Source organism: Chrysemys picta, chromosome 3 (assembly GCF_011386835.1).
Source record: "Chrysemys picta bellii isolate R12L10 chromosome 3, ASM1138683v2, whole genome shotgun sequence".
Classification (NCBI taxonomy): Eukaryota; Metazoa; Chordata; order Testudines; family Emydidae; genus Chrysemys; species Chrysemys picta.
The window spans coordinates 46,123,101-46,195,189 of record NC_088793.1 but is presented as its reverse complement, the minus strand read 5'-3'; the positions used below and the strand labels follow the sequence as shown (position 1 = coordinate 46,195,189).

Sequence of the window (72,089 nt, the reverse complement as noted above, 5' to 3'; positions counted from 1 at the left end):
TCACCTCAGTCTCCAGAAAAATCGTGGAGCAGGTCCTCAAGGAATCCATTTTGAAACATGTGGAGGAGTGATCAGGAACAGTCAACATGGACTCACCAAGGGCAAGTCATGCCTGACCAACCTGATTGCCTTCTATGATGAGAAAACTGGCTCTGTGGATATGGGGAAAGCAATGGACGTGATACATCTTGACTTTAGCAAAGCTTTCGATACGGTCTCCCACGGTATTCTTGCTGGCAAGTTAAAAAAAAGTATGGACTGGATGAATAGACTATAAGGTGGATAGAAAGCTGGCTAGATTGATCCATTGATCACTGCCATTGAGCCAGACAATGTCTAGCTGGCAGCTGGTATCAAGCTGAGTGCCCTAGGGGTCAGTCCTAGGGCCGGTTTTGTTCAACATCTTTATTAATGATCTGGACGATGGGATAGATTGCACCCTCAGCAAGTTCACGGATGACACTAAGCTTGGGGGAGAGGTAGATAAGCTGGAGGGTAGGGATAGGGTCCAGAGTGACCTAAACAAATTGGAGGATTAGGCCAAAAGAAATCTGATGAGGTTCAACACAGAGTCCTGCACTTAGGACGGAAGAATCCCATGCACCATTATAGGCTGGGGACCAACTGGTTAAGCAGCAGTTCTGTAGAAAAGGACCTGGGGATTACAGTGGATGAGAAGCTGGATATGAGTCAGCAGTGTGCCCTTGTTGCCAAGAAGGCCAACGGCATATTGGGCTGCATTAGTAGGAGCATTGTCAGCAAATTGAGGGAAGTGATTATTCCCCTCTGTTCAGCACTGGTGAGGCCACATCTGGAGTATTGCGTCCAGTTTTGAGACCCCCACCACAGAAAGGATGTGGTCAAATTGGTGGAGAGAGTTCGGCGGAGGGCAACAAAAATGATCAGGTGGCAGGGGCACATGACTTATGAGGCAAGGATGAGAGAACTGGGCTTGTTTAGTCTGCAGAAGAGAAGAGTGAGGGGGGATTTGATAGCAGCCTTCAACTACCTGAAGAGGGGTTCCAAAGAGGATGGAGCTCAGCTGTTCTCAGTGGTGGTAGATGACAGAACAAGGAACAATAGTCTCAAGTTGTAGTGGGGGAGGTCTAGGTTGGATATTAGGAAGCACTATTTCACTAGGAGGGTGATAAAGCACTGGAATGGGTTACCTAGGGAGGTGGTGGAATCTTCATCCTTAGAGGTTTTTAAGGCCCAGCTTGACAAAACCCTGGCTGGGATGATTTAGTTAGTGTTGGTTCTGCTTTGAGCAGGGGGTTCAACTAGATGATCTCATGAGGTCTCTTCCAACCCTAATATGATTCTGGCATTTTGGACATCTAGTAAAGTGTTCTTAAACAATTCTCAATTGTCATTCACATTTTTCTCATTAAATTCTCTCAGCTGATTTAGCTCATAAATGTTTTCAGCTTTGTAAAACTAGCCTTCTTAAAACGCCAAGTAAATATATCACTGGTTCTGTCTTTATTCTGTTTGCATATTATAAATGTGATTGAGTCATGATCACTTGTACCTATGTACCTCTTTGTGTTAAGAGGAGGTCTAATATAGAATTCCCCTGTGTTGGGTGATCTTAATTCAGCAGAAACTGTTTGCATGGAAACCCAAATTTTCCTGAAAAATATGTAAAAGTTACTAAAATCTATTTATACATACAATGCCACTGAGTCCATAGCATAAACATGTTGCCAAAATATTCAAGGAGATGTACTTTAAAAAAAATCAATATAAATAATCCACTGGCTAACTTAAAAACCCCCACAAAGTTCATTTTAAAGCAGTATAAAATCTTTATACACACACACACGAAATCAGGTAGGGGTGAAATTTATCATATGCTCTCTTTATAGGGATCTCCTCATTGTCAGCATAGACAACTCTCTCAAACAAAGGGTGTTTTCAGGTCTAATAAAGTAAGGTTCTGAGCACCTCCTACAAGGGTTTTTAATTAGTGTTCAGCGCACCTGTCAGGATTGGGCCTCTAATGAGACTGAAAACTTTGTTTTGGCAAACTTTGTATTGATGGTGGGTTAAAATGTTTTGGTTTTGCTTTTGTTTTCTTTCTTTGCACCCGGCTCGTCTAATCAAATTACACATCCATTCAGCCATAGGGAGACAAAATACCCTTAAATAACAGAGGGTCAGAATAAACTTTACTCACTGTTGTATGAAGTTAGATGGGATATATGAGCTAACGGAGTTAACATAACCCAGTCATTGTCCAAATTAAACAGTGTTAAACAAGGTCCAGAGTTTGGCATACAGACACATCAGCCATGGCAAACAAACTATTAAAATCCTTTTTAACCTTTTATTAATGATACAGAAAAGAAGGAAAAACAGTTAAAACATTTGAAACGTAAAGTATTAAGTGAAGATTTTATTTTAACAACATTTCTTGTTCCCTTTCCCTTTAACTAGAGAGAATTTTAGAAGGAAAAAAAATAAAACCAGTCCTTGTTTGACAGTCCCTTAGATGGTATTGAAGATGGTAACAACCGTCCCATTGGGTAAAAGAGCAAAAGTTAGTTGTGATGGGCTCGAACTATTGTTGTTGTTGCTGCTGTTAAACTCCAAAACTGCCCTTCCTAGGGAAAAAGAGAAGAAATTAGTTGAGATTATATTAGATTAGGTGTTGCTGCTGCTTTTAAAGTCTGATCCTATTTTATCACAGGTGGTATTTGTGACTTAGCTGGAACCAGCAGAAGTGGCAAAGATGTCTGAGTCCTCTCTCTCTGGCCTGGTCTGGTCAGATCATCTCTTAAGGTTAGGACAAAGAAGATCCAGGATCTCAGGAGACAGTGGGGATGGCAGCCATGATGGTGAAGCATGAGTCAGTAGCCTCTGTCCACTCTTCTCCTTCCTCCCCAGAATCTCTCTCTTTAAAGACACAAAAGAGGAATGATGGGTGGAATAAGTATCCTTTCATTATTTTGTCCACCAATTAGGCCTAATATCTGACACACCAATTTTGGTTCATTAAGTTCATGTTCTACATCTTCTGCTTTTACCAAGCATGATTTTAATGTAGTCCTTGAACCATATCAGAAGGCCCTTTGTTTAGAGTAATTTATTTCTTCTGTCTCCTTTTTATATCTTTTTCCATCAACATGTGTTATTATAGGTTATTGTGACATCTTGTGAACTTTCATATACCTTTTACAGGTGAGTTCACAATTAAAATATTTTTTTAGGCCCCACTATTACAACATAACCCAACTCATTGTCTGTCTCTATAGAAACAGAACTCGTATTTTCTCATCATCTCCCTTACTTTATTCTACTCTTTATTAAATATAAATTATTAACTTTAATTTGTCAGAAGCCAAAACAAGATAAACATCCATGCAATCATCTAGCAATCATCAGCATCTCCTTGAAGATACTCTTTGCCCATTAGAACTCCTTGTTTCACTTTAGTAGTTGTTGATACTTCCTGAGTTTGGAGACATTTTATACTGGATTTTATTCCACTTGGTTAACTAATTTTACCTGATTTACTGGTCCTAACACTAGTATCTTTTCAGAAAGCAGAAGGATCTTCAGTTTAAGATATAATATCTATTTGAAAGATATATGGTTTTATATATATTGCTTGCATTATTCCCTACTGTGAACATTAAGAGATTCTGCTGTATCCTAGTCTTCTGTGTCATCTAGTTCAAAATCAAAGAAAAGGGAAAAGCAAGTCCTATTTATAGAGAACTCCAACAGCTTTCTTTTGGACATTGAATTTAGCTCAGTCTCTCTGAAGTCATTTAAAGGGCAAAGTGATATCCAAATTTGAGGAACAATACATCTTTTTTCCCATCAACAGCAAATAAATGTCTAATCTTAAATCAAATATAGTGAACTTTTATTTTTTAAGAAAGCAATATGTTACCTGTGCATATATTGTATGATATGTGATGGATAATTCATTTGCAACAATAGGCATGCTAGAAAATCTACTTGAACGCATAATCACCAAGCCAGGAAAAATGAGTTCTCATCTGATACCAAAATAGCATTATGCAATTTAACATGTAACAGGAAAGGGGGACTCCTTTTGACAAGGAAAAAAACCAACAACATAGTGTCCCTGGGAAGGTCACTTATAAGGTCTGTCAATTAAGCCCACAAAGCTATTGACACTGATTTACAATTCCAGCAAGTGTAATACCTCAGCACCCTGCAAATATATGCTGAAATGCCAAAAAACAAAACCAATAAAATAAAAATCTTGTCTTTTATTCCAATAGAAGCTTCCAATCTAGTGTGATGCTCCGACTAGAAACATAATGCACACTCAGATGTGTGTGTGGGCAGAGGAAACATAACAGACCCTGTGGGTTTGCAGTCCTGCCAATGGTCTCACCCCTCACCTCCTTGAGTGCCGTATATTGGGGGAAAAATAGAAACATTTTTCATCTATGCCAATCAAAAATGGGATCATTTCAATATATGATTAACTGTTTGCCTATATAAGAACATAAAACAATCCGGGTAAAATTTTGACCAGCAATACTCAGGTCTTAAATATATACATTATAAATTCACCACATATGTATACCTCAGTGTTCATTGTACATTAACAAAATGCACATGTACATTTTAAAGAAAAATACAAACAAATCATAAGAATCTAGCACATTCAATAAATAGCCAGGATAATCTCAATCTAGATACCTCAATCTTTTGTGGTCAGGGATCAGACAAGCTAGGAACAGCTGCTGGCCTGCTCCCTGACTAACTGCACTGCTAGGCAAGCTGCATTGCCTTAGAACTCACAGAATGGCTACAGCTCCTGACTGGCTGCTGATTTAGTAGTCCTGGTTATAAACCTGCCCCACACAGCAGATTAGTGGCTACTTAATTCATAACATGTCTGCAGCTGCACTTCCGCTTATTCCAGCTCCTGTTCCCCTTTGACTTCATCTCTGGTTTATGACTCTGGTTCTGCATTTGGCTTTAGCCCCTCTGGTACTGACCTTTGGCTTGTTTCCTGGACTCTGCCTACCCTGGACCCAGCTCCAGCTGGCAGGCAGAACTCTTTTACCACTAAGTCTGATTGCCCACAGGCTGGTTGGCAACATATTCAAGTCAAAAGACGTCTCTGTCCTTCAAAACATAATTGTGCCCCGAAAGCAAAATGTTTATCTTAAATTAAAGTATGCTCACGTTTGAGCTATTCTGCAATTTCTGTCACCATTATTGACCCATCTCTAGGTGGTTAAAGAAAATATCCACAAATTGTGTGTGTCCTTCCCAACAAACTGATAAGAGACATACTCATAGGCTTTAAGGCAAGAACAGTCCATTGTGATCATCTAGTCTGACCTCCTGCACATGGCAGGGCACAGAACATTATCCACCAACTCTTGTAATAGACCCATAACTTCTGGCTGAGCTATGGAACTCCTAAAATCATGATTTAAAGACTTCAAGTTGCAGAGAAGCCACCATTTACTCTAGTTCAAACCAGCAAGTGACTCATCCTCCACTTTGCAGAGAAAGGTGAAATCACCCCAAGGTCTCTGCCAATCTGACCTGGGGGAAAAATTCCTTCAGGATCCCAAATATGGAGATCAGTTAGACCCTAAGTATGTGGGCAAGACTCACCAGCCAGGCACCTGGGAAAGAATTCTTTGTAGTAACTCAGAGCCCTCCCCATCCAGTCTACCCAGCCCTGGCCATTGGGGATATTGGCTACCAGCAGTCACAGATCAGATACATACCATTGTAGTCAATCTCATTATGCCATCACCTCCATAAACGTAACAAACTCAGTCCAGAAACCAGTTAGGTTTTTTGCTCCCACTGCTCCCCTTTGAAGGCTGTTCCAGAATTTCACTCTGATGGCTAGACACCTTCATTTAATGTCAAGCCTAAACTTGCTGATGGCCAGTTTGTATCCATTTGTTCTTGTGAAAGCATTGGCCCATAACTTAAATACTCCTTTTCTTCCCTGGTGTTTATCCCTCTGATATATTTATAGGAAACAGTCATATTTCCCCTCAGTCTTCATTTGGTTAGGCTAAATAATCCAAGCTCAAGTGTCCTCTCACAAATTAGGTTCTCCATGCCTCTGATCATCCTAGCAGCCCTTCTCTGCACCTCTTCCAGTTTGAATTCATTTCCCTTAAGCAAGGGAGACCAGAATTGCACACAGCATTCCAGGTGAGGTCTTACAAGTGCCTTGTATAATGATAATACATTTCCCTATCTCTATTGGAAATACCTTGCCTGATGCTTCTGTTACCAGATATGCCCATTACTTTAGGATATGCTCATTTATTAGGGCTTGGGGGTAGTGGGTGCTGTAATTCTATCAATGTACTGCTTGTGTCACTTGTGTTCTCATACAGAGCTCTACTTCTCCCTGCTGCAAGTTCCCTCCCAATGGAGCTATCCTGCAGGACCTAAAATCCCCAGGACCGGGTTCTTCCAGACCCAGAATCAGAGGAACACATACATGTGACCATATGTCCCAATTTTATAGGGATAGTCCCAATTTTGGGGTCTTTCTTATATAGGCTCCTATTACCCCCCACCTCCTGTCCTGATTTTTCACACTTGCTGTCTGGTCACCCTAACACACACACACTAACAGAGTGCATCTGAGAAGACCGGGTTAATCAGCACTCCCAAGCTGACCCCTTATATGTCCCTGGACTCAGTAGGCTGAGTTAAAGGGAAAGGGAACAAAAAATCTTGTTAAAATAAAATCAGTAGTCAGTCACCCTTATAGGCCCATGGATTCAGCAGTAGGAAGATAGTTTGTACTATTGAACACAGCACTGCATGATTTTCTTTCATATTTTATATATGAGGGCTGTGGATTAATTTAAATTAATTCACATGATTAACTCAAATAAATTAATCGCACTATTAACCAACAAAATACCAATTGAAATTTATTAAATATTTTTGGATGTTTTTCTGCATTTCCAAATCTATCCATTTCAATTACAACACAGAATACAAAGTGTACAGTGCTCACTTCATATTGTTTTTTATTACAAATATTTGTACTGTAAAAATGATAAACAAGAGTATTTTTCAATTTACCTCATACAAATACTGTTGTGCAATCTCTTTATCATGAAAGTGCACCTTACAAATGTAGAATTATGTACAAAATAACCCTGCATTCAAAAATAAAACAAACTTTAGACCCTACAAGTCTAATCAGTCCTATTTCTTGTTCAGCCAATAGCTTAGAGAAATGTTTGTTTACATTTGCAGAAGTTAATGCTGCCTGCTTCTTGTTTACAATGTCACCTGAAACTGAGAACAGGTGTTTGCATGGCACTGTTGTAGCCGATATTGCAAAATATCTACATGCCAGATGTGCTAAAGATTCATATATCACTTGATGCTTCAACCACCATTCCAGAGGACACGCGTCCATGCTAATGACAGGTTCTGCTCCATAACAATCCAAAGCAGTGCGGACTGACGTATGTTCATTTTAATCATATTTGTAATAAAAATAAATATAAAATGAGCATTGTATACTTTATATTGTTGTAATTGAAATCTATATATTTGACAATGCAGAAAACATTCAAATTTTTTTGAATAAATGGTATTCTATTGTTTTGCAGTGCGATTAATCACAATTAATTTTTTAATCACTTGACAGCCCTAAATATATATATAAATCAATAAAGATATACATTTTACATACACACACACACCTATCTATCTATAAAAACACACTGAAGACAAATGCACACTGTCCTGAAAACTTAAATGTCATAGAATCATAGAATCATAGAATATCAGAGTTGGAAGGGACCTCAAGAGGTCATCTAGTCCAACCCCCTGCTCAAAGCAGGACCAATTCCCAGCTAATGTCTGGCTGACCTGCAGAAATGGAGTGACTATTTATAGGAAGACAATGTAAATCAATGGTATTTCCCCTACAAGGCTGGAAAACCCTTGAAGGGAAGGCAGATTTCAATGTGACCCAGGACTATACAAAAAAAGAAAACATCTAGCACTGCAGTAGTAAAAGCATCATGTTTTTCTGATGACATTTTGTTTGTTGGTGAGGATGATAGAATTGCTGACAAGGAGCACTGCTCAGTGTTCTGTGACCATCATGTAATAAATTGACTCCTAGTTAGACAGCAAAATATATCTGTTTTTATATAGCTTGACATCCTTCAGCTAGGTTCACATCATGTACTATTCTTCTATGCAGCAAGTGCAAATTGTTTTCTAATTCATTCCTTGACAAAAGGCCTTGGTATTTTAAACATTTGTTTAACTATGGGGCAGAAGAGGAAGTAACAACAGGCCTTTGGGAGTGATCACACAGGAAAACAAATTTTGAGATTTACATATGTGATTCAGAGCAAAGTTTTACTGTTTCTGTTACTACAGACAGTTGTGATGAAAATGGGTAAGTTCTATGGCCCTGGACAATGCCCAATTTCTCATGGATTTGTGCCACAAAATATTGTGAAATATATGGCAATTTCCTGCCATATTGTTGGGAGACCTTATTGAGTTAAGTTTAAAGATCTCTGAGGTTCATTATATTAAATGAATGGTATATGTGTTATTATGGGCCAGGATTGAATGTAACTTCTCAAGGACAGAGATGTGACAGACGTGAGACCTGGGTTTTCAAAGGACTATATTGGACAATGTGCCAGACAAGAATGGACTTTTGGAACAAGAGTATTAAGTGGTTTTCCTGGAGACTATCTAGGGTGAGGTGAATGCAAATTCCTCACCTCCGATTATGCAAAAACCCAGCCTTTTGAAACTATGCCCTTAGGAGTGGACTGACTACCTGTTATATGAGGCCAAGATCAAAGGCCCAAGCTATAGAAAGGAACAAACTCTTCATGGAGGTTCTAGTTCTGAATCTGAGATGATTATGAACTCATAACGACTGGGAAAATTCAGTTGTGAGTTTTGAAGGACTGACACATACCAGAGCCAGATGTTGGAGCTGGGGTGACTTCTGGTAAGCTTTTTTTTTTGCATGTGTGTAGGTTCTTTTATTATTTTGAATATATTTCCTCTGTAATGTTTCTGCCTTAAGAATAAATGTGCTTGCTTCTAAAGAGCTGTGTGGTAACTTATAACTACAGGCCATTACATTGTTCCAAGCCTCTGGAGAGAAAGCAAAGTGCAAATGGAGGAGCTGGGTACTGTTCAGCTCTGAAATTCATGCCCAATATAACTCCAGAACTTAAAGTAATAAATAATCCAAACAAAGCTTCTTAATATTAGGTCTGTGATCTGGTAGAGTTTTGTGCCCAGTGTGTCTCACTTTTAAAAAAATTCTTCACTTATATATTTGTTCATATATGTGTGTTTGCGCAATCAGCTCTACAAGTTGTAAATGTTGGATGAAAAGAAAAATCCTTGACCAGTGAATGGAAAGAATATTATTCTTCACCCACTGTTATGTTGCTATCTGGTATATTATTAACCAAAGAAGAAGCCAGAAAGGTCAGCTAAGCCCAAAAGTTTTGGCTAAAGCAACAGTAGAGTTCTAATTACTGTCCTAAGAATTTCTATTAATTTGTTTGTTCAAGAAGGTTTTTAAGTCCAAGCAACATGTGTCTAATTGAGGGTAGCCTCATATCATTCTTTGTTTAATTTTCTCAACTGTGAAATGGGTTAATAGTATTTTTTCAGCCTCACAATCTTGTTCTGGGGGATAATTAGTTACTGTTTCCACAGGACTTTAAAAATGAAAGGCTCTGTATGAGTATTAAGTATTATTAATAGAATAGTACATACAGAGCACTTTATTTTCAAAGATCTTTACAAACATTAACTAATTAAGTCAAGCACCTGCCACAGAATAAAATCCCAAATGACACAAAGGCTCTCATGCAGTGAAAGCTAGTTAAACAGCACGTACCAGTACACTCCAAAATATGGCAATATTCAACAGTATATGGAGGCTGACTAGGAAAGAGGCAGACAATTTTCACCCACTCACCTCAGGAGACTTGAGGAATTAGTGCTAACACTAACGGCTGCATCAATACATCACATCTTAACAATTGGAGCTCCTTCTTTCTAGCACAATAAATCTAAGATGAGAACTCAAAATTACCAAAGAGACTGTGGAATCTCATGTTAGCATGAGTGTTGTCTTTGTTACTAGCATGGACTAGATTCCCTAGGAGAGTGCAACAACGTTAAATGCAGAATACAGTGAAATAGAGAGTTAGTTGTACTATAATAGAATGGAAAATGCCTGTTTTTATACCAAAATCAACTAAATATGAAAAATGTATTTGAATCTATTTTGGTCTGAAAGAGTCAGCTTGAATAATCTCCTCACGCCACATTCACTCGGTACATTTGCAATAATACTATATGACGTTAAGTAACAAGAAGTGAGTTGACGAGGATATTAGTTCAACCAAGTGTCACATCCAAGGTGCGAGTGAAATCTGAGGGAGACAGGTGTAAAAGGAATTGAAACTGCATTTTCATGAAACTGATGCAGATATAGACATTTGATGTGACTTAAGCCCTGATTCAGAAGACCCAGTTGAAACTCTTGTAAAGCTTTAACTAATCTCCACATCAAGAAAATAGCAAGAGTCTTAAACTGAATATCAACAGCACTGCAGTCTCCACACATCTAGATCAATAGTATTTTTCTTGCCTTGCTAATATCCATTGTTTCCTACAGCAGTGTGGAATCCATACATAAAAAATACTGAGTGACAATATTTGTCAGTTATTCAAATGAAATAGGAATATCTAACCTAATAGGACTCCAATAACTGTTTGAACATGGCCTGTGAAGCTTCTAAAAGGAAATTATAGGGGTAGAAACAGACATAAGAAGAAATGTATTTTAGAAAGCACCATTTTTCAGACCACTTTGAATTACTTACAAAATTGCAGGCTTGCAATGTGTGCTTCTAGCATGTTAGAAGCCATTCTGTTCCAGAATGAACTAGCTAAATGATTACAGAAAATATTCATAATTCAGGTTGATTTGTTATAATATTTACACAAGATTTGCTTGAAGTTACTATTCCATCGCCTTCCTTTACTTTTATGCTTTGTGTTTTCACTGTTTTCCCTTGTTACAATTTTTGTACAAGAAAACAAATAGTTTTCGATTACCTCCAGCTTAATCGACATACTACTAATATCTTGCAGAGCTCATGGGGAATTTTATTTATTTGTAAGAAATGCCGATTTATCTAAATTGAAACTTTCACTGAAACATCGGTTTTGATGAAAATTTCATAGGGAAGATTTCTCAGGTCCAGGATGGAATTTCTTCTCAAAACCAGAGAGGTAGATAGAAGCCTCAGAAAAACAAAGGCACTCACCTAACATATGGGGGACACCTAATGGGGTGCACACACCTCTCATGAGCACCCCCCATGGCTGAGTGCATGCACCTGCACACTCTTTCTCCGACTGTCTCCAGGGAGGAAACCCTGGGGCACTGCTCTATCCCATAGCAGGGACAATGTCTTTGCCCTCTTGGGGCTTCCTGGCTACAGCTCTCCAGCTGGTCCACTATGATTCAGTTCCCCCTCTGGGGTGCTTCAGTGTCCAGGCCACTTCCCCCCAGTGGCTAATGGGAGTAGGGGGGACCCAGGCCCACCCACTACCTTGGGTCCCAGGCCAGGGGCCCTATAAATCACCAACATCTGCTGTGTTCTTTTAAGTATATTGCTTCTCTCATTTCCTGGGCCACTTCCCTGCAGGTCCACGCCATCTTCTTCCTTATCTCAGGGCCTTGTCCTAATGGAGTCCCAGCAACCAACTCAGGGCTCCTTCTCACTTTGGCCAACTTCTGGCAGCATTGGCTGTCTGGGGTTCTGTAGCTCCATCAGCCAGCCAGCCACATTCCTACAGCTCCAGCAAGGAACTAAACTTTCTCTGGCCCTGCAGCTCTTCTTATACTAGGCTGATGGAGCCTGATTGGCTGTTTCCCACACAGCCACTCTAGGTAGCTTGGAGGACCCTCTCCACTGCCCTTTTATGGGGTGGAGTATGGCAGGGCCACAAGGCCTCCAACAAGGGGCCTCAGAGGGTCTGGTATACCCCGTCACAGGGACCCAGGTTCAAATTCTGCTTTGGCTAATTCATAGAATCATAGAATATCAGAGTTGGAAGGGACCTCAAGAGGTCATCTAGTCCAACCCCCTGCTCAAAGCAGGACCAATTCCCAACTAAATCATCCCAGCCAGGGCTTTGTCAAGCCGGGCCTTAAAAACCTCCAAGGAAGGAGACTCCACCACCTCCCTAGGTAACGCATTCCAGTGTTTCACCACCCTCCTAGTGAAATAGTTTTTCCTGATATCCAACCTGGACCTCCCCCACTGCAACTTGAGACCATTGCTCCTTGTTCTGTCGTCTGCCACCACTGAGAACAGCCGAGCTCCATCCTCTTTGGAACCCCCCTTCAGGTAGTTGAAGGCTGCTATCAAATCCCCCCTCATTCTTCTCTTCTGGAGACTAAACAATCCCAGTTCCCTCAGCCTCTCCTCATAAGTCATGTGCTCCAGACCCCTAATCATTTTTGTTGCCCTCCACTGGACTTTTTCCAATTTTTCCACATCCTTCTTGTAGTGTGGGGCCCAAAACTGGACACAGTATTCCAGATGAGGCCTCACCAATGTCGAATAAAGGGGAACGATCACGTTCCTCGATCTGCTGGCAATGCCCCTACTTATACAGCCCAAAATGCCGTTAGCCTTCTTGGCAACAAGAGCACACTGTTGACTCATATCCAGCTTCTCGTCCACTGTGACCCCTAGGTCCTTTTCTGCAGAACTGCTACCTAGCCATTCGGTCCCTAGTCTGTAGCAGTGCATGGGATTCTTCCGTCCTAAGTGCAGGACTCTGCACTTGTCCTTGTTGAACCTCATCAGGTTTTTTTCGGCCCAATCTTCTAATTTGTCTAGGTCCCTCTGTATCCGATCCCTACCCTCTAGTGTATCTACCACGCCTCCTAGTTTAGTGTCATCTGCAAACTTGCTGAGAGTGCAGTCCACACCATCCTCCAGATCATTAATAAAGATATTAAACAAAACCGGCCCCAGGACCGACCCTTGGGGCACTCCGCTTGAAACCGGCTGCCAACTAGACATGGAGCCATTGATCACTACCCGTTGAGCCCAACGATCTAGCCAGCTTTCTATCCACCTTACAGTCCATTCATCCAGCCCATACTTCTTTAACTTGGCAGCAAGAATACTGTGGGAGACCGTATCAAAAGCTTTGCTAAAGTCAAGGAATAACACATCCACTGCTTTCCCCTCATCCACAGAGCCAGTTATCTCATCATAGAAGGCAATTAGGTTAGTCAGGCACGACTTCCTCTTCGTGAATCCATGCTGACTGTTCCTGATCATTTCCTCTCCTCTAAATGTTTCATAATTGATTCCTTGAGGACCTGCTCCATGATTTTTCCAGGGACTGAGGTGAGGCTGACTGGCCTGTAGTTCCCCGGATCCTCCTTCTTCCCTTTTTTAAAGATGGGCACTACATTAGCCTTTTTCCAGTCATCCGGGACCTCCCCCGATCGCCATGAGTTTTCAAAAATAATGGCTAATGGCTCTGCAATCTCACCCGCCAACTCCTTTAGCACCCTCGGATGCAGCGCATCCGGCCCCATGGACTTGTGCACGTCCAGTTTTTCTAAATAGTCCCGAACCACTTCTTTCTCCACAGAGGGTTGGTCACCTTCTCCCCATGCTGTACTGCCCAGTGCAGCAGTCTGGGAGCTGACCTTGTTTGTGAAGACAGAGGCAAAAAAATCATTGAGTACATTAGCTTTTTCCACATCCTCGGTCACTAGGTTGCCTCCCTCATTCAGTAAGGGGCCCACACTTTCCTTGATTTTCTTCTTGTTGCTAACATACCTGAAGAAACCCTTCTTGTTACTCTTAACATCTCTTGCTAACTGCAACTCCAAGTGTGATTTGGCCTTCCTGATTTCACTCCTGCACGCCTGAGCAATATTTTTATACTCCTCCCTGGTCATTTGTCCAATCTTCCACTTCTTGTAAGCTTCTTTTTTGCGTTTAAGATCAGCAAGGATTTCACTGTTTAGCCAAGCTGGTCACCTGCCATATTTACTATTCTTTCTACACATCGGGATGGTTTGTTCCTGCAACCTCAATAAGGATTCTTTAAAATACAGCCAGCTCTCCTGGACCCCTTTGCCCTTCATGTTATTCTCCCAGGGGATCCTGCCCATCTGTTCCCTGAGGGAGTCAAAGTCTGCTTTTCTGAAGTCCAGGGTCCGTATTCTGCTGCTCTCCTTTCTTCCTTGTGTCAGGATCCTGAACTCGACCATCTCATGGTCACTGCCTCCCAGGTTCCCATCCACTTTTGCTTCCCCTACTAGTTCTTCTCTGTTTGTGAGCAGCAGGTCAAGAAAAGCTTTGCCCCTAGTTGGTTCCTCCAGCACTTGCACCAGGAAATTGTCCCCTACACTATCCAAAAATTTCCTGGATTGCCTGTGCACCTCTGTATTGCTCTCCCAGCAGATATCAGGGTGATTAAAGTCTCCCATGAGAACCAGGGCCTGCGATCTAGCAACTTCTGCTAGTTGCCAGAAGAAAGCCTTGTCCACCTCATCCCCCTGGTCTGGTGGTCTATAGCAGACTCCAACCACGACATCACCCTTGTTGCTCACACTTCTCAACTTTATCCAGAGACTCTCAGGTTTTTCTGCAGTTTCATACCGGAGCTCTGAGCAGTCATACTCCTCTCTTACATACAACGCAACTCCCCCACCTTTTCTGCCCTGCCTGTCCTTCCTGAACAGTTTATATCCATCCATGACAGTACTCCAGTCATGTGAGTTATCCCACCAAGTCTCCGTTATTCCAATCACATCATAGTTCCCTGACTGTGCCAGGACTTCCAGTTCAGAGCAGGAACTTGAGTCTAGATCTCAGGTTAGTACCCTAGCCTATGGGACATAGTCTATCAATCTCTCTTGTTGGAGCTGCTCCATTTTGTACACATAATTAAATATTCACTGGGCCAGTGAAAGAGACACTGACACTACAGCACAGTGGTGGACACAACTACTTGGAATGTAGGAGACCTGGATTTGAGTTCTTACTCTAAATCAGTGTTTCTCAACCGATTTAGGTGCATGACAGGATCTGTGCAGCAGGGCTTGGGCTCTAGGGTTGCCACCAGTCGTGCTGGAACAATTTCTATAGTAAGCATGCTGAGTACCATTGAACCAAACTGTGAACCCTGAATGTGATGGAAACCACTTCAAACCACTTCAAGCTACCGCACCTCCAGCACTCCTAGTTCCAGCAATTATGGTTGCCACCTTACTAATGGCTGGTAACCAGATCCCTAGGCCCCACCCTATCACTAGAGAAATTCTCCAGTCTCCATTTGTTTGTTTCTGATCTTTATTATGAATAAGCAAATGTTATTCCATCCTGAGATGGATGCTGCGGACCCTGAGCATGCTCAGTGAAAACCTAGGATTTCTAAAATGGTGCTCTGGCAAAGATCCAAGTGTGTGTCTGCACCATCTACTCAGGACACTCCCTACACTAACACAGGAACAAATCAACACACCCTTAGAGCCCCGACCGGGATTATTCTATCTACTACCCAAGATCCATAAACCTGGAAAACCTGGACGCCCCATCATCTCTGGAATTGGCACTCTTACTGAAGGAGTATCCAGATATGTGGACTCCCTACTCAGACCCTATGCCACCAGCACTCCCAGCTATCTCCGTGACACCACTGATTTCCTGAGAAAACTACAATGCATTGGTGATCTCCCAGAAAACACCATCCTAGCTACCATGGATGTGGAGGCTCTCTACACAAACATCCCACACACAGATGGAATACAAGCTGTCAGGAACAGTATCTCTGATGATGACACAGCACAACTTGTTGCTGAGCTCTGTGACTTTATCCTCACACACAATTATTTCAAATTTGGTGACAATATATACCTCCAGACCAGTGGTACCGCCATGGGTACCTGCATGGCCCCACAATATGCCAAAATTTTATGGCTGACCTGGAACAACGCTTCCTCAACTCTCGTCCACTCAAGCCCCTTCCAGCATGATTTCAACAGCTTCTACCCCACCATCAACCTCAGCCTGGACCAATCTACACAGGAGGTCCACTTCCTAGACACCACAGTACAAATAAGTGATGGTCACAATAACACCACCCTATACCGAAAACCCACCAACCGCTATGCCTACCTTCATGCCTCCAGCTTCCACTCCGGACACACCACACGATCCATCGTCTACAGCCAAGCGCTGAGGTACAACTGCATCTGCTCCAACCCCTCAGACAGAGACAACACCTACAAGATCTTCACCAACCATTCTCAAAACTATGATACCCGCATGAGGAAATAAGGAAAGAAATCAACAGAGCCAGATGTGTACCCAGAAGCCTCCTGCTACAAGACAAGCCCAAGAAAGAAACCAACAGAACTCCACTGGCCATCACCTACAGTCCTCAGCTTAAACCTCTCCAACGCATCATCAGTGATCTACAACCCATCCTGGACAATGATCCCTCGCTTTCACAGACCTTGGGAGGCAGGCCAGTCCTCGCCCACAATCAACCCGCCAACCTTAAGCATATTCTCACCAGCAACCACACACCACACCATAACAACTCTAACTCAGGAACCAATCCCTGCAACAAACCTCGATGCCAACTCTGCCCACATATCTACACCAGCGACACCATCACAGGACCTAACCAGATCAGCTACAACATCACCGGTTCATTCACCTGCACATCCATCAATGTTATATACACCATCATGTGCCAGCAATGCCCCTCTGCTATGTACATCGGCCAAATTGGACAGTCCCTACGTAAAAGGATAAATGGACACAAGTCAGATATCAGGAATGGCATATACAAAAACCTGTAGGAGAACACTTCAACCTCCCTTGCCACACAATGTGTCAGATTTTGTGCCTTGTTTAGGAGTTTTAGATTATATTGTATTAGGGATTATTAGTTACTTTAATCAAAGATACTTTGGTTTGGAAAGAATACTGCCTGTGTCAATTAGTTTATCGGAAGGTTATATCCATGTCCTTTAGTGTTTCCTTAACAACCTTGGAAACTTTTACCTCGGGAAGAACAGACTAAGGGGCAATAGGTAGGTTATTTATAGCAGTGTCCCAAAATCCATTTTGGGGTAACAACCCACTGCTCCACCTCTTTCCCCCAAGGCTCCACCCCACCACTCACCTATCTCCCCTTCCCCCATAGGGTTGACACCTCTGAGGTACATCTGCCCACACATCCTAGTGGTAATAAACAATTTGCACATACACATGGGGGATTTTCATATGCAGACACTCATTTGAACTTCTCTTCACACACACACACACACACATACACACACACACACACACACACACATGGAGGCTCCCTCTTTTGCACGTACAGCTGGGGTGAAAGGGAGAATTTATATATACGTGGATGACCAGATTGGGGTGGGGGAACTCCCCTTATTTGCACTACTACCTAAGAAAGAAACAGGTGCTCTCCCACTTGCAACACACCATCCTGAGAGAGGCAAGAAGGGGAGCACCCTACCACCCATTTATTGCACACCTGTCCATTTCCCGTGTTCCGGCAAACTTCAGGCAGAGAAACATTCTGAACGTTCCCCAGTTGGACGGTTGGGAGTGGGCGGGATAGGGAAGGCTGCGGGTTGTGATTGGCCAGGTGTGAAGGGCATCTGGCTGTGATTGGCTGGGCTATATCCCCCTCCTCTTGTCAGTGGTGAGTGTTTGCAGGTTAAGTGTCTCTCAGCAGATTAAATTTAAATCAGCAGTGAGAGGTTTCCACAGATCAAAAAAACTGGACATCAGGGCTTGCCAAATAGCATCCAGACACACAAGCCAAGACCCAGACTGTCCAGGTGAAAACTGGGCAGGTGGCAGCCCTATCAGGCTCAGGTAGCTTGAGCCCCGGGCGGGGTGAGGGGAAGGGGCTTGTGCTTGGCCCCAGGTGGCTTTAGCCCCAGGTGGCAGGACTTGGGCTCAGTCTCAGCGCTGGATGGCTTCAGCCCCAGCCCAGGCAGCAGGGCTTGGGCTCAGACTCACCCACTGGCAGCTTCGGCCCTGGGTGGGTGGGTGGGTGCGGGGACTCTTCCCTGGCCCCGGGTGGCTTTAGCCTCGGCCCTATACGGGGTGGGGGGAGGGGCTCAGCCTCGGTTATAGGTGGCTGCAGCCCCGGACTTGGGCAGCTTTATCCCCAGCCCCAGGTGGCAGGGCTCAAGTGGCTTCAGCCCCAGCCCTGGGCAGAGGGCTTTGGGCAGCTTCAGCCCCCTACCTTTTCAAGTCTTAGTAGGGGGGTCTCGATTTTTTTTTAAGTCCAAAGGGTGTTGTCAGCGCAAAAAGGTTGAGAGACTGATTTAAATCATGCAGAACAGGGACTCAATCCTGTGTATCCCACATGCCAGATGAGTACCACAACTTCTGGGAAACTCGCTATTCTGAGCTGAGTCTCTTTTTTTTTTTCCACATTTTTTGAAACATCTAGTTTACAAATCTAAGACCTCAAAAATTTCCACTAAATAGAATACTTGTTTTCTGGCTAGTCTAAATCACTTGCACTTCTATAGTGCCTTCTACCTGAAGCACTGAACAAACATGAATACATTAAGTATCACAACATTCATTTGAGGTAGGGGAAGTATTTTAAAGAGATACAGAGGGGTTAATGAATTGGCTAAAGTCATAGAGCTATTAATAGAACTCAGATGTCTTAATACACAGCTCACTTCTTTAACCACTTGACCATTTTGGTTCTGTGGAGACCACTTACCCTATACTATTTAGCAGAATTATGGAAAAGTGGGAAATATTTTTTTTAAAATCTGTCATTTTGAAAAGAAGTGATTTTCATTTATTTAATTTTTTTATGTGAAAATGTTTTGCCAAATTTTTGACTTGAATTTCATTTTCCAAATATTTTAGTTTTTGTTTTTCAATTTTCCTTTTATGAAGGTGTACCTATGTGGATAACTTTCATCTTGCCCCATTGAAGCCAATAGTGCTATTTGCATCTTTATCATTAATTAAATGCATAAATCTTTGCAAGACAGATTTAAGGCCTAAATATTACCTTCTCTTTTCACAAACTAAAGATCTATAATGGCCCTAGAACCTTTGGCATCTCTCAGGAGTTTAGTTTTAGTTTCCCTTTTTGCACCAATCAGATTTTTTTTAGTAACTAAAGGAACTTCTGAAATCTGTCAAGAATATCAGCAGAACAAGAAAAGTTAATCCCAGTCCTTGATCTTTGCATAGCTTTGCATCAGACTTCTAAAATCCTACTCTACAGTAGTGGCTTTTACATACAATTTAATCACAAAGGCTTCTGGAACATCACTTTCTGGCAGACACAGTTCGCAGATTCCATAAATCAATAGCTTAATATTTATTTCTAAAAAAAAATAAACATTCTCTTCTCAAAAAATTAAAAATTAATTAAAATCAAAAATACCCAATAAATCTGTTTGGGTTTTTCAAAGTGCAAATGGCTTCTCAGTATAATTCCCCTTCCATCCAAAAACAAGTTGCTATTGGTGCTTAGTGATAGTCTTAACAAATTACGCCTAACACTTGAAAAAAAATTGTACACTGCAATCTCACTATAACAACTCACAATATCAGCAATGAATAATAGTGCTTCCAATGAATTATGCGTATTTACAGATGGAAAACTAGCAAACTCTATATATACAAGTACAGAATGGACAGATTCTGGCTTCATTCCACTGAAAATCAGATTTAAGAAGGACAAAAAACTAAAAAGCATGCGTTTAATTTATTCCAGATGTAGCTAGTTAAAAATAAACAAACTTGAGGGTTCCTCAGATCCCCATGGAGCTCTAAGCTGAAGTAGAAGAGGTGTTTGTCACCAAAGTTCAACAACCCACATGCTGTAGAACATAAAGGAAGGTGGCAAAACTTCAGAGGAAAAGGTTAGTTAGTTCCACAGCACTGTGAATGGGAGATGGATGTGAAAGTAAAACCTCAGTTGGATACATTCAGGCCAGAGGACAAACATGACATTTTCCCCTTTCAAATTCAGTCAAAGAGGAACATCGCATTCCGCAGCTGCCTCCTCCTCCTCTTCTCACCAGCACTGTGCAGGCCACTGAGCCATTTCAAATTTAAATGTTTGTTTTCAACAACTACGTCTGTAACGAATTAAGCTCCAGTTGTAGCTGTTTAAGCAGACACTTATATCACAGTGTGGTATCCACACGGAGAGAGTGATGGTGAGATGGGCTCCAAAGACGCAGACAGACCTTAATTTAAATCAGCATACAGAATTGCAGATATATTTATTTGCAGGCTTGTGTACATGTGTATGGAGCTCCACACCTTGGTTATCAGTTAAAAATGTAGTGGAAAACCATGGACTGAAATTTTCAAAACACTCTTATAGTCCAACTTTGCTATTTCAAAATCATATTTCTTCATATATACAGTTCATCTCAATCAAGATCTATGCCCATGTCAAGCTGGAGGTTTTTGAAATAACTAGTATTTAAGTTACCCAATCAAAAAAAATCAATAAACAATGAAAGGAAAGAAAATAATTTTAAGACCCTGATCCAGCAATGCACTTAAGCACATGCTTAACTTTAAATGCTTCAGGAGTCCCATTGAAGTAAGTGCTTTGTGGAATTGAGACTGCGAGTGGAACACCTTATTCATCACACTGGCCTGGTCTACACTACCAAGTCCCTTTTGCTGACATAAGTGGCCAGTAAAGTCAACTTCTGTACTCCACCTCTGTGAGAGGTGTAGCACGTGATTCGACATCCATGGGTTGACATGGGGATAGTGTAGACATTGTGTGGTGTAATTCGAATGAACTGGCCTCCAGGAGGTGTCACCCAATGCTCTGCTGTGACTGCTCTGGAGAGCCCTTTCAACTCTACTGCGCATCAGCCAGGTACACGGGAAACAGCTGCTCCCCTGTTAAAGCCCCGGGAACTTTTGAATTTTCATTTCCTGTTTGATCAGCATGGAGAGCTCACCAGCACAGCTGATCATGGAGACTTAAGGCCACAAACACGCTCTAGCATGGAGTACACAGGAGATGGTGGCTCCTATTGCTGTGTGGGTGGTGGATCTTATTGCTGTGTGGGGAGAAGAGTCTGTGCAGGCAGAGCTCCGATCCAGCAGAAGAAATGCTGATATCTATGCCAAGATTGCACGGGGCATGGGGGAGAAGGGCGACACTAGGAACACACAGCAGTGCCACGTGAAAATAAAGGAGCTTCGGAAAGCATATCAGAAGACAAGGGAGGTGAACAGTCATTCTGGTTCTGCCCCACATACATGCTGCTTTTATGAAGAGCTGCATGTGATCCCCAGCAGCAACTCCATCACTATCCCAAAATGCTCTGTGGATACCTTCCAGGAGCTGCAGGCGACCTCGAGCAACAATGAGGAGGACATTATTGACAAGGAAGAGGAGGAAGAGGAGGGGAATGGAGGCAGGCAAGCGGAGGATCCATTCTCCCCAACAGCAAAGTACTGTTTTTAACCCTGGAGCCCATCCCTTCATAGGACCAGTTGGTGCCGGAGCGTGATGCTGAGGAAAGCACCATAGGCGGCGAGTTATATGGGCCCGTGGTGCCCATGCTCCATCAATATTCATGAAGGTGGGGCCAGCTCCACCAATGTTTGGGCCCCAAGCCCCATGCTTTGGGGGGCCCCATGCCATGGGTCGGCAATGTGGGGTGCTCTCACCTTAGGGCCAGCTCCCCCGCCTCCCCACAAGCAGCTCCCAGTGCTGACCTGGCTCCCAGCACATTGGCCAGGAACCTCGGCCAATGGGAGCTGCAGGGGCTGATGCCAGGGCTTCCTGGCCACGCCTTCACAGCAGGGATGGGGAGGGAGCTGCAGGCAGAGAGAGCCCCAGGAGTCTGTCACTGTCAGAGACACACAGACACATCCGGTGGGTTGTGGGGACAGACAGATGGAGCCGTGGGTGGGGGAAAGGAGCAGCAATGGGCACCCCGGGGCTGGCATAAAATACACAGTACAGAGGGGGCTTCCTGAGAGAGCTATAGCAACATCCCCACACAGAGCAGACCCGGGCTGTGGCTGGCTCCGTCCATCACTCCCCCCAACCCCACAGAGATCCACACAACCCTGTGTCCCCCCAAGAGGCCCCCAATGGCTCCTGTGCCCCTGTCACCCCTCTCCAGAGAGCCCCCCCTTTGTGCCAGACAACTCCACTCCCCCACTGCCTCCCCTGCTCCAGAGCTCCCTACAATCTTCCCCTTTGCCCCCACCCCCAGCCCATTGGCCCGGGAGGCTCCTAGTCTATTGGCCAGCGGCCAATGGGAGCTGCACCTGAGGCAGGGTGCCTGGCTTGCAGATGCAGACCTGCCTGGCCGTGCCTCCACAGCATGGGGAAGGGGAGCCACAGGTGAGCAAGCCCCAGTCATCATCATCATCACCACCACAGGCAAAGCAATTCTCTGGATATTTCATTTCACTGAGGCAAGTAATTCAATCTACTCTTCCTTTCAGACATTTGTGGCTTTTCCTGTCAGAAAACTTACAATTTCTTTGCAAAGAAGTCCATTTATAGTTTTTTCCACTTGAGAAGTATATTTTCTGGTTGTTCATAAGCTCATTTATTTTGTTAACTCAGTTTCATAGGCAATTTTAAAAGTCACTTGAATTGTACCTGTTTTTTTTCCACTGGTCCAAAACCACATGGAAGATGTGCAGCTTTTTATTTCTGTGGGCCAAACCACCATGTCGGAGAAGCTCTGCAAGGGTAAGAGTCCCTTCAGGACATTGTCCTCAAGTCATTCATTCTTCTGGGCATTCCATTTATTGTTCCCTCCTATAGTGATAGTGATCAGTGTTTCCACCCACAGAGGAGAGGCAGAAGACTGAGTCAACCCTGCAGTGACTCTGCCTCTACCCTTGTTCTCTGTCTGCTCCCTCTACCAGCCCCTTTGGTCTCCCTAGGATTGCCCCTATCATTACTCCCTCTGGGACTTCTTTCTCTAGAGCTTCTCATGAAGTAAAGTCTGTCATTACAGGTTCTTATCTCTGTAATGTATTTAATTTTGACGTATTTATTAAGTGTTAATTAATGCACTATGGGAGTCCCCCTTCAGCCCTCTATTTAAATTGATCCTCTTCTTTCCATATGTTTTGCCCATAGGGTTTTCTGCATCCCTAGGGCAGCCAGTAATAACCCCTGTGCCTTTGCAATGGGGTGAGGGAAGGGGACCATGGGTTCCCTATTTATGTGATATGCAAGAAGTGTTATCATTACTCAAGGTACCAAATGTGTTTAAATGATATAAGTGCCTTGTAAAATCCCAAAGCAAGCTCATTTTCATTTCTCATATAATCTCATATACAGTATAAACACATTTTTCATTATTTATATGAGTTGAATTTATTATTATTATATTATTAGCTAGGTTACTGGTTGTTGTTTTTTCCAGTGTGGCAAAATGTGTGCTATTTAATGGGTTGAATGATTGAATAACATAATACCCCCCTGCCCCCAATGTCCATCACTAAGTCCGGTAATTTTGTCAAGTGTTCGTCGCATAACATAGTGCCTACTCCTGGCTTGTGCTTCAGGGTCCAGGCCGGCATGGAGAGTTAGCGGAGTGCCTGGTGCTGGCAACAGCGAGTGACCTGGCCCCAGCCCACTCCGCTCCACCTCGCCGGCTCCCGGCATTGCTCAGGGGCGGGGGCTTCGGGGAAGAGTGGAGTGGGGACGGGGTGGGAAGAGGTGGGGTGGAGCAGGGTTGCTCGCTGCTGTCGGCGCCAGGCACCCCGCTAACCCCCCAGGCCACCCTGGATTCCGCATCACCCTGAAGCACGGGGCCCCCCAAAGCTTGGGTCCTGGGGCGGTTGCCCCATCTTATGGATGGTACGGATCCCCTTGGACACCACCAAAAATTATACAAACTGCCACCCATGGAAGGCACCTCTGGCGAGTACACATTTATAATCAAACTGTAGGGGTTACATGCTATTATTTTTTATGTTTAATCTGAACAAAAAAGTAGGTGTAGTGGGTATCAGTGGCCACTCCATCTACACAGAGGGTGCTTTCTGAAAAAAGTCTGTTTATGTGCACGGGAATGGCCTAGGAATCCTCCATGGAGATCTCTAGGAAGCTTTCATGGATGTACTCTGTAATCCTTTGCAGAAGGTTTCTGGGAAGGGCTGGCACTCCAGTATTAACTCTGCTGGCATCATTGCAGCACATTGCAACATTGCAGCATAAGGACCAGGTCTGTACCTAGACGCTTGCAGCATCTGCTACCTTGCCGCCACTGTTACCCTCAGGAGAGTGATATTGCATAGTGTCACCTAGGGGAAAAGGGGAAGTTTTCAATGCTAGCCCTTGAACTGCAAACACTTCAACAAGTAATTCACCCCCTGTTTGGTGAAATCTGGGTCACACAGCCATGCTTTCCCAAACATGCCCTGGTTGTGGTTGGAAGGGATCACCGTATATTGCAAGCAGCACTGGGGGGGAAAAATGCCGGGGGTGGGGGGGATGGCTTCCTGTTTGTCTCCTTCCCCCCGAACCTGGTGCCACTTTTGTAAAAAAACAAAACAAAAAAACAACAACACTATCTGGGGGGCTTTACACTGGTGCCTGTCCTCAAGTACCATCCAGGTGGCTAGGGGAAAGGGGGCTTTTCTCAAGTTCCAACCTGTGATCCCAAGGATGTCTTCACAAAAGCTGCAGCACAAGACCTCTCACCCATGCATTATGGCCTTTCTCATCATGGCTGGAGCAGCCAACTGACTCTTGCAATAGCCAGCAGTTATGATTATGTTGTGGCTTGCAGTAAAGTGTATTGAGGGGTATTTGTTTCTGTTAATTAAAAAATGTATGTACTGTCAGTGCTACCCTTGTGCTTTGCATTCCTTGCAGCTGAAACCTTGTCCATCAGCGTATCTTCCACACCAGGACAGAGACTTTCCCAGATTAGATGGCAGAAAAATAAGACTCAGGATTACATGTTCAATGAGTTAATGTGCGCTTCCGAGTGTGACAAGATGGAGCTCAGAACATGACAAATGACACTGTCTAAGACCATGAACACAGACAGGGAGGACAAGAGAGCCTGCAAGGAACAAGAGCATACCACACAGGAAGAAATGGTGTGGATTATGAAGGAGCAATCAGACATGTTAAGGCGTCTGGTTGAGGTTCAAGAAAGGCAGCTGAATGCCAGAGTCCCTCTGCAGCCTATGCTGAACTTGTTTCCAGCATTTCCCAATTCTACATCCTCCTCCTCCTCCAAACGTCCTATGAGGCAGGGTGGGGGGAGAGGGAGGAAGTTCGTTATCCCTTGCACTCAACATCAGGGGGAGGATACACGGATCAGAAGGTGTCCTTCCCTCACCTTTGATTGTTATTGCAGTGCATCTGTAAGCAAGCTTTCCTTGTTTCTCCCCTCCACAACATTATCAGCCCTTTTGCCCCAGGTTATCTTACTTTTCTTTGCTGTCTCTGTGTGCATAATAAAACTTAATGGATTGAGGAGAAAAGGCTCTTTATTCATTGAACATGCGGTAACTAGTGGTGGTGGAGTTTACAGGGGAGAAAATGCAATGGAGGGGACAGATTGGTAAGGAACAACACAGATAAGTGTCACATTACTCTGGCTCATTACTGAAACTGGTTTTCAAAGCCTCACAGAGACGCAGAGGCCCTCGATGTGCTCTTCTTATTGCCCTGATGTCTGGCTGCTCGAAATTGGCTGCCTGGCAATCTGCCTCAAACCCCCACTCTGGTGCAAATTTTTCTCCCATTGTTTCACAGATATTATACAGCAGGCAGCAATAACAATGGGGATATTGCTTTCACTGAGGTCTTACCTAGTAAGCAAACAACACCAGCAACCTTTTAAAAGTTCAAAGGCACATTCCACCGTTCTGCACTTGCTCAGCCTATATTTGAACTGGTCCTTACTGCTGTCCAGGCCGCTTGTGTACGGCTTCATGAGCCATGGGAGCAAGAGATGTTGGGACATCACCAATAGTTATTTTGCAGTTTGGAAAGAAAGTCCCTGCTTGCAGCTTTCTGAACAGACTTGTGTTCCTCAAGATGCACCTTTCCTGACCATCCCACGTTGATGTTGGTGAAATGGCCCCTGTGATCTACCAGCACTTGCAACAACATTGAGAAGTACCCCTTTTGAATTATGTACTCTTGATAAGGTGCCAAAATAGGGTGCCAAGATAGGGATATGCGTTCCATCTATCTCCCCACCGCAGTTAGGGAATCTCAGTGTGGCAAAACCATCCACTATGTCCTGCACGTTGCCCAGAGTCAATACCCTTCTTAGCAGTAGTCTGTTGATGGCCTTACAAACTTGGGTCACAACAGATCCTGCGGTAGATTTACCCACTCCAAATTGATGCCCCACTGATTGGTAGCAGTCTGGCATTGCAAGCTTCCACAGAGCTATCGCCACTCGCTTCTCCACTGTCAGAGCAGCTCTCATTTTAGTATTGCTGTGCTTCAGGGCTGGGGAAAGCTATTCAAACAATTCTTGGAAAGTGGCCTTATGCATTCGAAAGTTCTGCAGCCACTGCTCGTCAGCCCATAGCTGCATAACGATATGGTCCCACCAGTCAGTGCTTGTTTCCCAGGCCCAGAAATGTCACTCAACCATGTGAAGGTGATGCATGAGAGTAGCCAGCAACTGCGAATTGCTTCTCTCTGTGTCTTCCAGCATAGCTACTTGCATGACATCACATTGTTCCATTCGGTGACTCCCGTATCGGCTGTGTAAATACTGCAGGATAAGGTGCGAGGTGTTTGTAATGCTCACAACAACAGTGTATAACAACAGAGAGGCTAGCATAACAACAGAGTATAACAACAGAGAGGAGTCTATGCTTATCATGCTATGGCATCCATGTGGGTAACCCAGGCTTACAAAAAAAGGTATGAAAAAGGCTTGGTTTGTTTGCTATTGATTTCAGGGAGGGAGGGAGGTAGAGAGGTAAGTGCATCATGGGAGGCTAACGCTATGTTCCCATAACCATCGCACCAATGTTTTGGTCCCATAAGGCATTGCAAGCCCAACCCAAAGTTCCACTCAGCTACATGCACTGTGGGATACCTACCCACAGTGCAGTGCTCCGTGCGTCAATGCAAGCCCTGTTAGTGAGGATGCACTCCACCGACACAATTAGTGTAGTGTGGACACCCAAGTTCGATTTGCTTAAATTGGAGGTTCGATGCTGACTTACATGAAGTTGACATAACTTTGTAGGGTAGACATGGCCACTATGATAACCACAAACTGAAAAAACAGAATTTTACCAAACTTTTTTTAAAAAACCCTCCTTTGAACTGAAAGTGATTGTGGGGAATGAATCCAAAGTATCCCATTAGTAGCACACCAACTAGCCTCCCTGGCAGCTCCCTTCAAAACCTACCTCCTCCTATTGATTTCCTTTCAAATCCTGATTTTTGAGTTGAAGGGCCCCATGTCTTGGCATGGCACTACTAGCAAAAATTTTGTGGACAATTTAAGATCCTAATGCAGGAGCATGCTGTTTATGACTGCCTTGTCCCATTGTGAGGTTTGCATATGCCATTAGAAGGCAATGCTGCAAAAAAGGACTGTTTTCTACAAAGGTGAATGCATGTGCATTATACCTTCATTATGACAACATACTGATAAGAACTGGTGAAAAAATAAGATTTTTTTGTCCTTCAGAAGGAAAAATATTCCTATTGAAATGTCATAGTTGAAATATTTTGATTTCTAGTGGGAAATTCTGAAACAGAATGACAAATCTGTCTTTCCATTTTGAAATGAACCTTTCATTTCCTTTTGACTTAAAATATCATTTTGATTTGCTATATTTAATCTAAATATTTTACATTTTTTTTGTTTTCAAGATCCCTCTCCTTTCCCTCTTTTTTATTTTTCCACCTTTTTTCACCATAAAAGGGGAGGACGTAAAAGGAGTGAAAAACTGAAAGGAAAAAAAATCTACCTTCAAACCTGTACTGTTTAATTAAGTCATCAAAAGGTGTGAAATGTGAAACATGTTCCCCTCCATTTCCCATACTTTGCTACTGTTTTCCAAGAGGTAAAAGTAAAAAACAATAGATATAGATATACATATAATATCTATCTATCTATCATGTTAGGAAGTGGGGAACCCCCACAATTTTGAAATGTAATTATTGGCATTTATTATCAAAATATTTTGCAGGAAAAAAAATTGGAAAATAAAAACGTTTAGTCAAAAATGAGATTTTTCACTGAGAAATTTAGTTTTCAACTAAACTTATTTTCAGTGAAAAAAAATTCATGGGGAAATTATTGAGCAGGTCTAATAAAATAGCTGGAGTGAAAGAATTTTATTGATTTATGGTAATTTATGCAGCATTGCAAAACTCAAATACTCAAAAATCACGAGTTAGGCCCCAAATCATGAGATTTTTAAAATAACACATTTGGTCTTCTATTTTCTGTCAGGCTTTTGAGCCTTTTGTATAAACTCCAGTCACACATTTTCTCTGCAACCATGAGGGCTAGAAATTTACTTTAGTTTTTTTTTTTAAATGACAGCTGAGATTTTCCCATAATCCCATGACTGCAGGAGATGAAAAGCACTGTATAAAAGCTAAATAATTTGTTTATTATCTAGCCATATCACCTGAAAACTTAGGTGAGAACTACAATTGTCTGAATGACCACTGACTCCTAACAAACTGTTCTGTTTCGGTTTAAAAACTGGGGAAATTAAATGTCAAACAGCTTCATTAATACAGAGTTAAGGTTGCCCGTGATAGCTAATGCCCTTCCTTAATGCTGAGTTCAGCTAAACTCAGACTTCTGAAAACAAGGAAATACAGAGTTAACATAAACATCCATACAACTTTAATTCTGTCCTTTTCAAGTGATGTTACACTCCTGCCCTGCCTTTTCCCTGTAATGGACAGGTGCTGCCCACACTTGCCCTGTGCTCAAACAAATACTGAGCCTACTCTCCCAAGAGAATACCACACTTGTAAAAATCAACAACCACTTCATAGTTTTTTATAACCCCTTTATAACAGGATACCACCTAAACTTTTACTTCCCTCTACCCTTCATCAAATCCACAGACTGCTCTCATATTCCAACTCATTAATGACAATACTCATGGCAAGAAGACCCAAGTCCCCAGCTACTGACCAAACCTATACAATCCTGTATTGAAGTGATCCAGACTGGAACCTCAAGGTACACAGGTACCTCTTTCCTTTGATAATAGAAATTGGGGGTGGGGAGCTCAGACCCAGATCTTCTTAAATCACAATCACAGCTCTATGATGCTCCTCAGACTAATCCCCAGATCTCTTCATATCACAATCACAGCTCTCCAAGCTGCTTCAACTTCTTCCTCCACCATTCAATGCAACTATACCCAACAAAGTGAATGCAACTGGAGTGCGTGGAGATTATTCCCAATGGCTGTTGCTAGCTCCGGAGGGGAGAGTTAAGGTCATGTGGGTGTTTACCTTAACACTATATATTTCCTCGTTTTCAGAAGTTTGAGTTTTGCTGAACTCGATGTTCTGGAAGGGCACAAGCAATTACTGGGTAACCTTAACTCTGTGTTAGTGAAGTTTTTTGCCATGTAATTATTTATATAGTGGCAAATGTGTACTAAATATTTTAGAGACAGTCACAAGGACAGGGTCCTGAGCCCTGGGCCCATAGGCTTTACAGTCTTGAGATGACTAGTGATAATACTTCAGCTGATGTTCTGGAAATGTGCCGAAATAAAGATCTGATAGAATTTGTATTCTTTAAGCTAGTTTATGCATCATGTTCAAAGAAGCACTATTTAGGATAACTGCTATATCCCCAGTAATACTGTTTTTCTGATTATTTATTTCTCTTTGTCAACTGCAGAACTATTTTACCATCAATCTGGAAATTTGCAAGGATAATTGTTTCTTAAAATTTGTAAGATAAATGTAAATCATTAATAAGTCATTACTGTTCTTATGATAGTCAATGTCCTTTGAAGTCAATGGGATTTAAGAAGATGCTTAAAGTTAAGCTTACGATTAATTCCTGCCCCGAGTCAGTCTTTATTTGTTAATGTCTAATCAAACTAAAGATATTGTGCATGATGCAAATGTATACAGAATATTCTACTCTCTTCGGATTCTTTATGCTGTGCCCATCACCATGGTATCTGAGTGCACTTGAAGTGTTGCTTTCTAAAGTAGCTCCTTTTCTTTGCAAGTGATGACTACCAATCTAATCGTCAAAGTTTGCATTTAATGAACTGAGTTTATACAATATAGTTTGCCTTTCATGTACACGGAATACACTAAAACCATGTGTTTTTGCATTTATTTGCATTGTACTAAGTAAGAAGATGGTTCCTTTTGTACTGTAATAAAGATGAATGTGATTCTTGCTCTTGTTTTACGTATTTGAAGATATGTCTTGATATATAGCAAGCCTCTGAATTATAAATTTTGCATACTGAATAAGCAAGATTTTGGTGCTGATATGAAGAAGTAAGAATTGCCTGACTCTTATGATTAGTAGGCAGAGTTTTCTAAAAGATTCCTCTGTATGAGTGCTGTGGAACTTGGAATATTTCATTATTATTAGAAGTAGTTGGGAACTTTTTGACAAAATGTTTTTTTATTGGAAAATGCTGATTTATGAAAACAAAAATTATTCATGGGGGAAATGGTTTTCATTAATTTCATATTTTGAAAAAAGTTTCACAATTTTGCACGTCCCATTTTGATATTTTTCTAAAATAAAAAGTTCATTTTTTGCATCAAAATAACTTTTCCTTTAAAAATTTAATTTATAGTAATTAAAAAATAAAACAAAAAATAAATAAGGCCAAATTCAAAATGAAGGGCTTTGAAATGATCAACCTGAAATATTTCCATTGACCCAATCTAAATTTTTAGAGCAGGATTTTTGGTTTGCCAAAATATTTGAGATAGACTTTTTGTCCTGATTTGGAATGGGAATTTTTTTGAAATCTAAAAAATTCTTGCAGGATGGGAAAACCATTTCCTACCAAGCTATGTTCATTATCCGTGATGTGCATATATGTTAGCTGAGAACTGTATGGCTCAGCATTTGATTTTATACGAGAAATTGGATTGGCTACCTCTGGCATTGCTAATGTAATTACCACAGATTTAATTTATGGCATGAAGAGGGCAAGATCCCATGATACTTAGTCTTGTTTTACCATTGTTAATTGTAATTATGCTTTTTGGAAACCTTATGTTTTGGGACATTAAAACTGACAGTGGAATCTTGACAAAATGTTGGTTGCTTAGCTACAGGAGATGGAACAAACTGCTAGTGGAGTAGAGTTTTAAAAGCATTAGCTTTTGAAGGAACCTTTCAATGTTGGAAATTGTATAGATGGACTGGCATATATTCTGAGACTACTATTGGTGGGCTATTCCACATCTACTAATGATCTGTCTGTGCCAGCTAAAACTGCACCCAAAATATATTGCCACACATTACTTTGTTGAAATACACATATGCTTTTATCATCACAGTTAACAGGAACATTTTAATGCATATGTCTCAATTGTCCATGGTTAATTTCTATGAAGGCAGGAATTAAAACAAAATTATTTAGACATAGCCTGATTTTGATCTCACACCAATGTGAATCATAAGTAATTCCACTAAAGACAATGTAGTCACACTTGTATAAAAGTGTAAAACCAGTGTGAAATCAGGACCAGGCCTACAGTTCTAGCCATTAAAATCTTGCCAGTTTTGCTTAATTGACATTAGTACAGTACTCACTAGAAAAGAGAATAATGCAAATGCCATGATAAAATAGATAGAATCATAGAAATGTAGGGCTGAAGAGACCTCAAGAGATCAACTAGTCGTCCACTCCCCTGTGTTGTGGCAGGACCAAGTACCTAGACCATCCCTGACAGGTGTTTGTCTAACTGGGTCTTAAAAACCTCCAGTGTTGGGGATTCCATTGGAAGCCTATTCCAGTGCTTAATCATTCTTATAGTTAGAAAGTTGGCCCCAGTATCTAAATTGGCCCCAATATCTAATTTAAATCTCACCTGCTGCAGATTAAGCCCATTACTTCTTGCCCTACCTGTAGTAGACCTGGAGAACAATTGATCACCATTCTCTCTTTTAATATATTTGAAGACTGTATCAGGTCCCCTCTCAGTCTTGTGTTCTCAAGATGAAGCATGTCCAGTTTTTTTTAACCTTTCCTTATAGGTCAGGTTTCCTAACCCTTTTATCATTTTTCTTGCTCTCCTCTGGACTCCCTCCAATTTGTCCACATCTTTTTTATAGAGGGGTGCCCAGAACTGGACACAATACTCCAGCGGAAGCCTCACCAGTGCCAAGTAGAATGGGACAATTACCTTCTGTGTCTTACATACACGTGTTAATATATCCTAGAATGATATTCACCTTTTTTGCAACTTTGCATCTTATTTGTGATCGGCTACAGTCAAGGACATGATTGGGACATGGGCCTAACCATCAGAGCCATGGTGATAACCAGGCCTGGAGGTTTGATAGGAGCTGAGCTGGAGTCAAGGATCAGGACCACGGGACATCCAGGGTCACTGTAGTGCCGTGGGTCAGAGTCAGGGATCAGAATCTGAATGCCAAAGCCAATGGGTAAGCTGGAGACATAGTCAGAAATCAGAGCCACGAGTTAGAGCCAGGCTTGTCAAGAGTGGAGAAGGGCATGGGCTGAAGTAGGAACAAGAGCAGGCGAGGCAGGGAGCAGGAGGAAGTGGTTGTAGGAAGCAGGACCAAGCACAGCTTCAGGAATGGAACACATTGAGCAGCCAGTGAGCTCTGGCTGCTGCTTAGTCAAACCCTGCTAGGATCAGCTGTGTCCAGTGTGTTGCTAGGAGACTCACTCTGCTGCAGCTGCTCCCAGAGAGCTACAACTCCCAGATTCTTTACAGCAGTACTGCTGCCTAGCTAGTTGTTCTCCATTTTGTAGTTGTGCATTTGATTTTCCTTCCTAAGCGTAGTACTTCACACTTGTCTTTATTGAATTCCACCATGTTGATTTCAGAACAATTCTCTAATTTGTTAAAGTAATTTTTCATTCTAATTGTACATAAGAAAATAAGAATAGCCATACTGGGTCAGACCAAAGGATCATCTAGCCCAGTATTCTGTCTTCCAACAGTGGCAACTTATCTAGTTCTTTTTCTAACCCTGTTATAGTCTTGGCCTTCACAACAGCCTCTGGCAAGGAGTTCCACAGGTTGACTGTGCGTTGTGTGAAGAAATACTTCCTTTTCCTTGATCTCTTCGACTGATTGGTCCTTCAGCCCTTGTATATATTGTGCCGATCATAACACATCTTCCATTCTTCCCATATCCTGGCCTTCCTTCTCCATGTGCGGCCATGTCTTTTAATGATAAAATCTTCCCATCTCACTGGAGGTCGGCTGAGTGGTCATTTCAGTTCCCGTGGGTGCCACTCGGGCGACAGCTGCAGTCCATTAATTGTCAGTGAACTTTACCCTTTTACTATGCCTGCTCTCAACAATGATGTCCTGCACTCCACTCTGCAGTCTGATCACTTCACTGGGGACTCGGTCACAGATTGAAATTCCAAAAATTCTTCTTTCCATCGCCCTCTCCGTGACAGACAGTTGTTGCTTCTCTGTCTTCGTCAGCACCCATGTTTCGCTGCAGTACAACATTGCTGGTAGTACTGTCGAGTTGAAGAGGCTGGAGCATGTTGCTTTTTGATTTTTCCTTGGAGGACATCCTGGATAGAATTGAATGTGCAACAACCTGCTTTCTTTCTTCATGAGAATTCACCTTCCTGGTCATGGCGCATGTTCATTTCTTGGCCCAAATTGACATATTGCTCAACTTCTTCTATTTCTTCTCCCTTGATTGTTATTTTGTGCTTTTGACAAGATATCAGACCGCATAAATTTCATTTTGGATCAGTTAATTTTCAGTCTGACTTGGCTGCTTTTTGTGTTGAGTTCTCGCAGCATTTTCTGTAGTTTGATAGTATTTTCGGTGATCAACACAATATCGTCCACGAATCTGTGATGGTTTAACTGCTCTCTGTTGATGTTGATTCCACCCTTCCAATTCATCTGTCTCATTACCATTTTGAGGCAGGCTGTGAAGAGTTTCAGTGAAACTGTGTCTCCTTGTTTCACACCTTTCTTAGTGCAGTCAGAATTTGCTTCCTTTAATAGTTTGATATAGTTTGTGTCAATGCCCTACTCTGCAAGAACTTTCAACACTGCATTTAGCTCTATGCTGTCTAATGCTTTTTTATAGTCGATGAAGGCAATACATAAAGTGAATTTGTATTCCCTTGAACGTTCCAGTAGCTGGTTTATAGTGAAAATATGGCCCATTGTGCTGAAATTCCTTCAAAAGCCTGCCTGCTCTCTCAGCTGCTACTCGTCCAATCTCTGCGAGAGTCGGTTTGTTATTATTTTGGTGAACAGCTTGTAGACATGTGAGAGCAGGCATATTGGATGATAGTTCTTTAGATCTTTATGATCACTCTTCTTGTATGGTAGAATGGTGTTGGATTCCTTCCAGCTATATGATATCTTTTGCATTTCCAAGTAACAGCTAAACTTCTGAGCAAGGGTTTCTCAGAGGACTTGGTCTCCAGCTCTTATCATTTTGATTGTCAATCCATCTTTACTTGGGGCTTTTCTTTCCTTCATTTGGTGAACTGCACGTCAAACTTCTCTGACAAAGACTTGGAGTACATGCTCATTGGTCTGTTGAAGTGTTGGTACTGGGACATTTCTCTGAGATGTGAACAGTTCAATGTAGAAATATTTGCAGACCATTTCCATCCCTGTTCTTCAGCACCATTAAATCAATTCCCTTTTGCATTTTTTGAGGCTTCTGTAATCTTCATTTATCTTTAAGAGCCTTTCATTTTGGTACATCTCGAAGTCCTCCTTTAGCTTTCCTCTTATCAACTTGCAGAGGAGAGAGTACTGAAGCTTGCCACCATCATTTTGTTTCATATTCCTCCACTTCTCTAGCAAGTTCTGCGTTTCCTCCGAGATTCTTCCCTTCGCTCTTTTTGGTCTTTCTTTCTTGGCTAATTTCATGCATTGCCTCAATTTATCAGTGAAGTTCTTATAATCCTCATCACAGTTATCTATAAGACTCCAGTCTTCCTTGGAAATGTTCACTTTCAAGATTGCCTCATCGAATATTTTTGGCCGCTGTTTCTGATAGACCATCTATAGTGCTTTCTTCTCCACCTTTTCATTGAAGTTGAGCCATGCTCTGAGCAAGCGATGGTCAAGACTGGTGTTAAATGATGGTACTACTGAGCTGGCTTGTGCAATGAGCCACTTATCGATGAGAATATAGTCAGTCTCGTTCTTGTTCTTCCATTGGGAATGATCCATGTCCACCTCCTCTTGGCCTTCTTCTTAAACCAGGTGTTATCAATGAGCATTTTTTTTCATTTCTCCGCCAGAGTCGCCAATCACTCTCCTTTGGATTCCGTTTGCCGATGCCATACCTTCCAATGAACTTTTCACCTTCTTTCCCTCTTTCAACTTTGGCATTGAAATCTCCCATCACAATGGTACATGTGGATTTTTGAGAGAAGGTTTCCTCAAGCTCCTGATAGAATTCTTCCACATACTCATCTTTGCTTGTGCTTGTGGGAGCATAGCTCTGAATAATCTTGAGGGTGCTGTTCTTGTTTAGTTGGAGGTGCACTCTGACGTGCATGACTTGAACATGCAGGACATGATTTTTGAAGACTATTCCTTGTTGATGATGAAGCCAATTCCTCCAACGGTTGTCACACCTTCTCCTTTTCCCAACATGATGGTACTTTTGTCTCTCCACTTAATTTCCATTTCCTTTTTTTGTCGTGTTTCACAGAGACCTAGGATATTGCAGGCTGTGCTTGCCGTCTCCTCCATTAGATGGTTGATCAAATTGTCTCTCATCAGTGTCCTGCAGTTATAGGTGCGCACTGAGAGGGAAGTCCTTTTTCTGGCCCCTGAAATTCTTAACAGCCTCTTATCGACTGAAATCCCCAGCACCATCGTAGAACAGATTGAGGAGCACACAAGGAACTGGGGCCTGTTTATTCATGTTGTTTTAGCCATTTCTTCAGCCACCCGCTAGCTATGCTGTCAGTGGCATGTTTACCTCCTCAACTTAGCTAGCACCCAACCTCAAGAAGGAGGACAGCTGTCCTCTCCCTGGGTTGGTAATCTGATACCTTAATAGCATGGTTGAACCTACTGAAGAATACATTCCACTATCCTCACTGTCAGACAAGCCAGGGTCACTGCTACTTTGAGGCGTGAAGGTAGGATTTTGCAGCAGACTCCCTTTTGTTTGTTCTAAACCTGCTGCCTATTAATTTCACTTGGTGACTCCCTAGTTTTTGTGTTATGAGAAGGAGTAAATAACACTTCCTTATTTACTTTCTCCACACAAGTCATGATTTTATAGACCTCTATCATATCCCCCCTTAGTCATCTCTTTTCCAAGCTGAAAAGTCCCAGTCTTATTAATTTCTCCTCATATGGAAGCTGTTCCATAACCTTAATCATTTTTGTAGCCCTTTTCTGAAACTTTTCCAATTCCAATATATCTTTTTTGAGATGGGGTGACCACATCTGCACACATTATTCAAGATGTGGGTGTACCATGGATTTATATAGAGGCAATATTATATTTTCTGTCTTATTTGACAGCGAACCACTGATAATTGTTCTTTGAGTACAGTCTTTCAACCAGTTGTGCACTCACTTTATAGTAATTTCATCTAAACCATATTTTCCTAGTTTGCTTCCCTGGATTCCCTAATGTGCTGTCCAGGGTAGCGTCAATAAATTGATGCATGGTTCTGAAGGAGTCTTGCTGCCAGGGGAAAAGGAGCCAGCAGAGGACCATGGAGAGTACTACGTTGAATGGAGCAGGAGACATACAATTCCCCCCTAAGGAGTTCAGTCACAAATTTAATTAACGCATAATTTTTTTAATGAGCATTATCAGCATGGAAGCATGTCCTCTGGAATGGTGGTCAAAGCATATGAATGTTTAGCATATCTGGCACATAAATACCTTGCAGTGCCGGCTACAATAGTGCCATACAAATGCGTGTTCTCATTTTCAGGTGACATTATAAACAAGAAGCATTATCTCCCGTAAATGTAAACAAACTTGTTTGTCTGAGCGATTGGCCGAACAAGAAGTAGGACTGAGTGGACACGTAGGCTCTAAAGTTTTATATAGTTTTGTTTTTGAGCGCAGTTATGTAAAAAATAATCATTCTACATTTGTAAGTTTCACTTTTACAATAAAGAGATTGCACTAAAGTACTTATATGAGGTGAATTGAAAAAAAATCAGGGAAACCCCGCTATAACGCGCACTGCGATAATGCGAATTCGGATATAGCGTGATCATAAGGTGGCTCCCGCCGCCCCAAGCGCGCGCGCAAAAAAAAAAAAAAAAAGGAATGTGCCTTCCCCACTGCCTCTTTCCCCTTCCCCCTGCTTCTCCTTTTGGCAGGAAGAGCCATTCTCCTCCCCAGCTGCTCCTCACTTTTCCTCTGCCCCTTTCACATCTCCTCTGCTCGCTGCAAACCCACACACAAACAAACAAACAAAAAAGCAGCTGGAGCGCCGCTGAAGCACACACATACACACAAAAAAAGCGTCCGGAGCGCTGCCGAAGCACAAAACAAACAAACAAACAAACAAAAACCGCCAAAGCACAAAACAAATAAACACAAAACCGTCCGGAGCGCTGCCAAAGCACAAAACAAACAAACAAACAAAAAAAACGGCCGGAGCGCCGCCAAAGCACAAACAAACAAACAAAACAAAAAACCCCCCCGGCCAGAGCGCTGCCAAAGAAAAACAAAAAAAACAAAAAAAGGAATGTGCCTTCCCCACTGCCTCTTCCCCCTGCTTCTCCTTTTGGCGGGAAGAGCCACTCTCCTCCCCAGCTGCTCCTCACTCTTCCTCTGCCCCTTACACATCTCCCCTGCTCTCTGCCCAAGAGAAATTGACCGGCTTGAAACTGACGGGCTTTAAATGGTAAACTTTTCGTAACCCTGCTATACCGCGACCCTGCATTTATCGCGATCGAATTTTTTGGACCCCAATCATCACGTTATAGTGGGGTTTTACTGTACTATTTATTTTGTTTATCATTTTATAGTGAAAATATTTGTAATAAAAATTATTATATAAAGTGAGCACTGTATACTTTGTATTCTGTGCTGTAATTGAAATCAGTATATTTGAAAATGTAGAAGACCTCAAAAATATTTAAATAAATATTATTAACAGTGCAATTAAAACTGAGATTAATTGAAATTATTTTTTAAATCATTTGACAGTCCTATTTTCTACATGATCTATACTCTGTGTATTTCTCAAATAATTAAGTAAAGATCAGTGGTTTTAGAATCCTGTGCTAAGTGTCTGAGTGTTTCGTGTGTTACATCTACCACATGCCCCTTGAAGAGGTAGATGTAGCACATGAAAGAACACGCAGCTAGCTTGTGTTCTTGGAGACAGTGCAATTGAACTGTTTTACGAAAAAGAGTCTGAGGGCTTAGCACTAGTTCCATGAGCTGAGCAGTGGTCTGCATGGTCAGAACTCTCACGGCAGGGTACTAAACAGAGATTATGCACTCCAGAATGTGCCTAGGAACCTCTAGATGGGGGGCAGTTCCTGGACTCCATTCAGACTGTAGAGGCTTAAAACAGCCAGGAATTCAGAATCTGGAACCCCTCAGAGCAGTCTGAATGGCCAAAAGGTGATGCTCAACTGGATCTCTGACACAGCAGTCAGTATTTTTCAGGGATTTTAATGAGGGCAGTGTGGTACATTGGGAATCAGGTGTTGGGAGGTTGTTCAGTGAAGAGGAAACAGCATGAAAGAAAACATGAAGACAAGAGTGGGAGTAATGAAGGAAGCATTGAGGCTAGTGTCATTGGCAAAATGGAGGGGCAAAGGAATGTGATAAGATATATGTTTGGATGTGTACATAAGAATGGCCATACTGGGTCAGACCAAAGGTCCATGTATCCTATCTTCTGACAGTGGCCAACGTCAGTTGCCCCAGAGGAAATGAACAGAACGAGTAATTATCAAGTGATCCATCCCCTGAAGCCCATTCCCAGCTTCTGGCAAACAGAGGCTAGGGACACCATCCCTGCCCATCCTGGCTAATAGCTTTTGGCTAATAGGATTGATGGATCTATCCTCCATAAATTTATCTAGTTCTTTTTTGAACCCTGTTATAGTCTTGGCCTTTACAACATTAGATAGAGGTGTGATCCAAATCCTATTGAAATCAGTGGAAAGGCTCTGATTGACTCTAATTTTGTATCAGGCTGTAGATACCAAAGACCTTGCTCACACAAGTAATCTTTGTTCACATATATAGTTCCACTAACCTGGTATGAACAAGGACTGCTCACATGAGCAAGTGTCGCAGGATCAGGCCCCGTTTTTGAATGTTTTACACATTTTGATTCCTCTTTGAAATCCAAAATATATAGATGGATAAACAGTGATAGCAATGCCAGATTTCCATTTCAATATCCGCCCCTATATATTAGACTATATGAAAATAATTCAGTCTAGTATCTTAATTCTCTCAAATTAAACTTGTGAAATTACTTCTTTATTTACTGATGTTTATATATGTTTTATTCTGCATATAGAAGCCTTGTTTGCTGAAACCATTTCCACATATTGATCTATGAGGCAACATTATACATCATCCGGGGAAGAGTGGAGCTGAACAAAGTTGATAACACAGGTACAGTTATTTCCATTTAAAATTTGACAGTTGTCCATCAGACATAGTTATCATTTAGGCTGTCAAGGAGCCTATTTAACTTGTCCCATGCTACTAGGAAATAGATTCTTCACAGCCTGCGCTTAATGATGGCATTGATCAAAATGTTAATTTATGTTGATTTATCAAGACATGATGATTATGGTGATAAGGCTTCATGATTGGAACTTCCAGAGTAAATGTACTGAAATGATAAATGCATATTTCCCAGGCCAAAGAAATAGATTTTGTATTGCAGTTAATGTTTCATACAACCCAACTTCATTAAGCACAACTCAACTAATGACATCGTGAATTTGTTTCATTTTATCAAATTGCATTAATTAGGGAAATGCATCAAAAGTTGATTGTGAAGAAATGTACTTTTCCCTGGAAAAACTTTAAAAAAAAAGTAATTGGATTAAATTGCCCTCCCCCCCATTAAATTGGAAAGTGAAGATTCTTTCTTAATTTTATGGCATGAACTACTTTGTGTTTAACATGATTCTCATTAAATAATTTAATTGTAGGGGTTTTAAGTGGGAATGCTCACTGCCTGGACCAGTGCCAGCCTGTTACTTTTTTCCAATCATTAAATGCCACCTCTCCTAGAAAACCGGCATTTGATAAAGGCCTGTGTTATCATTTTTCTTTGTTTTAAAAAGTAATCAACCAGGTCTTTCTTGTGATTCCTTAAATTATTCACTCCTAATCCATTGTATCAAACCAAAATGTGTGCTGCAAGATTGTTGTTCTATGAGTTCTGTTTGTGCGGATGGGGCTCTGCAGGATGCATATGATTCATAGTGATGTCTGTGAGTTCTTAAAAACATTGTTGTGGTGCATTTAATTATAGGAACAGATTCTACAAACAGTTGAAAATTGCACAATTTGCATGTAATTATGGGTATTATGGAGATTGGAAATGGATAGGTGGCTTTCATTAGGGAGAAAGTATAGGACTTCCTAGTTTTAATCTTCTGTTGACCAGGGTTCTTAGTCATAAGTTTAAGTTCACATTAGAAAATCAGCTTGATACATACTGGAAAACAGCTGTTACTGTGTTTTTCTGTGTTCAGGAAAGAGAAATATTGAGCTGACTGGTATAAGAGAAGATCTCACTTCCTAAGGAGAGGATACTCCTAGGGAGCTGATTAGGGCAGAGATCATCACATTTAAGCTATGAGTAAACAAAGGAATATTAGATAATACTCTGCACTAAGTATTGATAATTGCTTCGTGAAAATACATTAACAGTAGCTGCCTCTGGTGTCAAATTGTTCAGAAAACGTGCATTTATAATTTACCGTAGAGGAAATTTATCCTTAAAGCGAGCTCTGTACCTGTATCAGAAAGTGCAAGCTATTCAACAGTGGCTGCTTTACAAATAAGGCATTTTTGTTTGAAAGACACATAGACACATAGTTGTTCTTCTGTCTGGCAGGCATAAGAACTTCAGAATGGCCCTAATGGGTCAGACCAGTGATCCATCTAGCCCAGTATCCTGTCTTCCGACAGTGGCCAGTGCCAGACACTTCAGAAGGAATGAGCAGAACATGGCAATTTTGAGTGATCCATCCCTTTTCGTACAGTTCCAGCTTCTGGTAGTTGCAGGTTAAGGGATGCCTGGAGCATAGTACTGCATCCATGACCATCTTGGATAATAGCCATTGATGACCTATACTTCATGAACTTACCTAATTCTTTTTTGAACCCAGTTATGCTTTTGGCCTTCACAACATCCCATGACAACAAGTTTCACAGGCTGAGTATGTGTTGTGTGAAGAAGTACTTCCTTGTGTTTCTTTTAAACCTGCTGCCTGCTACCAATCAAATGGTAGGTCCAATTGTCTCTGTAAACTTTTTTCATTAGCTGACTGCTGTCTGCAGCAAGGCTGTGACCAATTTCTCCTTCTGGAGAATCACACAGACCATGAGCTAAGCATCTGTTAAAGGGCTTGTCCACACAGGAAAGCTTTACATATTATACCAGTATAGTTAGGCTGATATTAATTAAACCAATAGAGATATACTGGTATAACTCCCTGTGTGGACCCCCTAGTTCCTGAATAAGAGAGCCTTTTTACACTTTAGCTTAAACCCCTTCCAAACTGACATAAGCTAAATAGAAAAAAGGATTGTCCAAAAGGGGTAGTTATACCAGTATAACTATATTGGTTTAAATTCAGAGCTTAGGGTACATCTTCACTTACCGGAGGGTCCGGCGGCAGGCAATCGATGTTCTGGGATCGATTTATCGCGTCTGGTTAAGACGTGATAAATCGATCCCGGAAGTGCTTGCCGTCGACGCCGGTACTCCAGCTCAGCGAGAGGAGTACGCGGCATCGACGGGGGAGCCTGCCTGCCGCGTCTGGACCCGCGGTAAGTTCGGACTAAGGTACTTCGAATTCAGCTACGTTATTAAATAACGTAGCTGAATTTGCGTACCTTAGTCCGAAGTGGGGGCTTAGTGAAGACCAGGCCTTAGTTTATCCAATATTTACTTTCCTATGTAGACAACCAGACTTGTACTATATTGTATTGTATTGTCAAATGACAATATTAAGTTAATTGCCCAGATCTATTTTCCCCTGAAACCATGTAGATTGGTACTAATTGTATGTCCATACTTTTTCTTCTTTATTGATAAATACATATTAACAGAGCAGAAATTAAAATTAACCATGCAAAGTTCTGAGCACCTCAATACCATCGACTCTGCTCAGTGTGCTCCATTTTCTTGAACAGTGATGCAAGATTCAGAAGCAACAAAGAAAACTGTTTAACATTGTGCTGAATTCATCTTTTCCCCAATGTAACCATATTGCCAGCAACAGGGTTTTATGAAATATTCATCCTGACATTCGAAAATCCACAGTGCTGAATCAGACATTTCAGAAACAGCATCTTCTGATAGAGATGTTTTCAGAATTGTTAATTCATTGTTCCAAGGTACAGTTTACCCATCTGTGGTAGGACAAGACAAAAAAAGAGAAGAAAGGAAAAGGAGTATAATGCATCCCATAACATTCAGATATTCCATTATCTATCCTGAAGATGGAAAGTATTATTTCCATATATGTAAGTGATGCACTGCAACCAAGAAATCATTTACAACCTGATTGCTGCTGAGTATTCCAGGTATGGTACAATGTTGTAACAAGAACCCACTGTGCCGCTGAATATCATGGAGATATCCTAATAATCATGTGATTTCAATTGAATTAATGTCTATGTGGAAAAACATGACACACAGATACCACCATATAGCTAAATGAAAAGGATACAACTTTATTTCAAACTTTTATCTATTATTATGGAGAAACCACTCCACACAACCAAGCAGGCCATTTCCCTCCTCTGCATCAGTGGTAGGAGAGAAAAGTAGAAGGTGCCACAAGCCACACAGACATAGAGGCAAATCCCCTCACTCTGCCATGCTGTGTTCAGAAACAATGTACACGTAGCCCACTGAGTTACAGAGACCTTAGTCAGATCCTTTCTAATCCCGCAACCTCGTTGGAACCTGCCAAATTTGTGACAATCCTAATTAACTTCCCTAAACTGGACTTCCAGCATGACGTATGGAAGGTGAAAAATCCACACAGCAGTTTGCTGACTTTATCATATGGAAAAAATACCTTCCAGAACCCAAAACTAGCAATCGGCCCATCCCCCAGGTTCAACAAAGATCCCCTAATTAGAGTAAGGGTGAGAAATAGAGAGCTCACAATGGTTACCCCACATAGGCAGCAAACTGTATCATCACCCCTCACACTCCACCACAGCCATACAGGATCCAGTCATCCTGCCCTAATGGGAGCCATTCAGCCAGTCTCAAAATCACCCTCTGTGATAAATGTAGGGGAGGGGGTAACTCCCTTTTATGAACACCCAGCCAGCCAGTTAGCTATAAAGTCCATCTTGATGGTTGTTCACTGCTTGATTTACCTGTAAAGGCTTAACGAAGTCCCCCAGGTAAAGGAAAGGGAGTGGCCTTTGACTAAAAGAGCCAATGAGAAGGCGTAGAACTTTTTTAAATGAGGAAAAAACTTCTACTTTTTCTTTGTTTTTTTCCCCCTCCGGGAAAGAGGGGAACAGGGAGCAGTTATGCTATGAGAAGCTTTAAGTCAGGTATGACCATAAATCATCAGCTCATGTGTAGAATTACTTATTTGGAACCCCCAAATGTATAAGTAGATCAGGAATGTTTAGAAAGACGCGATTAGGATTATTTCTGTTTATTTGTTATGGCTAATGAACTCTTCTGTGCTATCCACAGATGCTTTTGATTGCTTGTAATCTTTAAGATGAACGCCCAAGAAAGCTATTTTAGGTGCTTAATTTTTGGAATTGCTCTTTTTAAAATTTAACAAAAGCCTACATTTCAGATGTATTTTCTTTCTTTTTTGTTTTTAATAAAATTTTCCTTTTTTTAAGGACAGGATTGGATTTTTGGGTCCTAAGAGGTTTGTGCATATGTTGTTTAATTAGCTGGTGGCAACAGCTAATTTCCTTTGTTTTCTTTCTCAGCTCTTCCCCAGAGGATGTGTGTGAAAGGGATTGAAGGTACCCCACAGGAAGGAATTCCCAAGTGTATCTTCTTAGGTTCCAAAAGGGGTTTTGCATTTGGGTGGTGGCAGAGTTTACCAAGCCAAGATCAGAGAGAAGCTGTAACCTTGGAAGTTTAATACAAACCTGGAGTGGCAAGTATTAATTTTTAAAATACTTGCAGGCCCCCACCTTCTGCACTCAAAGTGTCAGAGTGGGGAATCAGCCTTGACACCCCCACTGCCCAGTGGCAGCAGCAGTGGGCAGGAAAAGTCCCAGAGCTGAGGCCTCAGAAACAGCAGATGACCTACCCCCAGGCCCTGAGCAGAAAGAAGGATGTGTAGGGGGGTAGTTGGGGGAAGAGAGAAGCATCAGTTCTCACATGCTGAGGTGAGGGTGAGAGAGAAAAAGAGAGGGATCATGTGGAACACTTCCTTGGCTGCTTCCAGTTGAGGCTTCTTCCACCCTTGCATCCCTCAGCACTGGAAGGTGTCGCCACTACTAATGATGTAATAATTTTAATGGTCAACGATAGAAAAATAGGTGTGACCAAGAAGTAGCACCAACAGAGTTAGATGAAGAAGCTGCAAATTCCTAAATTAGTAAAAAATATTTTCTATTAAAAAGATACTTGATGCACCTATAAAACAGTCTTGGCTTTAACCAGTAAATTGCTATATTTAAACCAAAATGACATGTTGCAACATTATACAAGAAATATGAAAAGATTAAAATCTTAACCCTGCAGTGAGTGACCACACAACTGGACTATTTCCTAGTTTTAGAGCCTGACCTGTCAAGGTGCTTCATTTCCCAACAAAAGCAATTGGAGTTCAGAAACATTCAGGCAGTAACGACAGCCTTGCAAGACTGCAATTACAGAATGATAATTGTGCCATTATGGGCCAAATTGTCTGGTGGTGTAAATGACCAGCTCCTTTGAAGTCAAAGGAGCTAAATTGGTTAACAACAGCAGAGAATCTGGCTCTATAGTTTTTATCAGAACGAGCATGTTAGTAGTTATTGGCAGCACATGACTATACTATGTTTCCAATCAACCAGCTTGTGGTGTGCAATCAGGGAAAATAACTGATGCAAGATGCAAGTTCATAAGTGTTTACATTAAAATCAGAGATAGCTTCCAGCCTGGTGGTCCCATAGTTTTATGCACTGTTATGCAAGGACACTAGTTAAATATACAGTGTATTCCAGCTAGAGATAAATGAACTGCTTCAGAAATCCTCCCCCCACAATTCATTCCCTTATCCTTCAGAATCTTCTTGCCATTTTTATAACCAATTTAAAATAAATCTTTCTTAGGCTCCGATATTTCATATTTCATATTTTTGGTCAAGGATCTGAAGTATAAGCCTCAGAAATGTTGTAAAAAAACATTTTCATGCATTTTTGGCTTACGTGTGTAGGCTCATGGAGGTTCTATTTATCTCAACTTATAACCAAAGTCAGGGTCTTTTCTGATAAATATCTGAAAGTTCAAACTCCCAACCTTTGGATGTTTACCCATTACCAGTTATCGCTCAGCTAAATTTAAAGTGTTGTGGAAGAAGTGCCTCAGGTCAGAGATCCCTGCAACTGATTATGGTGATATTTTAGGGCCCAGTACTCTGAGTTGCTAAAGGCCCTAAACTCCTGCTGATGTCATAGAGTGATTGTTTCTCTGGCATTGAGTTGTGGGTATGCTGAACAGCCTTCCCACATGCACACACAATGGCCAGAGAATTACCCCACCTAGGAGATGATAATGTGATAATGAAATACTTTATATTCTATTAATAACGGAGGAGGATGTTTAACAGCATCTAATAAAGTTAAACATTTTTAAATGAGAAGGTCCAGATAACTTGCATTCAAACGTATTAAAAGAATTGGCCGAGGGGCATTCTGAACCGCTAATGGTAACTTAACAAATCTTATTGTAATGGGGAAGTTTCAGAGGATTGTAAAACAAGTCTTCCTGTGCCAACCTGGGAAACTATAGGTCAGTTGGCCCAACATTGATCTTGGGAAAAATCATTGAAAGGGCATTATGGGACATAATCAGTAAAAAATCAAATGTTTGAGGTATAATTAATGCCAATTCACATAGTTTTATGAAAAATAAGTCTTGTCAAACAAACTTGATACACTTTTTGATGAGATTATAAGTTTGCATTGACATAATATAGTTAGATTTCCAACACTAAGACATTTGACCTAGTCCTACATTCTATTCTGATTTTTTTTTTAAATAGCGGTAGACAAAATCAATGTTGCTTATATTACATATATTAAAACTGGTGAGCTGATAATGCGAAACCATCATCCAGAGGGGTCCTTCAAACAATTGTTCTTTGCCCAACACTGTTCCATATCAGTTTTTCCATCTGCAAAAAGGGGATTATGATATTGACCTCATATGTAAGGTGCTTTGATGAAAAACACTATATAAGATCTAGGTATTACTATAATTATCAATCATCTGGAAGAAAATATAAAATCATTGCTGGTAAAATTTATAGATATCACAAATTGTGGAAGTGGTAATTAATGTTGAGGACAGGTCAGTTGTAAAGACTGGTATGGATTGCTTGGTATGGTGGTGGTAAGGCTTATTTGAACAAAATGCATTTCAAATCAACACAGCCAAATGCATGGTCATACAACTAAGAACAAAAACATTTATCAGATAGGGGATTGTACCTGAGGAAGCAGTGATTCTGAAAAGGACTAAAGGCTTGTCTACACAAACATTTAGTTTGCAGCAAGTTTGGGAGTGAATCTACTCTGCACTAGCCTGCTACAAACTATCTATGTGTACTCTGATGATGAGCATTAATAGTTTGTTAATCCACTTTGATGTAGTCTTCCTTTGAAATGGGAGTAATCAAAGTGGATTAACTAATGTTAATAACCATCATCAGGTCCACATGGACACTTAGTCCATGGCAGGCAAGCGTGGGGTAGTTTCCACCCCAAATTGAGATGAACTAAATGTTCATGGAGACAAGCCTTTAAGCATCATGGTAGATAATCAATTGAACATGTGCTGCCAGTGCCATGTTGTAGATAAAAGATGGACACAATCCTTGGATGTATAAGCATGGGAATATCAAGTAGGACAATGGAGGTGGTATTAACTTTGTAAAAGGCATTAGTGTAATCATTACTATGTCCAAGTCTGAATCCCACTTCAAAAAGAATGCTGGGTTGTGGGTGTTGGTGGTGGAAAGGATTCAGAAAAGAGCTACAAGAATGATTAGAGATCTGGAAAACATATCATACAGTGAAAGACTGAAGAAGCTCAATCTACTTAGATAAACCAAGAAAAGATTAAAAGGTGACTTGATCACAGTCTGTAAATACCTACATGGACAAGAAATTTCTGAAAAGCAACTAGCAGAAAAAGGCATAATGAAATCCAATGACTGGAAGCTGAAGAGCCACAAATTCAGACAAGAAATATGGTATAACTTTGTAACAATTAGGTTAATTAAACATTGGAACAATTGACCTAAGGATATGGTTGATTCTCCATTGATTAAAGTCTTTACATCAAGGCGGAATTTCTTTCTGAAGGATATGCTTTCGCTCAAATGGAAGTTATGGGTTTAATCAGAAATTACTGGGTGAAGTTCTATGGCCTGAGTTATGCAGGAGGTCAGATTAGATAATCCTAACAGTCCCTTCTGGCCCTAAAATCTACTCATTTATGAAAATGGCTGCAATACAGAGCCTCAGTGGTAGTCATTGGTAAAATTAATCTAAAGAAAAATAGGGAGTTTTCAGGACTTTTTATTGGATGGCACCTGTAGGGTGACCAGACAGCAAATGTGAAAAATTAGGACAGGCATTGGGGGGTAATAGGAGCCTATATAAGAAAAAGATCCAAAAATTGGGACTGTCCCTACAAAATCAGGACATCTGTTCACTCTAGATGGCAGGGACCTTTGCTCTACCAAAAAATTGTAACAAAATTAAATAATTTTAAAGTATTTGAAAACAGGTCCAAATGATGTATCCACATGTTCTATGACAGGAAACAATAGATCCGTATATTTTAGCCATTCAGATAGAGAAATTTGCATTCACGATGCCTCCTTCCCAAAGTCCAACCCAAATCAACTTGAAACATTTGAGATGGTTACCCCTGATAATTCAGTCTTACAATGGAAACAACAATGATACATTCACAAAAAAGGTACAATGAGTCCTATTATTATAAATCTCTGTTGCACAATGTAGAGGTGTGCTAATATTGTATATGGCTAGCAAGTCAATCCATCCCTGTCAGCTGGGAAGAAAACATACGAAAAAGAAGTATAAAAAAGAAGTAACTAGGAATCGTTTCTCTGAATTATTTATGCTGGTAATTAAATTAAAAAGAATAGAAAGCAAATACACTGTCAATTATTTTTGATTGGAAAATATATGCAAATATGAGAACACAAGTTTACAGTGTTTGTCACTGTGATGCATGTAATACGGTGATAAACCTTAAAGCCTAGCCAATTTTGTCTTTGATAAATTGATAATGTTACTTCATTATGTGCCTAACCCAATGCCCATCAAAGTAAATTGAAACCAAAACAGATTGGAATTGGCAGACAATAAAAAGAAAAAAATATTCTTAATACAATCTAAAGATGGTAACTACAGTGCTGTCCTCAGTGGCTTCAATGTGGCTCTGTAACTCCTATCCAGATTTATTTCTCTTGATGAAAAAACTTCTGTAGCCACTAGGAGGCCCAGGATGCATTTAAGGTACTGTCTGTGTGTTCAGAATGAATTATAAGCCTGCAGAGCCCAATATAAAGTTTATAAACCTAAAATGATAATGGCCAGATAAAATAGAGCTTTTACAGAATAAAATAATGGAAAGGCTTTATACTTCTGGATCTTGATTTAATAGTGTATTTGGATGTTATGTGTACCATATCATGCCAGTAATAGCCAGCAAATGCCCAGTTCTGATTGTTATTGTTTTATACATATGGATTCATTTCCATATTAGCAATGAGAGTGCGACACAGCGCATGTCTAAGGAATTACTGTCCTTTTTTTCCGTTCATCATATCAGTCCAAGAATGCATATACCCACCACACTGACCATCTTGCCAAGCCAACCACTTTGCCTGTTTTCAGTCACCCTATCCCAGAGACGAGACAACACTTCCATAAGTGATAAATCTCTCAAAACGGACAGGTATCCATCATCCTTTCTTCACATCCTGCTTGACTTTAGTGCACCTTTTGACCGTTGAACAATCTGCACTCCTTGAGTGCCTCAAGAAAGAAGACAGAATCTTTGGCTCTTTCTTTTCCTGATTTGAATAGTTATAGCTTTTTATATTGATGGAGGCTTTACATCTTTTTCCTCTTATCTACCCTTTCAATGTTTTTCAATACTCTGTCCTTGGCTCTTTTCCCTTTTTCTTCTGTCCTCTCCATTTCTAGTTTTGTACTTGGACGTTACTGTAAGGATAATAAATGTGATAACCGACTCTAAAGATCCCTTCTTTCACTTGTTGTTCCTTTTTTCTCCCATCTCCCAGTCCTGGCTGTTAGGTCCTGGCCGTACCATAGAATCATAGAAATGTAGGTCTGGAAAGGACCTTGAGAGGTAATCAAATTCAACTCCCTGTGCTAAGTCAGGACCATGTACCTAGACCATTCCTGACTAATGTTTGTCTAATCTGTTCTTAAAAACCTCCAGTGATGGGGATTTTGCAACCTCCCTTGGAAACTTATTCCAGTGCGTAACTACCCTTAGAGTTAGAAAGATTTCTTAATATCTAACCTAAATCTCCCTTGCTGCAGATTAAGCAGATTACTTCTTGTCCCACCTTCAGGACAGGACACAGAGAACTGATCCCCATCCTCTTTACAACAACCCTTAACACATTTGAAGACTTATCAGGTCCCCTCTGTCTTCTTTTCTCAAGATTAAACATGCCCAGTTTTTTTAACCTTTCCTGATAGGTCATGTTTTCTAAACCTTGTATCATTTTTCTTGCTCTCCTCTGGACTCACTCCAATTTTTCCACATCTTTCCTGAAGTGTGATGCCCAGAATTGGACACACTACACGAGCTGAGGCCTCACCATTGGTGAGTAGAGTGTGACACTATGTCTTACATACAACAAACATGTTAATACACCCAGAATGATATTAACAATTTTTTTTTGCAAATGCATCACAGCGTTGACTTTGATTTGTGATCCATATTCAAATCATATAACAACTGTTTGCAACTGAATGGTTATAAACAGAAGTCCCCCTCCACAGTGGAAAGCCTTAGGCTCCATTTTAACTTAGATTCACTGGACTTGGAACACTGGAGACATTTCCTCCATATTTCCCATATTTTTATGGTATGCCTACTTATTGCCATTTGTCCTTAATTTGGACTGTGCTTCTGCTGAGGTCCTTATTCATGCCTACCGCATTCAGGAAAAATCCTCAACTCATGCTTAAGTGTTTTCCGGAATCAGGGTCTAAATCACTTTCAAGTTTTACTGCCTGTTGAAAAAAAAAAAGAAGAAACAAATGTGCATTTAATTATTGTCAGAAAGAGAAACTACAAAGCAAACTATAAAGCAAATGGTGGGACACAAGATACAGAGTGACTATAAAGTATACATATTTTATATATGTTTGTATGGCAGACAGCTTTTCTTAAATTCCTGTACTCTAGGTCAAGAATACAGAATGTTTCAGCTTTACTAATCTCTCTATGCCAAAGAATATTATATCAGCAGCCTATCGTAAATCTTGTGAACAGAAGTTCTCTTTTGTTTGTTTCCTTTCTCTGAACTGTCTTCATTTGTCCGTCTTTAGACTGTGATCTGCATTGATTAGTGACCAGACCTTCTTTAATGTCTGAAAATTGGCTAGCATATCTTGGGCATCACCACAAACAAATAACACATTGACAGGGAGTCAAAGAGTCTTTCATCCCACTTCATTATAAGTAAACTAACCTCTGTGCAGTGGGCCAGCAGAAGACCTATGCACTACGTAAGTTCCCCTGGAACTCTCAAAATAAGGCATCAGTGGTATCTAGGCCTTGATCCAGCACTCTGCACAGATACTAATTTCACTCTTTATGAGGAGCATCGCTGGTATCTAGTGGTATGTAGGCCTTGATCCAGCACTCTGCACAGGTACTAATTTCACTCTTTATGAGGAGCATCGCTGGAGACGGAAACAAAAAAAACAGAGTAACTGGACAGGTTAATGAAGAAGTTACAAGTTTTCTGGAAAGAAACAAAGGAATGTGAAGAATAGCTAAAAGGTAAAGGTAGACTCAACAGAGGAGAGTAACTGAGAAACATAGTTTTTGATGGATGACAGAATTAACTATTTGGCAGACCTATTCATAAACAAACTAGGGAACTATAGTCTAGATGAACCTACTATAAGGTGAGGACACAATTGGTTGGAAAACCATACTCAGAGTGGTTATAACTGGTCACAGTCAAACTGAGGAGCAGGACTTACTCTGCCCATAGTGTGGGGTTAATTCCTTCTGGCCCAGTGCGGTGTATGCACACCCTGTCACATAAGGATAGTTAAGCATTGGAACAAATTATCTAGGCAGATTGTGGAATCTCCATCATTGGAGGTTTTTAAGCGCAAGTTAGACAAACACCTGCCAGGGATGGTCTAGATCGGGGGTTCTCAAACTGTGGGTCGGGACCCAAAATGGGTCATGACCCAATTTTAATGGGGTCAACAAGGCTGGTGTTGGCCCTGGGCCCCAGCAAGTCTGAAGCCCAAGCCCAAGCCCAAGCCCCACCACCCAGGGCTGAAGCCAAAGCTGAACCCCCACTGCTCAGGGCTGTTACATGCCCCCCATCCAAGGAAGAACCCATCAGGCTTCAGCTTTGGCCGCCCTGAGCGTGGGGTGGCAGGGCTTGGGTGGGCTTAGTCTTTGGTCCCCCCTTCTGGGGTCATGTAGTAATTTTTGTTGTCAGAAGGGGGTCACAATGAAATAAAGTTTGAGAACCGCTGGTCTAGATAATACTTAGTCTGCCTCAGTGCAGGGGACTGGACTTGATGACATATCAAAGTCCCTTCCAGTCTTACATTTCTATGATTTATACTGTAGATTAGCAACTGAGTGTGAGAATAGAGTAAGGATTGAATTTAAAAATAAAGGGGTCAGACAGAAAGAGATCAGTCATAAATCTGTAAAGAAGAATATTGTGAAGAATATAGTTTTATGGGACAAAATAGAACCATGGTATAAGTGAATGTTACCTCAGCACCCTCTAGACTCCCTATGCCCATTATGCAGGTACAACTGCATGGAAGTCAATAGAGCTGTACCAGGGATGTATTTCAGCTAGTCTTTTAGAAGTCTTTGAAATTAAGAAGGCTCGAGCAATTCTTTGGGGCCATCCCAGCCATCACCACCACAAACCATGGTGAAGAACCACAGGATTAAGTAGAAAATAGGTTTCTTGCAGCTGGACAGGTTTATGATTTTGTTCAAAGTTATCATGTTATAAAGACTGAGAGTTGGTCACAGAATATAGGAGAAGAAAAGATCTGCCATGGTTTTAATCCGGGATGGATATAGGTGCTATTCCCCCATTCCAGACTAATCCTTATTTGACATTTTCTGGCTGTACATAACCTAGTTCTGGAGCACCCACAGCAGAATTCAGATGTCCTCATGTGGCTGACCCATGCAGAGGTGCAAGGACCTGTAGCTGTTTGTTTCCAGATATTCTAACATTTGGTGTTTTTAAATTATTTAATTTTTGTTAAGTATAATTACGGGGCTATTAACTGAAAAAGCCTTTCAATCTTAAATGTTTTTACATTTTGTTTGTGACTGCAGTAGTATAATTTGGGATCACCGTACAAACCCTTCCCTTTTCACACACTATTTTTGCTGCAGTAATATCATTCCCTTCTTTTTTTCTCTCCCCTTTCTGAAACTGGATCAAGGACTAGAGGCAGGCTTCTAACTTTGCCCTTTGATGTACTTTTATCACAAAATGAGGCAAAAGTAAAAAGCATTACTTCCGTATTAGTATAGTGTTGGCTGTTGAAATGAGGTCCTAGGGAAAAAATAATTAAGATTGTGAGATACAAATCAGCCACATGTTAAAACCTCTCCCCCTCCATATAACGTGCCAAATCGCAGAAACACACCTGTTATTATATCAGTTAGAAGAACTCAGAGATGCAGGATATAAAGTATCTCAGTCACCAAGGCAGACTGCAGGATAATCCACTAATCCAGACAGATGAAAGGAAATGCAGATTTTATGCCCTCTTGAGAATGGCAGACTGTCAAAAAATAGATCCTTCTGTTCAGCTTGCCAAAAAGGAAAGGAAGAAAAGTCTCCCTCTCAGAAACACACACACACACACACACACACACACACACAGAGTCTATGCTGCAGAGGAACATTTATCAACATTATTACAGAAATCAATCTGCAAACGTGTACAGGGAGGAACTTTTTATTTCTCTTAACAATATTAAAGCAAACATATCTCTTGAAGAAATGCAGTGGTCTTTACATCTAACTGGTGCACAAGTACAATAAGAACAGAATGACTTTGTTTATAAAGAAATCTTAATTCAAATGACAAATTCTTCTAAATGTCTTCAAACTTTTTTTGATTAAGAGTTTTTCACAGTGAGTTGGGTTCTGCCACCCTTACTCGAGGTGAATAGCCCTGAGACTTCAGCTGGAATACTTGCATAATAAGGTTTTACTCAACATGAGTCAGGTTGGCAAAAGCGGGCCTATTGTTTTTAATATGATGGTGCACTTTCATTTAAATCTCAAGTGGCATTTGAGGGATTCACTTTCTTGGAAAAGGTACAAAATGTACTTTGAGGAGAGAAAAACAAACATGAGTGATCACTTTAGCTTCTCCTTTTCCCTTGTATTTAAGCTATTTGTCCTTTATGTACATTGGGGGCAGAAGGCAAAGGTGAAGATGGAAAATCAAGTAAGGCGCAAAGTAGATATAGTCAACATTTTTAAAGTGCACACTGTCCTGTAATGTGCAAAATGTGCATAATCGCTGAAGTGAGTAAATATGCATGTTTAGGAGGGAAAATTAATCCATTAAAAATCTTCTACAAATGTCAAAAAAGAGATTATACACAAAGAAAGAACCACTGAGCACTTTTGGTTAGGCTAAACAAAGTATCGTATTTTGTTACTAGTGCACATTATTAAATGGGTATTGCTACATGCACACAGATTTGTTTTAATGTCAAAGATTTAGCCATGCTATTTACATTCTACGATTCCTATACTTATATTTTAAACAGTTTGTATTTGTGTAATTTTCCAAGTCATATGTACTTTCATATTTATAGATAAAGAATTATAGGTATGTGTGGGTGTGTATGAGAATATAGTTTCTATTGGTTAAAAGTCATAATAAATGAAAAAACTCCCTTACATTAAACATCCTTTACAATTTCCAATATATTATTAGTTACCCTTTATCAGACAGATCACTGCAAAATCACGCTGATATACTGTAGGTCAAGATACATCAACTGCAGGTCTGTATCATATTTATTTTCAATTGTTTTCAGGCATCACAGAAGAGGAATTTTAAGGAGGGATTTGAAGGCGGGCAGACATGGATTTGCAGATATTTATGGAGAGCTCTTCCTAATGTGAGGGGCAGCATGGGAGGAAGTATGAAGGATATATAATCCCAAAGTATCATTATATTTTATCTTAATATGTATTTTATTATATAATAGTTTATAATTATATCTATCTTTCTTGTTAAGAGTGCTAGAAGGCTTAATTAAACCTGGTTTAAAATCTTCAAATAAAAGATGCTATAGAAGTGCAAGCTATTGCTATTTATTATTGAGGCATTGCAATCTTAGTAACAATTGGAACCAACATAATTTCAATGAAATACCAATTATACCTCTCACAATACATGTGGACACAATGGCTTAATTTTGCACTTGGGTGCCTCTTGGGCATCCCTCCTTGTGGGCACAATCTGTAATGTTGTGCAATACCATGTAATACTGCCATACCTCCTCAGATGTGTTTTCCCTTAAATCAAAAGGAATTTTCTGAAAAAAAAAGGGTGCAGGATCAGACCCTAGTTTGTAAGAACACAGTTTAGGTATAAGCATCGACTGATTCAGTTTTGATTTTTTTAATTTAATGTCCCAGCTTTTGTTTAAAAATTAGCTTCTATGTGTGACTAGTAAGTCACAATTTTATCTTGACTATGAACTTAAAAAATAGAGTCCTGAAGGATTCTATTTAATCTGAATAGTAAGTTAAATCATTTGTTGGAATTTGTTTAGTTGATATATTCTCATTGGCAATATATGTAAGATTGCACATTGATTCTGCATTATAACATAACATATAGGGTCACTTTTTCATCACTATATTTGCAGGAGGAATTTGAAATGTAATATTTGCATGTGTAATTTTGCATCCTCATTTGAACTGCAGGCACAAATCTGAGTACTTGGACTTTTTTAGGTGTGAATCAGGAAATTATCTGGACTGGTGCCTATAATTCAAATGTGTTGAAATAAAAGAAAATCGTGATACCACGCCCCAGCCGTTTATAACTCTTAAACATCTTCAGGAAATGAAAAGTTTTCGTCTGAATTTTTCCTTCAGAAAGTAACTTGTCTCTTCTATGCTAGGGCTAATGTCCACGAGCTTTTCACTAATTATAGGCTGCCCGTCTGTTGCTTTAAGATTGTTTGTACTGTGCAATTTCCTAAAGTAATTCTCCTCCAATGTGGGTTCAAATCAACACACACATTTTCTTTTCTGGTTAATGGCTAAATAATGCTATGTGTTGAATCTCCCATTACCTGCACTTCACAGGTGCTCTTACTGTTACTAACAGGACTACTATTGTTATATTTAGGTTGCCAGACATGGACTGAAGCCATCCCAGAGAGGATGTGAAACTGAAAAGGCAAAGAATGAGTGATTTACATCAATCACAAGTACGCTATTCAAGAGGACGCTGCAAGCCATTCATTTGAAAAGCTATTCTAATGAATGGGATTCATACTTCTAAAATAAACCAAAGAGGGATCTGCCAACATCTTCACAGAATAATCCTTGATATCAAATGTTGAATATATGGAGTCTTTCAGCATATCAATTCAGCCATGGGATGTAAATATTGAAAATAGAATAAAATGTATATGGTAACTTCTGTCTATTACTGGAGACCACTGAAAAGCATGATTGTTTTTCTTCCCCCTATAGGAAACTAATTATTTTAATACAAATTTCATGGATTTCCATCTGAATCTCCTACTGAACTCATTGTCAGTGGTCATTTATTATTTGAGTCCCTGCCTATACCATCCTTGAATTCCACTATTTTCTATTAAACATTTTCCCCTTTCCAACCTTTACTATACACTCACTGCACTCTTATGACCTGTTCCTGCCTCCATGGCAGTAAATGGACTTAATTGGGAGAAGGATTGAGTCCTTAGACAAGATCATCCAGAAAAGAATAGAATTAAAGACTGTTTTGAAATCACATTAGACCCTAGCACGGGATAAACAATAGGTAAAATGTATTTTCAGCTTACCCTTTAGTCCATTTACACTTGCAAAGTATTTTAATTCCCTGGGATTCCCCCCCACCCCCGCTTTCTACTAACTACACAATACACTGGTTTTGACTGATGTAGATTTGCCAGTTGTTTCTGATTATGTGTATTGAATTCTGAAGGCATTTAACTACTATTTATTTCCAATAATCCACTTATAAGCATTAGCAAGATCAACATTTACAGTTTAATTACCTGTTCTCATGCCATAAAATTCATCAGAGGGCTGATGTATTTTGTTTTTTTTTCTCAGATACTCCTTAAATGCTTCCAAAGGAATTGTTTTCTGGATAACATAATTGAACCAATTCTACAACTTTTCCTGGGGTTAAATGATACTAGTGTTTAACAAAGCAATATTCCAGTTCTCAAGTCGATAAGATAGGATGGTAAAGACTTGGTCCAGCATAGGATCTGTACTGGGCTATCTTGATTATCACTTCAAAAGATTTTTTTTCTCTTACTTAATTGGCCTCTCAGAGTTGGTAAGACAACTCCCACCTGTTTATGCTCTCTGTATGTGTGTATATATATCTCCTCAATATTTATTCCACTCTGTATGCATCCAAAGAAGTGGGCTGTAGTCCACGAAAGCTTATGCTCTAATAAATTTGTTAGTCTCTAAGGTGCCACAAGTACTCCTGTTCTTTTTGTGTTGAATTCATGACCCCAGTCTTTATCTCCAAGATACTTAATGGTTGAGGATATGTAAAAAATAGTCACCTAAATCTGGGAAGTGGATCATGGTCAACCACAGCAGTCTTTTGACACAATGGAATTATCTGCCACATGGATAAAGCTCATTTGTCACCCTTTACTATAACATTGGTTTATGCCTTTTTTACATCCATCCATTTCTGCTGCTCTTATTAATACATGTTGCTCAAGACTCTTTACTGTACATCTCTTTGTATGTGTGTGTGTGTGTATGTGTAAAAACAATGAGGAGTTCTTGTGGCACTTTACTCCTTGTTGTTTTTGCTGATACAGACTAACACGGCTACCACTCTGAAACCTGTGTGTGCCTGTGTGCAAATCTTTTGTTAGACTAATTATAGAAAGCAGACATAAAAAACACAAGGAAGATTGGTCAGTCTCCTCTGTTGACAAAGCTGAGAAGAAATTCTCCAACTAACAGTTTCACCACTGTGGCTAGTAGTGATGAGTCATTTCCACTTGGGAATTCTGTATTTCCATTGTCAGGGTGGGTATATGCTAGATTGATAGCAGCTTCAGTAACAGTTCCACAAAGAAATGTACCTAAGCTTAGCTGTCCTGAGTAACCAGTTCTGTGAAGAAAAAAATTCCAGCTGATACAAAATTGAGTTCTACAAGAACCAAAGTGAGGTCAGGTGTGAAGTCTTGCAACAGTGAAATCAATTCAAGGAAACATTTAAAAGGGTTTTAAAATGTCATCACAAGATTGATAGAGGTTTATGTGATGGCAAAATGAAGATAAATAAGATTCAAAAGGTTCAACAGCAGATAGAAAAGATACACTACCCAATGACAGCCTGAAAGGACAAGTATATCAAGGACTTATCTAACATCAGAAGGCTCAGACTGCCAATGCTATTGAAGATTGTATTCTATTCCTTTCTCCTAAGAGCCCTCTAGGGATATCACAGTAATTTGCCATGGGGTTTCTCCATTGATGTCTGGAGTTATTGTTGATTTATATTGGCGTTAGAGGAAAATTCTAACCCTAGTATATATGGTTGTCAGATAGTTTAGTCTTTTAAGGCTATTCTAAGCTAAGTAAACAACTTGAGTGACCATTGAAAAGTACTAACTTATAAATAATAATCCAGAACTATTGTACTCAAGAACTTTTTAGGTATGAATCTATATGAATGCCTATCAAAACCATAGAATTAACATAGCAGTATACTATGAGACAATAGGTACTTCTAAAACATTACATGAGGAAAGTAGAAGAGCTGATCAATGATAATATTATGGGTATAAGACATATTCCCCAACAATATAGTTGACAACTGTGGTTCTGAACCAGTCAGAGTGCAATTGTGGTTATATTCCATGCTAAATTTGATTCAAGACAAGAAACTATATGAAAGGAATATTAAGATTACAGTGTGAAGCATTCAAAAGTCAGAAATGCCAAAGGTAAGGTTATAAATACAATCTTTACTCCCTCATGTGTATGCATTATGGTATAGTACATGGTTGATGCTGTTATTTCCATTGTCTCATGCACAGGTTTGAAAAGTGCAGAGTGAATAAGGCATCAATTCAACTTTTACTTACAACCATACTGTTCAATGAGTGGATCCCTACCTCATTCACTGGACATCAACCAAACTGTATTGGACATTAGGAAAAACTTCCTAACTGTCAGGCTGGTTAAGCACTGGAATAAATTCCCAAGGGTAGTTGTGGAATATCCATCACTGGAGATTTTTAAGAGCAAATTAAAGAAACAATTGTCAGGGAGGGGACTGGACTAGATGACTTCTTGAGGTCCCTTCCAGTTCTATGATTCTATGAAAGAGACAGGGGTCTTCTGACTGAGCCCTGAAAAGTTGAGAGGGAAGAGGTGGTCAGCTAAATGCCCCTAGAGATGCTGGAGGTGAGAGGGATTTAAAGGAATGTGGGAAGTCCTGGGCCAGTAGGATTGGGATGAGGGGGAGGTTTCAAACTCAATTTTATTTTCCAAGCACCTTCTGTCAGGAGATGCCAGGAATATTCTTTCCTTTCCTGCTGAGGATGGGTGAGTGGAGTTTTGATGACGGAGTTGTGGTTTTGATTGGCACTTGGCAATTACACCTGCTTTTGAGCCATACTCGGATAAAACATAGCTCAAGTCTCACTTTGAATGTAAACAGAAAGTGAAGCTCAAGAACAGTCAATCCATGTGAATTAAAACTACCAAGGTATGCAGAGTTTATAGCAACAATTTGATTTTTACTGAAACAGAAACTGTATGTTTATGTGTACTATTACTTTAAATCTGTAACACAAAGCACACAGAAGAGGGACAGGGCAATGTTCTAGGCAGAAGTTCTACAGTGAAGCACAGGGACACAGACTAGTAGTGCCCTGAGCGGTAGATGATGTGGGACCTTATAGGACAGCTTCTCATTGGTAGAGAAATCTGTGACACAATAGTATACTGTCATTGTAACTTGTTTTATTTACACATATATAGCAGTCCTGGAACAGAGATAATTACAAATGGCATGGAGGCAATCTTTTCTTTCAATTATCTCAGTCCAACACCAGTGCCTGATTCCCAGAGAGCAACGACTTCTCAAAAATTTACTCCAGTTAGGCAGATTTAGTCAAAAAGCAAAATATCCTCCTGTTTCTCACAGCTCCTCACAAAGAACCCATACTAGCAAAACTAACAAAACCAGCATTTCTCCAAAGACTAAAAACTTGGTCTCCCACTAAAAATAAAAACTTTTAAGACTATGTGTAACAGCACTATTTGGTGACTCCTGCCATAACAAAAGTTCCTTATTCTAAATAATCCCTGTTCAGTGTTTGAGGAAAGTAACTTGTTCTGTGATTTCTTTCTCATAGTCACATGGCAGAAACTTTGCTTGAGGTACTTGATCTCTTAGAAATAATTCAAAAGAAGCAATAACTTTAATGGGAATATCTAAACTATTGATTCAGTTTATCAACCATTGCTCTAATAATAATGAAAAAGGTGATTTTTAGATACTTAAAAAAATCTGACTTACTTTACAGCATAAGTGCTAAGGGTTTTGAGACATGTGGTATCATTTATTGTGATTTGCTAAGCAGACTTTTTCCATATCAGACATTTTCCTTTTAGTTTTCCCTTTACACGTGCAGTTGATACAATGAAGAATTGGACTTGGTAACATGGTTTCTATGGTAGTTGTTGAGAGATTGCCTGACTTTCAAAAAGTTCTCTGTTTTTTGTGAATATACTGTTGTACCTTCAGTTAATTGGACTCAAAATATTGCACCTACAGTTTTCCTGGCAATTCATTGTGGGTGCAAAAATATGCCCACAAAAATGGGGGCCAGGTTTGAAAATCAGCCCCTTTGTTTTTATGAATACTAACTATCTGTTTTTTGCCTTTCATGGTCTGAATCTGCTGTGACATGCCTAGCCAGAGCTTCACCTTCACAGTATTTCCTATAGTTCTGACAGTTGCCTGCTTTTCTGTGGCTGTGTCACTATGTCAAAGCCCAGTGTCTGCCTGCAGCCAGATACTGCATTAAGATCAGCCATTGTAGCTGAGCTCCTTGACTAGTCCTTCAGCTTCTGGTCTCCAAGCTATGCTGTCAAACTGTCTTTAGAAAGTTGACATCGGGAGACTCAGGGAGGCATTTTATTTGGACTGAAGAGGTACTAGTACTAAAGCAGTGCAGAAAACATTTAAAATTAAAAGAATGATTAAAACAGGCTCTCTGTTTTGAAGCTGAATAGACCCAATCTGGAACTGTTTTATCTCTGAGGAGAATTCTTGGCTCTTTGTTTAATTAGGGTTGCAATTTTCATAATAATTCAAAGAGAAATATCTTGCCTTGTTTCTTCTGTCTTCCACTAATATTTCATTATGTTTAGAATTAATACAAAGATATTGAACAAAGGAGACTTTTGATAAGCTACACGTCTGCAAATGCTTGGTTTGGCAAATGCAATATTTATTCTTACCAGGTATTCTGTTAAGTGGGTTCTGTTGTATTGATTTGAATTTCTTTGTGTAAAAAGGGCAGAAATGAAATGTATTTTAATATCAATTTTTGTATTGATTGTTTTATGCTTTGTATAGAATCTGTGACCACTCTACCAATTCTCAGCTTATGTTGTCTAGTACAATGAAATCCTTTCTCAAAGTGACATCTCTAATTTCTATGATTTTATTCCTTCACTGGCAGGAGGATGGACTGAATGATCTGAGAGGTCACTTCTATCTCTAACCACTGTGCCTCTGGGCCGAACTTTAAAATGACCAAAAGTGTGTATCTTTTTATATTTACTTCATATAACAGCCACAGGAGTTGTCTTGGACAGAAAAAAAATCATTTCTAAGAGCTTCTTCCCTAAATAAATACACAACACAAAGCCAAATTCTATTCTGAGGTGCATCACTGATGTAGGTTGTCAGGTTACACTGGGGTGTCTCAGTGTGATGGAGAGGAACATTTGGCACAAACAGTGCCATAAACAATCAAGTCAATAGCAACACAAGTCCATAAACATCCTAAACTCTAAGCTACAGCTTGATGTCCCTTGGGAATATTTGATTTCATGCTGAGATGGGTCCAATCTATTTCACAGCTAAGATTAATTTAGTACTTTCTTTTTCCAGTTCTTTGCATGTCATGGTGACTAATTTTAAAGCAGATACTCAAACCAAAGTTCACTATCCAAACAGTCCAGAAGTGTGGGGTGTTTGAAATTTGGATCTGAAATTTTATAGCTGGAGCCCACCTTGACTTTAAAGTGTGTTTGTCTAACTCAGCCTTTATGTTTGACAGGTGATTAACATATCTTAGTTTTATCATTCCCACCACTGTAAAGAGTAAAGATGGACTAGTAGATTTTATGCCTATGTTAGTAAATTTTCATGACAGTTTTGCAAGACTGATCTAAATAAAAAAATCCAACATTGAACCACACCTGCAAACACCTTCCCTTGAAATAATTAAAGTAATAGAACAATATATATTATTCTTATGATGCAAATGCAAATTGGTAAGAATCATGTCACCTTCTACTGTGTTACCAGTGGATAGCATTCACAATGTTTATGTTCATTACATTATAGTAGTTAAAGCTGCTTAGAGGACATTAAATCCCATGCCTAGTGTTCTCATCTTGGATTATAAAATGCCCATTTTCTATCATTTAAATTAAGAATATATGTGACAATATGGATTTATACTATAGCATGATTAAGCCAAAACTCCATTTCAGAGGGGAAGGATCGGGCTCCATATATGAAATGAAAAATCCCTGCTCTGTACAAAGAGAGATTAGAGATGGTGTTGTACAACCATTTTTGAGAGCAGATGCCATCAGTCATGCAGAGATGCCTCTTTGAAAAAAATAAATGATACATGATTATCAAATGTTATAGTTTTCCTTTCTCTTGATCTTATGTTGTCCCCTTGTTGCAACTTTCCAGAGTCCCAGAAACAGGCAAAATGATCAACGTTTCAGGCATGGTTCTGTATGAAGATGTGAGAGATAACTAGCAGGACCAGGAAACAGCTGCACCCTATTAGCCTCCTAGGAGCCAGCCTGGCCCACATAAAAGAGAGTGTTAGCTAATCGTAAGGAGGATGGGACAATTTAGTGACTAGAGAGCAGATGGGCTGCACCTCACAGACGTAATGCTACTAATTTAATTTCTAAGAGCTTCTTTTGTAAACAAATACACAACAAAACAAAGCCAAATTCTACTCTGAGGTGCATCACTGACGTAGGTTGTCCGGTTACACTGGGTTGTCCCAGTGTGATGGAGAGGAACATTTGGCACAAACAGTGCCATAAACAATCAAGTCAATAGCAACACTAGTCCATAAACACCCTAAGCTCTAAGCTACAGCTTGATGTCCCTTGGGAATATTTGATTTCATGCTGAGATGGGTCCAATCTATTTCTATTTCCATGTTTGTTGTGAGGCAGTGTCAATTTACTGCCTGGTTAAAGGCTTTACTTTTATCTCTGCTCTGAGAAAGAAAAGGTATCCAGAGGTGTTTGTTCACTGCATCTTGCTTTTCTTTTTCTTTGTTCTGAGGAGGAATAGGATCCCAAGAATATGGGAGGTTTTTCAGCCCATTTGTACTCTTGCTCTGTCCCAGAGAGTCAGAGACAGATATTTTGTCCTACTAGAGAGGGAGGAAATAGTCACTGAGGAGTTTGATGAGCAAACCTGCTCCTTTAAGTTCAGAGCCTGATGCTGGAACTCCAAAGTACAGGGTAAATTGGAGTTCCCTTTGCCCCTTACCACTGCTGAGAGACTAACCTATGATAACCAACTTTACAAGGCTGATGCAAACTGTTTTTGGTCACTTAACTGTTGTATTTCCCTTACTGTTATTTGAAATATTGAGCAGAGAGCAAATAATTTTTGGAACAAGTCAGATTGCAAAAATGAGTTATGGTCCCCTCCTTCTCACCTCTCCCTATTCATGTGTCTTCTCCAGTTCTATTACTGTTACCTTCACCCTAGCATGCTATGTCTATGTAGTGTTGCGTAATTTTGTATTGTCTGGTCTTGCAGGTTTGACAAATTGTAAAATGGCATATTTGCATAATTCTGTTGAAGATCACAGTTTCATAGAAATGTAGAACTGGAAGGGACCTTGATAGGTCATCTAGTTCAGTCCCCTGCACTGAGGCAGGACTAAGTATTATCTAGACCATCCCTGACAGGTGTTTATCTAACTTGTGCATAAAAAACTCCAGTGACGGAAATTCCACAAACTCCCTAGGTAATTTGTTTCAGTGCTTAACTACCCTTATACTTAGAAAGCTTTTCCTAATGTCTAACCTAAATCTCCCTTGCTACAATTTAAACCCATTACTTCTTTTCCTGTGTTCAGTGGATAAGGAGAACAATTTATCACCATCCTCTTTATGACATCCTTTTACAGACTTGAAGACTGTTTTCTTCTCTTCTCCAGACTAAACAAACCCAATTTTCTCCAGTCTTTCCTTGTAGGTCATTATTTCCAGACCTTTAATCATTTTTGTTGCTCTCCTCTGACGTCCTCCAATTTGTCCACATCTTTCCTGAAGCGTGGTGTCCAGAACTGGACACAGTACTTATCAGAGCTGAGTAGAGTGGAAGAATTACTTCTTGTGTCTTGCTTACAATACTCCTGCTAATATATCTCAGAATGATGCTTGCTTTATTTTGCAACAGTATTAAATTGTTGACTTATATTTAGTTTGTTATCCAAACAGAATTAGTTTGAGAGCCCATGAAGTGTGCAATATTTGGAAATATGTAGAAGCTGTAAGCCATTCACGTTTTTGTACTTTTCTATGTCTGTTTCTTTATGAAAATCAATAAATAAATCACAAAAGAGTAATTACTTGAAAAGCAAGTTTCCCCATAAAGTTCTAAGTCTGAAAAAAAATATCTAGACATACTTGCAATTTTTTCTTCATTTTAAGAAATCTCTTATCTATAGCTATTCAACTACTGACAGTTTCAAACATGAATACAGTATATAAACCTGCCACATCTGTCAGCAAGGTAATCACCTCTGTTGCTAAATATTAAAATCAATTAAAGAAAATCTGTATTCAGGCTTAGAATAAAATTTTCAAAAAGGCCTAAATGACAGAAGCACTTAGGCCCAGATTTTTAAAGGTACTTAGGCATTGCTGTGCTCAGTGTTGCAATGCCTAACTTACTTTCAAAAGACACTTAGGAATTTTGGAGAGGGATTTTGGCTCTTAAATCCCATTTTTAAAGATGAGTTAATCTCCTTAATGAATTAGGTGTTGCAGTGTTGAGTACATCAATGGCTAAGTACCTTTAAAATATAGGCATTAGGACCAGATATTTAAGTTGCTAAGATGCAGATAAGAATGTAGTTGGATTTTCAAAAGCATCTAGGCTTTGCAACCAATGGGAGTAAGGCACTCAGGTACAAATGGCTGATTTTTAAAAAACAAGGAGTCTGGTTGCACCTTAAAGACTAACAGATTTATTTGGGGCTTATGCCTCCTTATTGTTTTTGTGCATACAGACTAACACGGTTACCCGCTGATACTTGATTTTGTAAAGGTATTTCAGTGATTAAACATGCAGATAGGTGCCTAGTAGAATTTTCAAAAGTGCTTAAGTAACATTTAAAAATGGGACTTAGGAGGCTAAGTCACTTGTGTGCTTTTGAAAATTTGACCCTTAGTCTAGTAATTAACACTCACTCTTGATGGAGATCAATGTAGTTATTCTTGCTATCCTGCCTGTCTCTGATTATACATTTTATCAGTATGTTATTTGTTTCTTTACTAACTTTTACCATACAATTTCCTTGAAAGATAAGTATAAATGAATTTTGGCTCCTTGGCTCAACAAAAATGCATATGGCACCTTGGTCGGCAGTACACAAACCAAGTAGGATCAAACAACATTAACACTTAGTGCTAATAACAATGTCACCATCTTGCATATGGCAAAACTGAGACAATGAGGATAAATAACCTGCAATACCAGAAGAGGAGTAAGTGTCAGAATCAGGATAAGGGCGCATGTGTTTTTACTTCTCTGTCTTGACACTCTTTCTCTCAATAAATACGGGGGATGCCTACTTACTCACAGAGAGGATTTTTGCTGTACACCTGCTACCCATGCATTTGATGAAACGTTAACATTACCCCCTTTGCCCCAAGCAGTTAGCCAACATTTGAGGGCTTACAGATTGTTTCTGCTAGGAAAAAATATTGATGTTGGGAGTCCGGTATTTCTTTGATGCAATCTTGTTTATTGACAGATAATGTACACAAAGTTCTGTTTCTCTGTATACACTAGGACTCAAACAGGTGACAGTTCCTTTGCTTACAGTTCCAAGCTTCTTTCAGCCAACACTTTACCGAAAAGCTTTCTCTCTCTTAGCTTTTTCTCAGGGTTCATGCCATAGGTGTTTTTCTTGCTATCTTTGTTTTTTTCTTGTTGCCTTCCCCGTGTACTTCTGCAGTGTTTTCTGATGCTACTCTCACACACCCGCACCTCCCGCAAACAATACCCAACCTCATGCTTTTTGCATTCAGACCCCCAGGAAAATCCTCCATCCACATAGCTCAGATTCCTGAATGGTCCTGCATGGATTGTGTTTTGGGAACTTGCTCCTATTGTTTCAGCTATCTATTCCATAAAGGAGAGTGTAATTGGGTTTTTACATAGATTCAGAATGAAGGACAGCAGTTCTGGCCATCAGCTAAAATGAGATTTCACCAACCCCCAGCATAATAATAACCACACTACCAAGAACATGGCCCATATTTGGAGATACACATTAGCAAAGTGAGTAGAAAAATCTTTTATGTACAAGCTGATCTATCAATTCCAGTCCAGAGAAGTGGTAATTTTTTATATAAATGTATTATAGTATTGAAGCTACCAATTTGATTCCTTTCTGTTCAGGCAGGAGTCTCTCTTCAGGCCATGCTGAGAATGTCTTGGAAGTTTTGCCATTTATAGGACAATATTCTGATGTCACTCTCTTCCACTATTCTTTTGAGTTCTTCACTGTTTCCAAATACACGCTGTGTCAATCACTTCCTTATTTTCTTCAGGCTGTTATTTGGTTTGTAAGCATTCCTGATGCTTCTGTTCAGCATCCATTTTAGATGCCCAATCAGTTGTATTGATTTCCCCATTGTGTACAATTTTTCTGCCAGCAGTGCATCTGTGGCGTGTAGTTTAACTTCTCTTTTTACTAAGTATGTTTCCACTGATCTTTTCAGAGCTGTTGTTGGAAGTGTGTCAGGTTTTCTTCATTGAGAGGTTATTTTCTCTTCTCAACCAGTATGTGTTCATTTTTTTTTCTCGTGTGTTTGTGCTGTGTCTGGCTAATTTGTCATAAATTAAAAGGATATTTAACAAGATTTCCCTAGTAAAAATAGGTTCACTGCAGTGAAAATTAAAAAGAAAATTGAAAGAACAATCATTCTGAAACCACCTACAAATAATGGGCTAGATCATCTCCTACGTGATGGGAAAACTCACACCGGGGATGAGTATCTCACTAAGTTTCAGCTCATGGGTTTTTAAACCTAATCTTTTGTTCAGAAGTCCAGTGCCCTGTGAAACAATGTGTTCAAACCATTAGACTAACACACGCCCCTGAGAACCATGCTAATCTCTGCCTGGGGCACTAATCTCTCCTGCCCGCTCCTTCCATGGCAGTGCAGCATAGCAGTTTGGGGAACCTTCTTGTCTCCACTAACTTATTTCCCCAGTCTCCCTTCAGGGGGTTTCCACTGATCAGAGGATAATAAGTTCCTAGTCTACATTATTTTACACGTCAAAATCCTTGTGGGGTTAATAGGCTGTTGGGGGTGATGTAACAGAGAACTTTCCTCTCCTGTGTCCTACCCTTTCTTGTCTCATACAGCCCCAGTCCCACAGGATAATTGGAGAGGGACTTTTGTGGAAACAAGGCAGTGGAGCTGTCACTTGTTCCCTTCAGCACGTCACTGTTCCAAGTTTGGCTCCTTTCTAAGAAGAGAGGTGTAGACCCAATATTCTTTAAAGTGGTTTGAATGTTGCAGCTCAATGTTCCATTCTGTGCCTTATTACAGAGGATGCAGGGTTTTTTTTCAATTCTGAAACATCTTAAATATGTTTCGAATTTAGCTGTGTACAATTTCAAAAATAACTGTTCTCGGAAGATTTATTAAGTCTGCCAAGCTGTCATGAAGTAGGTAAGACAGTAATTGCTGTAGCGTGCAGTCTTACCATTAGGTTGAAAATGTTTATGGTCGAGGGGAAAACATAGATGAATGCTTTAGAAAAAAACACATTGAGACTGCTTAAATAACAAATCAAATGTTAATTAAGAAATCTGCTGTGATGAGTTTTCAGGAGTGGGTTCTAGAAAACTAGTGGGTATGAGAACAACAATCATCATTCCACTAAGTTTGCTCAGTCATCCTCCCAGACTGGACCTTGTCAGTGGAATTATTGAAGCAAGCAGTAAAACCCCACAAATATGTTATCAGATAACAAGCCTCCCAGAAATTCATGAGCAGTCTTCACTGTCTTTGTGAGGTTTAATAATCCTGCTGGGACTCACTAAAAATGGTTCACAGTATACTGTATTGCTGATGGATAGATTCCATTAGTAGTTTGTCACTGAACTGCTCTATAGAGTTTGTTATAGTCACTGAATCTTCATAGAACATTATAATTTTATGAATACAATAAACAATACTTGCACGATACCCATGTGTAAAGTAACCTTGGACATCTTCCTTACTGCCAAAGAATATTGGCAGCCAATCCTATTAATTAGCATATCATTTTGAATTTTAAATTTGTATGGTAACTTTGTTGGAAGTTATTGGAATGTTACACATTTATTTTAATAACATTCATTTGCAAAAACCTAATGTCCTGTTCTAAGACGCTTTTAGATCACTTAGGTCCTGATCCAGCAAAGTATTTGAGCACATGATAAATGGGGTATATGACTGGTCTCATTGATTTAAATGTTCAATGGGATACATATGTGCTTAATATTTGTCAAAAACAAATCATGCCAAACTAATTTAGGGCCTGACTTTGTAATTTTTTCTCATCAATGGGATGCAAAAGTTTCCAGGATCTGGACCCTTAATTACTTTCTTAATTCTTAACAGATAAAGGATACATAATGGTCAGTACATCTTTGATTTTTAGTAAGAATTTTGATGCCTGGCTTTCTCTTAGGGAAACTAGAGCGAGTGGCTATGCTCCATTATTTTCAATAAACCACTGCCCACTGAAGATACATTTCTTATTTGCCCAAAGTGCTTTTTTCGTAGTTTCTAATAGATATATAGGAAATTGTTTGAAAAATATTTAAAACCTTAATACTCTATAAATTGGAAAAACAAATATTTACACAAGATTAGGTGAACTTTGCCACCCAGTGGAAAGGGATATGTAGTAAGGCAGTAAGATGATAGGCTACATTTTCAAATGCACCTAAACAATGCACAAAAGAATGGCCTGCCAAATCCAAGTTTTTATGCATAACTCAGGTTATTTCAGGCACAAGCACAATATTTCCCAGTAATTTATTCCCCCAAAATCAAGATTTTAGATGTGCAATTCTTAGGATCACAATTTAGGAACCCACATCTGAAAAATTATCTTCCTATGTCCAGTTTGTAATATTGCATGCAAAAGAACTGATAGTTGAAACAGAACTAGTAGCTAGTTAAACACAATTGCAATAAATGAAGATAAAGAATATATTCTCCAAGTCAATAACAGTTAGAAATAACTATATTAAAGAGATGGTGACTGGTTAAAACTCATACATTTAAAAACCAAACAAATAGCATAGGCTACTTCTCAAGGCCGGCTCCAGGCACCAGTGCAGGAAGCAGGTGCCTGGGCAGCCAACGGAAAGGGGCGGCACGTCCGGCTCTTCAGCTGTAATTTGGCGGTGGGTCCCTCAGTCCCTGCCGCATTGCCGCCGAAGAAAGAAGCAGCAGCGGTATAGCTGCTGCCAAACGCGACTTTTTTTTTTTTACCGCTTGGGGCGGCAAAAACGTTGGAGCCGGCCCTGCTACTTCAACCAGTCATTCTAATATAAAAACATAGCTAAACCGATGGTCCAGCTCCTGAACTGAACACTGACATCTGTGATAGAGTGTTTACCCCACACCAGCCCAGAATGGATAAAGATGGTCCCAAACAGGCAATTAAACTTATAAGTTACACCTGAATGTAGGCCCAAGGATTTATAAACACTAATTGCTGATGAAGACCAGCAGGAGAAGCTGGTTAAGGAATATAAAGAGAAGAAGTTTGCGGTGCCGGATTAAGGTATAAGCTAACTAAACTACAGTTTAGGGCCTCACAATATGAGGGGCTTCTAAAAAAGAAAAATCTGACTCCATTTCAAATTTTATCAAAATCAGTTGATAAATAAAGGAGACATGGGAAAAAGAAGATTCTCTCTAAATATAGATATTTTTGTTCAAATATGACAAAAATATACACATCTATACAAATACCATTATCCTACCCTTACCATTCACTAATTGTTCATTATTGACAGGCGGGAGGCCAGGGCTGAGAAAAAAATGATAATTGCATTTGTAAAATTAATATTTCTATGAGTAAGTCTGCTATCTGTCTCATAAGGCAGTATTTTGTTGACCAGCTGCTACTGGTAAAATTCTGACCATGCCTTCATAACCTATTTAAATAAATAAATCTCACTGCTGATAAAAATCGGGAAAAATGTGAGGACGGAGACGGCAGTGTCGTGAAGCAATCCTATCAAGCTCCTACTCGTATGTTATATGTTCTTTCTCGTATGTTCTTTCTTCTTTTGATCTGCACATACATACAATTGTGTATTTTAGTGCACACACCACGTTCTGCTTCATGCGCTATCCATGCTTCACATGATTGATTTTGCAGGTGATCGTCTTATGGACTTGGGTCAAGTGGATCTTGAGGAGGATAAATTTGTGTTGGCTACCCTCCGTCAGTTTCGGGAACGTTCACAGTAAATATCAGAGAGTGCTGACGAAAGGATAAATAGAGGGTTTTGAGAGAAGTGAAGGAAGATATACATATATATCAAAATATTCTGAGTACTTGGTGAGCAAGTTATTTCAAACTCTGTGCATATATGATTTATTGTCTATTAAAGGCTATAATATTCATTATATTTGCTTGACTATATACTAGTTTTTCCTCACTTTCTCAATTCCTGTCTAGAGATTACCAGTCTTTTTTATGATACATTCTTTCTTTCCCTTTCGCACATATAGTTTGTTGTAACTCTGTGTGTCCAAGGTATTTACTCGAGATTAATTAGTGGTCCTGGGGGAGACAGAGGATAGAGAAGCGAATGCGAAGAGAAATGTTTGCCTAGAAAAAAGACTCGGATTTTCTGCTCGCCCGGTTTGGAATGTGCAAGATAATATTTTATTATAGGTAGCATGCTATGTAAAAATTCTTATACAGACTTATAAATCACATCATATGCATAATACATTGTATTTTTTACTATGGCAAAGAAAAGTCCCAACAATTCATTGTTTTGTAGTGAAAATTAAATTGCAATACACATTTGTAAATATATTTTATATATAGTCTGGATAAACTTCGAATTTCCCTAACAAAATTAATCAAATGTTTTTTCATTTATTCATATGAAAAGAAAGATAATTTTCCTTATTCATGGTGTAAAAAAAATTATATATCCTCTCTTGTTTTCCTGTGAGAAGATAGATAAAATAGCACTAACATTCACAAAAATATCCTGGTAAAATTACAGGTTTTTGGGATATATATATATATATTAATAAAATATTATGTGTTGTTGTATAGA

General features: G+C 40.2%; 1 long non-coding RNA gene across 2 annotated transcripts; it reads left to right on the top strand.

Annotated features, from left to right (window-relative positions):
- The first annotated feature begins 37,986 nt into the window (after window positions 1-37,986).
- On the top strand, window positions 37,987-57,696 carry LOC122173595 (uncharacterized). Of its 2 annotated transcripts, none has more exons than XR_010599228.1 (4): window positions 37,987-38,138; window positions 39,780-39,877; window positions 55,026-55,109; window positions 56,354-57,696. It is a non-coding gene; the product is annotated as an uncharacterized LOC122173595 (long non-coding RNA). The 2 variants fall into 2 exon arrangements; XR_006174174.2 differs by having other exon boundaries at window positions 55,026-55,131.
- The last annotated feature ends 14,393 nt before the right edge of the window (window positions 57,697-72,089 follow it).